General features: G+C 46.4%; 2 protein-coding genes across 8 annotated transcripts in view; one reads left to right on the top strand and one right to left on the bottom strand.

Moving 5' to 3' along the window:
- Positions 1-8478, top strand: part of LOC113966462 (calsequestrin-2) — a 31877-nt gene extending 23399 nt beyond the window's left edge. Inside the window, exons 7-11 of the mRNA XM_027681218.1 lie at positions 264-309; positions 3066-3120; positions 3811-3911; positions 4301-4375; positions 8131-8478. Of these exons, the coding sequence (XP_027537019.1) occupies positions 264-309; positions 3066-3120; positions 3811-3911; positions 4301-4375; positions 8131-8340 (487 nt within the window). The 3' untranslated portion in view covers positions 8341-8478. The remainder of the gene's footprint in view (positions 1-263; positions 310-3065; positions 3121-3810; positions 3912-4300; positions 4376-8130) is intronic.
- A 9623-nt stretch (positions 8479-18101) lies between these two features.
- Positions 18102-66118, bottom strand: VANGL1 (VANGL planar cell polarity protein 1). 7 transcript variants are annotated; one of them, XM_027681213.1, is made up of 8 exons: positions 65920-66118; positions 56411-56703; positions 54587-54713; positions 50830-51437; positions 31237-31370; positions 27717-27849; positions 25500-25734; positions 18102-24295 (listed from the first exon to the last, which is right to left on the bottom strand). In XM_027681213.1, the coding sequence occupies exons 2-8, from the start codon at positions 56491-56493 to the stop codon at positions 24035-24037; spliced, it is 1581 nt and encodes a 526-aa protein (XP_027537014.1). In that variant the 5' UTR covers positions 56494-56703; positions 65920-66118; the 3' UTR covers positions 18102-24034. The 7 variants fall into 7 exon arrangements, with proteins under 7 accessions (XP_027537014.1, XP_027537016.1, XP_027537011.1 ...); XM_027681215.1 differs by lacking the exon at positions 65920-66118 and adding an exon at positions 64856-64874; XM_027681210.1 differs by lacking the exon at positions 65920-66118 and adding an exon at positions 64618-64669.
- Between the last annotated feature and the right edge of the window lie 5390 nt (positions 66119-71508).

Below are 71508 nucleotides of genomic sequence, written 5' to 3'. Positions count from 1 at the left end.
ACCAGCACATCCCAGCATAGAGAGGCATCTCATCTTCCCAAGCATAAGTAATGGTTGCAATGACTCCAGTGGGGCCAGGGGCAGGATTTTGTCACCATAAGTAAAAGCATAAGTTGACCTACAGTGACCCCACACTTGCATTCAAACTGTGGCTTATCCAGCCACAGTCAAATGTGCCATGGTGACCATTTCTGTGTTTCTGGCAGCATCACGTGTGACAGTGCTGGATATGTCCTCAAAGAGCATTTCTGTCTTCCTTTCAGGGCCACCTTGAGGAAGCTGCGCCCAGAGGACATGTTTGAGACATGGGTAAGCACATGAGGGTGGGAAGCCCTGTGTCCCCTGCCAGCTTTCAACAAGGAACTGCTGCCCAACTCCAGTCTCTGGCTGGGCAAAACACTATCTTTCCTTCCTTCCAAAGCTACTTTCTTTCTTCTCGGAAGAAGGGAAGGCCTTGGCTGTGATGCCTAGCGCCTGAGTTCAAACAGTGTGCTCAAATGCTTTGCTCAATGCTCAGCGGTGGACAGCTGAGCTGGGTCCTGTTTGCTCCACAGATGGAAGAGAGAAAGCCAAGCAGTTTGCCAGGCAGGTGTTGTGCCTGTGTAGGGACCATGACAGAGCTGTGGAGGACGTTCTGCTGCAGGATGCTCCATCTCAGCTAATGGATATCAGTGTTGGTAGTGGGAAGATTTCAGTGGCCTGCTTGCTGGGTGAGCTGCACAGATTGTACAGGTGTCTCATGGAAATTCACAGAATCATAGATTGGTTTGGGTTGGAAGGGACCTTAAAGATCACCTAGTTCCAACCCCCTTGCCATGGCAGGTACATCTTCCACCAGATTAGATTGTTCAAAGCCCCATCCAAGCTGGCCTTGAACACTTCCAGGTATGGGGCATCCACAAATTTTCTGGACAACCTGTTCCAGTGACTCACAACCCTCACAGTAAAGAATTGATTCCTAGTATTAAATCCAAATTCCTAAATCTAAATCTACCCTCTTTCCCCCTCACCCTGTCACTACATGTCCTTGTAAAAGTAACAGAGTAGTTGTACAATTCAAAATGCAAGTGAGGGCAGGCAGTACATTTAATTATATAGATTTCAAAGCAGATGATGCATTGATTGCACTTCTTATGGTGTATGCAAGCTGCAAATCAGCAACTGTGAAGAAGTAACCAGCAGTTTAGCCCCTATCATACACAGAGGACTCTCCTGGTCTGCAGGGTTGGGGAAGAGGGGAAGAGTGAAAATGAAAGAAAAATTGTGTATAACAAGTTATCCCTTCACTGTGAATGAGTAAGATGTTAAAAGCTAGTCAGGGACCCCCAAGTCCCAGATGAATGCTGAAAAACAAAGCTGAACAGGTGCTTTACAGACACTAAGGAAGATGCAGTCATTCCTCCAGAAGGCTTGACATGTTTATAACAGCATATTCAGATGTTCCCTTGCTTGGCTGTGTAACATGAAATGCTGCGAGACTCTGAAGTGGCAAAAACCTTGGGAGTCCTTAATACAACTAGCAAGAGATAATAAAACTGAACCAGGAGTTATGAGTCACTTAGGCATGATAGCTTTTCATTTTGTTTTGAAATACAGACTCTGTATAGAACATAGCTCCCAAGATCTATTGAAGCCCCTCCAAGGTTTTTAACGGAGCTTCAGTGAGACCCAAATTTCACTTTCAAACTGAACATATTCTAAATTAGCCTCAGGAAAAGCATGAATTCACAGCGGTGGGACGTTTCTTTACCAGCAGCCTGGGAATACAGAGCTTGCCTCCATTACAAGCAGGGGACTCATACCTACAGAAGACAGAGGGCTGGATTTTGATCTCACTGGAAGTTTACAACATGCTCAATGCCTTCACTGGAGTTAGTCCAGTTTTGTTTACTGCCTTGGAGGTCAGAATAGAGCTATATTATATAGCTATATACACATAAATATATATGGCATATATACATACTTCTTATTTTACTGTCTGACAATGCTGCTGGCAAATATGAAGAAAAAGTAACAGTGCAGATTTTGCCAGCTGTAAGTGGTCTGAATTCCAAGTAAATCTGCCCAGAATGTCCCAGTGAAAACATATTCCCTGAAGACATCCACAAAGGCTCAGCATCCGCTATTGTTTTTAAAGATAATGTTTTCCACTTAATCTTTCAGGGGCTTTTTCCCTTTCAGTTTTTGATGGTGGCTTTGTCACCTCTGGGCTCAGAAGGGAAAAGAAATTAGCATTTAGATGGGAATTTTTTCTTGCATTAAAACCAATTGAAATGGAAACCGGGACCGACAGCGGGTGAGGAAGGCGAAACCGATCCATGGGATAATTCAGAGATGACATTCATAGCAGGCGGATGATGAACCGGCCAGCAGATCCATTGGCCTTTGCCAATATCATTACCCATTACTCATGTGTCTCATGGAGAAAAGCAGCCTAGCAGGCTGTCATTTCTGTCCTCCAGTCATTGGAGCCCTGAAATGAGCCCCCCACTCAATTCTTCTCTCTGCTCATAGAGAGCCTCACCTAAAGCAGAGACCCTTCACCTCCCAAAAGGGGTCCAAATGAGCCACCTTGCCTCTCATATTGTGAGAAAACCTCCTTTGCTGGCCCCTGAGGAGCATGTTCTGTGACTGAGCATGGTGGCAGATACTTGTTTCCCTGTAAACTATCCCCTGGGATCTGCAAATTGAGGAGGGTAGGTGGCCTCAGGCACGAATGGGAAGCCTATATTCCCATGCTAGAGAGCCCTTGACCTTCTCTGCAGACAAACTTTTGCCCCACACCATCAGAAGCTCCCTCACCTTGGCCATCATGGTGCACACACATTATTTTTAACTGAAGAGTTTCAGCAACACTACTCAAACTACCCACTTCAGCACCGAATACCTTCATGACTCGGCCTCACCTCAGCTTCCATTTCTGTGGTCTCAGTGGGGCTCCAGTCAAGCTTCCATTTGCAATTTTCTTGTTTGTTTGAAGGCATCCCACTGCTCTCAATCTCCAGCAACTGCCCGGACTCTGCCCTCCCTCCCTGGCCCATCAGTAATGGTTTTGTTGTTTCCAGGAGGATGACATGGAGGGTATCCACATTGTAGCCTTCGCTGAAGAAGACGACCCAGGTAAAAGACTATTTTCTTCGTTGTGTGACTCTTCATCCCTCAAGGAAGTGTATTTTCTTGTGCTTTTTTTGCATAGTGGAGCCTAGCACCCTGGCTGGGATGGGGAGCCCCAGCGTGATGGGATGGGGAGCCAGGATGCTTCTGGGTGTTTACGGTAGCAGGCATGCTAGCTGGGATTCAAATTTTGGATATAAATGGATGACTACCTGGGAAAAAAAAGTCATCCCCTCCACCCAGCACCAGAATTTTCTCCCTAACTCTGCATTCATCTTGCTGTGTGAATCTGGGAAAGTGCTTAGGTCTGGGTGTGTGATAGGTATGTGGGAAACCAGAGGCCACAAACTCCTGAAAAGCCGTGGCATCAATGCGTCTCAGAGCCATCAGCATGTCGAAATGTTTTGGCCTCTTGGGGGCTCAGTTCCTCCCTCATCACAAGAAAATAGTGACATTGTTCCACTCCATGGAAGGATTATGAGACTTAATTCATGTGTAACTAATTTCAATACCCGGGGAGGATGCCTGAAATTAAAAGCTTTATTATCGAAATAAAGCGCTGGGAGACAGCATTTTAATGAGAACTATAAACAACTCCTGTGTGCATAGGGGAGCCAGGGAAGCTGGAAACCCCACGAGCAAAAAGTGCCAGTGTGTTTGTAGGAGAGAGTTACAGCGGTTCATGTATCATTTCAGATGGTTTTGAGTTCCTGGAAATCCTGAAGCAGGTTGCCAGGGACAACACAGATAATCCTGACCTGAGCATTGTCTGGATTGACCCTGATGACTTTCCTCTGGTGAGTGGCAGAGGCTCCTTGCCTTTCTTGGTTTAATTTGTGGATGGGGTGGGTGTGGGGGTGTCTGTGCATGTGCACACACAAGTGCAGGAATCGCCATGGGAATTCAGGACAGGGAAGGATGGGAAACTGGACCACAGGCAATCCCCTTGAGAGTTTGTTGTTTGGGTCTTTTGGGTCTGCCTCCCATGAAGGTGTTATCTTGGGAACATTCCCAGAGTTGGCATTTTCCTTTGCCAGGTGTGGCAACTCAAGCTTGTGTTCAGCCTCTCTTCTCTCCCATGTACTTGTCAATGCACGTTCCTCGCACCACAGCTCAGTTGACTAAACTAGTGCAAGGGGGCATTGCAAACATCTTTTCCTGAGCTTTTTGTTTCTCACTCCTGCAGCTGATCACTTACTGGGAGAAGACCTTCAAGATCGACTTGTTCAGACCACAGATCGGGGTGGTGAATGTCACAGACGTGAGTAGTGTGTGCCCAGAAAATCCAGGGACCCCAAGATTAGGGTGCTAGAAAGGATGGGACTTGAGGTCCACAGTGGGATTTCTGCTGTTAAGTACATGTAGACCAGGCTTTTGCCCTGGGAAAAAGTGTGAAGACCTCACTATTCCCACGAGCAGTGGAGTTCGTAACAGCTCCAACGTCCGGCTTCAGGGCTTTGGTCTGAGTGTGTTTCTGTTGCTGAGTCACACAGAGACTATATTTACTGAGGACAGGACCAGCCCCTGCGGCCTAAGATTCAGGGCTTTGCCCAGTTTAGGTTTCAAGGTCTCACATTTCCACCCCAAATCACAGCATGAACCTTTATTCATTCCCTGCTGTGACAGCCTGTGTGGGATTGTGGAGGAAAAGTGTGTGTAGGGAGAAAAGAAAGCCATGCTTAGGGAAGAGAAGAGGAGAAAAAGGAGGTTGTTTTTGCAGCAGAAACAGAATGGCACAGCTTGAGCGTAGGAGGGAAAAATGGTCTCCAACAGATGACAGGGAGAAACTGTACAGCTTGAAAAAAACTAAATAAATACACAGCTTTAATAAAAGTACAGCATAAACTGGTAATCGAGGGATCCTACTGTGGTAAAGAGGGTGTGCTGGGATTCATCCAGGCCCTCCTCCTTCTTAGCCACTGGCATGCAGGTAGTGCTAGAGGGATTTGAGTGGGAAGAGGAGACCCACCCGAGCCATACGTGGTGGCAGTGAAGGGTTTCCACACCGTCCCACAGCCAGCAGCACTGCTGAGGGAGAGCTGCAGAGGCAGGTGCTGCTTTGGCACAGCTGCAGTAGTGGTGGTACCCACAGCACCCACAGCACTCACAGCTGTGCCACTGGGCCAACTTTCTAGCAGCTACTGTTTTAGCTATGGCTGCCTTCAAGCCAGCAAGCCAAGGGACTGATGTCAGGTTACCCACACACTGTGAGTTTTTAAGGCAGGTGGGAGAGGGACCCATCTGACCCTCACCAGCAGAGATCTCAGGACAGTTGCTGAGTGCAGTGTAACATGCTTCACAGCCTGACATGACTACAGAGAGAAACTGTTTTCTCCTCAGTCTGACCACAGCAGCCCAGATGATCAGAGAGCACATAATGCAGCATGCTGCAGCCTGGCTCACTTATTACCTGAGTTTATTTTTGGTGGTTAAGTGCTGGGTGTTTTAACCTCTTAAAAATGAACCTGTGTGGGTATGTAAGAGTCTCTGGAAGCAGAAATCTCTCCACTGCAGAAGTGTTTGTAAATTGGTGCTTGACTTCGTGTTTGCAATTTCAGTGTATGTGAACTTGATGTTTCATTAGAAGAGAGCAGAGAGGGATTTAAGAGTTGGGACAAATGTCTGGGGCTGGGTGCTGGTTCTGGCACCACCACTGACCCTGCTTCCAGCCTTCACATCCTCTCTCTTGTATCGCCCCAGAAAAAGAGGGACAGCAAGTGTGTACTGGGCAGTTGCACCTACGGTTAAAGCAGATGCTGTAAGACCATAAGATGGGAGATGGGATGGTGAAGGCAAAGTGGTGGTGTCATGAAGAAGGCAGAGCCCCTGGGTATTGCCCATCCCATTGATGGGGATGAGAGGCCGACTTGGGAGTCACCGAGTGGTTGCAGCGCTGGCTGGATGTGAGCTCATTACCTGTAATAGAGCAGTAATCCTCCAGATCGTGAAGACCCAGTGATTTAAGCCTTGTTAGCAGAATTGTTGAGGGAGAGACAAAAGGGAAGGGGACCAAGATAGCACTTGTCACTTCAGATCATAAGAGGAATGAACAGATAAGCCAAAAATAGAGCCGAAGTCTTCCAGTCTTTTGACCTTCTCACTAGTCCGCAGTACCTTCCTTCATTATATTTACTGCGACTGGTCATGTTTAAGTCATGTCAAAGCTACATTAAACAGAAATCAATGGAAATTCATTGAAGTGGGATTGTCAGAGGCATGAGAATCATATAGAAAGCAGTATTAAGTAAGAACATATGCCTTATTATTCAGCAGTCACTCAGAGACCTGTAAAAACTCATGCATTATCTGGCTTTGATATAGTAAATGTTTCAGGTTGTTGATTATAGTATTTGCAGTTTTTATTTCATTCCTCTTAAGTCTGTTTTTTGTTTCTCAAGAGAGAGATTTAAGAAAGTTCTAGGTTGGTGGGTGATAACTAAAACAAACATTGAGCTCATTTCATTATTTCAGTGTTACATCATAACATTCAGCCAAGTTACACAGGTACAAAGTGGGGCTTACACAACAGAGTAAAAGTAAACACTGCTGTAGGCTTCTGTGGACATAACCCCTGTGACCCCTCCTCTTCTCTAAAAACCTGCCAAAACAAACACTGGAGCTCCCGGCTGCCCCAACTGGCTCATCACATTGTAGTGGCTCAGGACTAGGGCCATGATGCTCTGCTCTGCAAAATATTGCTGCTTTATTTGCACAGCATCTTCTCTAGGTAAAATGGGGCCAGTCCTGTTCCCATTATTTAAATGTGTCACTTTTTTCCACACAAATATTCCTGAGGTTAAGGACAAGATCATTTGTGTGAAGCAAGAGCTGCATGTCTCTCCATTGTTATTTTTTATTTCAGTTTTGGTAGTTTAGGAGGAAAATATTGTATGGGAGAAATAGCTTTCCTTGAGCAGAAATTGGTCTAGAGTTTTAGCAAGCCATAAACCAAAGAGAATTAGGTACCACAGACAGGGAAAGAAGTTGGATGCATTTTCAAAAGCTGGTAGTTTTCTTCTGAGATATGAAGATCACTTGCTTCTACAACATCAAACACCTCACAGCACCTCTGCAAAATAGGATGCTGATCCTGTTTTATGGAAGGGATACAGTGAAGGGAAAGGGGCTTACCCAGGTATTTACCCAAGGAACCTACAGCAAAGCAGAGAGGAAAATCTTGATTTCCAGGCCTCAGAGACCATTCAAGCTATGCTTGCTGTCCCTGGGTAACAGTAATAATTTAGTCATCATCTTCTTACTGAATTCCCCCATCCCCTCTGGTTTATGGAAGTAATGGAGACAGCTGGAGGGAAAGAGCAAGGGGCATCAGGGCATTGGTGGTTTTCACCATTCTTCAACTGTAGCATGGCTGAGATGATCTGAGGAAAGGATCTTCCAAGAGGAGGAACCACTATCGCAGGTGGAGAGTCCAGAAAACGATCCTGAAGCAAAGGTGATGGTAAAAGTTTGGGGAGAAGGAGTGATGACAGAGAGGTGTAAAAGCTCAAAGGAAGAGGTCCCAAAAGGGCTCAGGATGGAAGGAGGGAAATGCTGTGATGTCCTATGAACTGGGGCAATGCAGGGGGAACTGGCACAGTTGGTCTCTTTGAGATCTCTTTATGTAGACTTGGAGTCTACAGAACTCCCCAGACAGAGTGAGGACAATGCCATCGGGTGGACAATGCTCTTGCTCACAGGTGTAGGCAGTGCAGGAGAGGAACAGGCAGCAGTCACACATCTCACCCAGGGCACACAGTACCGCACACCCATGTAAACCTATTGACCAGTCCCACTGCCCTGTACAACAACACTACAGAGAGAAGTGGTAATCCCAGTGCATGGGCCGAGAGGTGCCCTGGTTGAGTCTGCCCACAAGCTGTGGCAGAGAGGGAGCTAATGCCACCATCAACCCTGTATCCTACCCATGGTCCAATCCTTACTCCTACAACAGTAGTGAACCCCATCTCTTACCTGTGTCTCTGAGGGCAGCTAATCCCCCATCACCTGTCCCTGCAGGCTGACAGCATCTGGATGGACATCAGAGATGATGATGACCTGCCCACAGCTGAGGAGCTGGAAGACTGGATAGAAGATGTGCTTTCTGGGAAGATAAATACTGAAGATGATGATGACGATGACGACGATGATGATGATGATGACGATGACGACGATGATGATGATGATGATGATGATGACGATGATGATGACGATGATGACGATGACTAACTGTGACTCTGTGCAGTTTGACTTGTGGGGCTTGAGAGCCTTCCCCCTGCGGCAGGTCCCTCCATTGGAAGGCCTGTGTTTGAGCAAGCACTGCTGCTCCTCTTTGCCCCCTGCCCTGCTCCCCCTGCCCCTGCCCTTGCCGGGACCCCCTGGCCTGATTCTCAGTGGTGCTGAGCCACCAGGACTGCCCCTGCGGTGGGCAGTGCCTGCAGGCACCCAGCACCGCTGCAAATCATGCCTCCTTAGTAAGGACAATAGGAATCTGCAGGGAATCTGCCCCGGGTGTCCCAGGGCAGGAGAAAAGTGCCTGCCTGCTTGCTGCCAGAGGGACGCAGGGAGCCAGTTCATGTTTTCCATGTTCATCAGCCCAGCACTTAACATCCAAAGACCAAATCTCCCTTCAAGACATTGAGAAGGCCACTGTAAAGTTTAGTCCTTTTATTAAACACAATGCCCTTTGCAGATACTCTGCCAAGACCACTCAATCCTGCAAGTCCTGCTGCGGGAGTCCCTAGCTAATGCTAGGAGCAGCAAAATGCTTTGGGAGGGGAGGAAGGTTTTAGGGATGCTATTAAAGTTTTCAGTGATTCCACATAACAACAGGATATTCTTGTTTGGCAGTGTGATGCAAAACCAAGCACCATGCCCTCTGTCTGAACCTCTTTTCTTGAAAACTCGGGCCATGGCTGGGGAAGTGCAGGTGGTCTGATAGGAGGCATAAAAGCTCGCAAGTTCCTGAACTGCTGGAAAGGCTGATCCAGGTCTGAGCCCAATCTGAGTCCAAAATCTTGAGTTTGAAGACCATGGCACTGAGTCAAGCCAATGGAAACATCCGTAGGGGCCCACCCTGAAGCTCTCCTATTCCCCATGACCTTCTGGCTTTAGCTGACTCTTCACTCAAAGCCCATGTAGCATCTATTCCCATGACCAAGATGCTGGGAGGGAACACACTCATCCAACTAAATTTGATATTGGATGAGGTACGTCGGGCAATGAGAGGTGAATGGATTCAAGTTGTTTGGCTTTTAAGTATTTAGTTGCACAGTTACTTAACCCTGCTTAGAGACTCGGATGTCCCATAGTAGCCTGCGAGAAGCATCTTTTGATTGCAGGAGCTCAGGGTGCCAGTTTGCAGTCAAGGGGGTCACTCACAAAGCAAAGGGTCTGCAACACAGTCCTGGCGAGTGCAGCACCATCCACATGCAGGTCACTGTGGCAGCATTAAATCTCCCTGCTTTCCCATGCCAGCAGATTTCAATTGTCTTAGCTTATTAGGTTTGACAATAGTGCAATGAACAGAGAGTTCGGAGATAGTTTTATCTCTATATACACATTTATAAGGATGTTCTCTGGTTGTTCAGACTTGTTAGCATAGGTAGGGTATGCATCTCCTTTCTTGCTACAGAAGGAAAACATTGTCCTGAGACCGTTTTTTTACTGGCTTACATCAGAGGTAAGTGATATTAGGGGAAATAACTGTGCGAGGGACAGGAGAATCAGAGCTCATTACACAAGTGTGAATAAGCCTGATGAGAAACGAGGTTCACACACTATATATTTCCTCTATCAGATGAACCACAAAGCAAGATTTTATAGAATTTTTTTTTTTGCTGCCTGTTCATCAGTCTCTTTGACTATCTCTCTACATTAGCTGAAATAGAAATTTGAAACTACTGGTATAAAAAAGCTAAAGTATTGATGCCATATCCCATATGTATGCCATATCCCTTGGTAGAAAATGCCAGTATGAACAACACATGGCTGGATATCTATATATCTCTATGCATATGAATGAATACTGTGCTAATACAGCATATGACTGTAGGCCAAGTTAGCTCCTCATTGAATATAAAACATTCAACATGTGCTTTTAAGACACAGCTATCAGAAGAATAGACAAGGCAGCAAAGCCCCCAGGTCAACTTTTCACGCTTTCTTGCTTCCTTATGATACATAAGCACTTCCTGGAAGATGAACCAACTTTGTTTGAAGAAACCATTCACCTGGTTGCTCTGGGGTGATGAACAACTTTCAAAAGCCTTGAAATGCAGAGTGCTCTCAGCATGGAGGTCCCCTTCCCTTTTTCTCTCACATCTGCCTCTCTCCTGGCCAACAGGGTGCCCAGCACTCGCCTTCTACTCTTTCCTTCCAGCTCTTTCCTCAAGAGGTTTGCTGGAGGACCCTGGCTCAGAGAGAGAGGGAGCAGGCAGGACTCAAGGTCTCATTCATGCACACTGGTAAAGAGCAAGAAGAGGCAAAACTGGCTATCTAGTGGTCTCCCAGTCTGCAATTAAGGGACAACTACTCACCTGAGAAAAATACATGCTTATCTTTACCTTGGGTCTATTCCCAGGAGTTAAACATGCCCAGTTTCACCCTGCATAAGGCAACAGCCTGCACAGGCCTTGCAGCTCCGTATCAGTCACTCTAAACACGAAGAATAAACGAAGAGCTGCTCTACTGCCTTTCCTAACTGGCACAGTCTCCGGACATCTCAATTACCTGGGTACTTTCCATGTAGCTCCCCTCCTGCTGTGGATGCCTGTCTATTCTAATGTGCCCTTCTCCAGACGCACTGAGAGGCGCAGCTTACCCAGGCAGAGCAGGCAGACCCTGCAAATGATGCTACAGACACGTTCAAGTGCACAGGTGTTTCACAGGCACTTATATATTTCAAAGCAACAGAGCTCTGGGGGAAAAATAGAATAAATAATGTAGAAGTGTAGAGGTTGAGCTCATACAGGGGCTGGTGGACTGGTGCCAGTGTTTTATGGACAGTTTCCCTTGAGTTATGAAAGGGCTAATGCTACAGCTGCCACTCCTTCGTGGTGCCAGTGAAGTCCTTGATGGGGCTGCCCTTTCTTTCTTGCCTCATCCCCCCAGTAGAATTTTCATCATTCTCTTTGCCCACAAACAGGAACTGTTTATTATCAGCTTTTAGGACAAACACATGAAAAGTTAAGAAATGTTGCAGCAGAGGAAGGATTCCAGCAATGAGGATGGGTGGGCAGCAAACCCATTTACCTGTAACACTTCATCTGCCCCAAGATCCTAGTGACCAAACTTCTCCTTGTGAAGGAGATGCTAGCTTAAACTTGAGTGACTTCCTTGTAGGGATTGGTAAAACAGTGGTATGGGGAGGACACACAGGACTCCAGGCACAGGTGTTCCTGGGCTCCTCTGTCAGAACTAGGTACAACTGGCATTTGAAAGGTAGTGGTGGCCCTGAGGAACTAAGTCAGCCTAACTCCCCCCACTATACACTGAGAAGTAAAAGGTTGATTTGGATGAGGAACCTGCAAAAAAACCTTAATTAAAAAAAAAAGAAAAGAAATTGTGTACATGGGCAGCAGTGAGTGTTTCCGCAAGCACGTCTGTTAAGACTGTCCCTCTCTTCAAGAATAATTCTTTTTCTCCAGCATGTTAATTAGACATATTAATTGAGTCTTAATACACATAAAGACAAGTAATTGGATTTTTCCCTCATCCAACTCTGAGTACTTCAAGCTGATCAGTTACTTCATAGAATCATTCAACCATTTTTGTTGGAAAAGACCCCTAAGATCATTGAGTCCAACCATTAATCCACCACTGCCAAGTAAGTACCCAAAATAACCCAGAAGATAGTCTTACCAGCCCCCAATGACAGTAAGGACCCCCCCCATGAGTGATACATGGCAAGAACACCAAGTCATACACCACCACCTCCTCCCAGTCACCAGACACAGGGCCAGAGGCCATAGCCAAGGGATTTGTTTGTACCACAGGCCACCCTGTGCTGCTCATGGGCAACAACCAAGGCAGATGGAAACCCATCAGAAGCCACATCCTGCAGCTATCATACTGCAGCATGGAGGAGAAAGTTTCTGCAAGGGCCCAAGGTCACTGATGTAGTGGCTCTGTGAACCCAAAACTGCTCTGAGCTTATGTCAACCATTTGGGAAACAGCTCCAGAAGGAGAGGACAACAGAGGAACTTTGGAAACAGCAGATTACTCCATGGTTTCAGGGTCAGCGGTTTTTGTGATGTTTCTGAGGAGTTTTGAGGCTCCTGTGTCTCCCCTGGGAGAGGAATGGACCCATAGTGAAACCAGAGATCTTGGCTGCTTCCCATCAAAACGAAGCTGCTCAGCCAGACACCAACATGAACGTGGAGCTGAGGACACCAGTTGCTTCTTCATGTCTGTCTGCACATCATACCTAAAGAAATGATTGATTCATTACAGAAACCAAACAAAAAACATCGCCTTTTATTCCCAGGAAAATAATTAATTAGGAACATATCACTTCCCACCTGCCACTGACTTGCAGTCCTGTGAAAAGAGGCCAAGATTGCATCTGGCTTCATCTCCGCTGCAGCAAAGCTTTGAGATTTGGCTTTGAGGAAGTCTCACACAGAGCCAGTTGCACACCAATGCCTGGACTTGGGGGTCTGACGAGGAGGAGCAGGTAAAGAGGCAACAAGCACCAAGGCCCTCTGAGACAAAGCACCCTTCCTCCTGGCTGCTTTTACGCCCCAGGTATGTCTATGCCATGCAGTGCAAGACCATCTGCTAGAAACTGGAAGCAGCAGAGAGCAGCAGGCAGGATAATTGACCTCAGTAATGAGGCTGAACCAGCAGGACTGTGTCCTACCCGAGACCAAGACAGTGTGTGTCAACCCACTGCACTGCAGCATCCCCTGCTCCCTTTTTGCCACTCCCTTGTACCACTGGCATCTAGCAAAGGAGCCCTTCGATGGTCAGTACCCCTGGGGGACAGCCATGGGATGGCTCTCATACCTGTTTGGCAGAAGATGCTGTCTAATGATGACACAGATCATGAGGCAGGTCCAGTGCAGAGCCAGCCCTCTTGGCCCAGCTCCCTGAACACTCTCTGCCAGGTTTGAAAGGTGCTAAACTATTGAAAGGAAAAAAAAAAGCTACACAACTTTCTTGCAGCTTGAAGATCCATTTCTGGAATCAGATTACAAGCAGGGATGGAAGCAAAGATCCTTCCGGTGCCTCACTCCCCCCTCATGCTTTCTCTTGCCAAGCCCCTGTCAAAGGGCATTGTCCCTAATGCTATGGAAAATAAGAAGAAAACAAGCCTTTTCACCTTCTTTTTATCCCTCTTGAATTTCTACTCTTCTGATCCTCACTAGCTCCCCTACTTTATTTTCTCTCTCCATTTCTATTTAACCTGTCTTCCTCTTTTCCTTAACCCACTCCCACAGCATATGGTACTGAAGGTCACTTAAGGACACAGCCCTTCCCTGCCCCTACTGCTTGTGCTCATCCCAGCCCAAGGAGACAGCAGCCTCCCCCACACCACTGCCAGGAACTGGCAGGGACAACAACTTGGAGGGACAACATTTCCTTTCTGAGGAGAAAGACAGTTGAACAAGGCTGTCACTGGCTTTCATTTTGAGGGGGACAGGTGGGACATGCTCAAGGAGAAGCCATTTCACCAGCCTGGGCACTGAGGAAAATACAGAATTTCTTTTGTCCCAAAATCCAGATGAGGAACCATCACCCTGCAATCAAGCCCTGACTGTTACCACCATGGAAAGAGATCAGTAACCCCCAGTGACACCAGCAATCGCACCGCTTCTGCTCACCACCTGAGCAGAAGACAAGTGTCATGGCTTCATGTACAAGAAATAAGCCTCAAGGGTTAAATGAGCTGAGTTTGCTGGAGGGGGTATCCCATACTTTAACAGCAGCCAGAAAGCCAACTCCCTGCCGGAGACACAACCAGTGGTTGTCCTGACCGAGTTCTCCTTCAGTCGTGGGTGGTAAATGACTTAAATAGCCATGGGCAACCTCATCTTCTGCTTTTGGATTTGGAGGAAGTCCAGCTTGAACCAGGTCCTTCCCTCAGTAACACAGGTAAAAATAAAGTCATGTTTGACCAGAGAGCAGCCCTGAATTTTGCCTGGTGTTATATTTTTGCTTTAAAATTCAATCCAACATGTCTAAGCCCTGCTCCTGCTAGTGACAAAGAGAGAGGTTATTGAACAACAAAAGTAACTAAATGTTTGAGGAACATTTCAGTCCCCACAAAATGAAATTGCTGAAGGAATTTGCACAGCTTCCCACAGTCTAGTTACTGAATTACTAAACCAGTTTCTCACAACCACTTACAAAGCAAAATTATAATTAACTGTAGGATCTGGTATTGTGAGTACTCAAGAATGAGCTTTTACAAAATAGAAGCTAAAAGGTTTGCAGATCTGTTTCACATCTGTGGCCCAGATATAATCAGCTCCTTCTTGTTCCCTCTTTTAAAGCATGCCCATAACATCTGACTTGCTGAAGAGAGGTCCAAAGAACTATAATGTTCTGAATGTCTCTTAAAACTTTCAAAGAGGCTGAATCAAATGTGTTTTGTCAAGAACTCCCCCCTTGCCATGCATTCACTTTTTATTTGTGCTACCTTTTCAAATAAATAAGCAAAAAAAGAGAAAAAGAAAGACAACCAAGACTGTAGATGTTTAACCATTTGGAATCTTGACTTTTGCCTTTGGAAGAGACTTAAAATGTTTCAATTTACAGAGTAGCTTCATGCCTAGAGCAATTTGTGGTGTCTCCATTTTTTTAAATCTCTGTACCTTCATGTTTCTAAGGATGCTGGAGGGAAAACCCACACCCTAATCTCCAAGGTCTCTTCCACTGACTTCACATTGCCTCTTCTTTGTCTTACTATCTCTCTTGAGGTTTTGCTGTTTGCTCCATATTTTGATACATAAGCAAGGTGGATGCACTGAGCTGTCCCAAATGCACGTCCACAAGGCAAAAGCTATCTTCCTTCTTCCTCTTCTAAATTGTACTTAGTGCTGCCCACACAGAGCCTAAAGACTGATTGTTCTCTTTGTCTTGGCTGAGGTCCCTCCAGCAAACAACAGTTCTCATGCTCCTGTGGGCAGGACTCATGGGCTTCGGGAGGCCAAAAACCAGCAGTACGGCTGCTTGCGGACTCTTGTGTCCCCAGGTTATTTGCACTAACTTAGCTGGAACCACAGCGAGCCCCAGGTCCTGGACAGAAGTCTTCACTCCCCTCAGGTCCCCAGATTTTGGAGGAAGGGAAGACCAGCTCAGGGCTTTGGAGTAGGCTGGCAGTTTTGCAGTGGGCCCCAACCTGAACACAGACTACTACGTATTTCCCATTTTATTAGCAACATATCGACATAAACTAGCACACATGCTCACAGCAGGGCTGTAAAACTTATTACAGCATTTCAAAGCAACTCGGGTAACCTTGTTCATAGACAGTGATTTATGCCTATGCAATCACCCCACTACACCGCCCCTGCTCACTTCTGCAGGCACGTACTCAGTGCTCTCTTTTCTCTCAGCACCTCCCTACCTAGTGGTGCATGGATGCACACGTGAAAAGGGAACAGATGCCCTTGCCCCAGTGGATTATCTGTCAGTACCGGAAAGGACTGTAACCTAAACCCATCACCTTCCCACTCCAACATAAACTTAGGAATGGTGTTGAAAGACAAATCAAAGCACTCCGCTTGGCCAACTTCCAAAACACCTTCCCTTCCTGCTTGCTGTTGTGAGACACCATGTCCTGCTAAGAGATCCCCTTCCCCTCATACCCACCCCACCTGCCCTGATCTCCAGGGCCCCTTGGAAGCCCTGGAGGTCGATTCCAACTGTACTTCCTAGGAGTCCAGACCTGGGGCTGAGACAGCAGAACTAGTTCATTGCACTGGAAGAAGCTATTTTGGGGTTTGAAGCCCCGCTGACCTCCACAGCCAGATGTCTCATTGAACTATTAATTTAGCTAACAGAGTTGTACGGTGAGGTGTTGCTGGTGCTTCAAGCAATGCTGTGGAGCCAGTTGCTGAAGGTGACAAATCCCTTTCTTAACCTGTTTGTTATACCCTTCATTCCCCAAAGCTGATGTTTTCCGCTCATCCATAGCTGTGAGGCCTGGTTTTATCACCTATGGGGGCCAATTGATCTTAGGAATTAAGCCACAGTTCAGCCACCAAATACCCTACACCACTAGTTGTTGCTGTGCTGTCTTAGGGCAGTCAGTGTTTCATTCCCATACAGTCAGGAAGGGCACTGCAGGAAAAGCAACTCTTCCTGAAGTCCAGTATGCCCTTCAGGAGAAGGTCCTTACCTCTGGTTCAGGATGCCAGGTCCCTCCGAGTGGTGGTGTTTTTCCAGTAAAAGCCTCCCTTCCCTTTCTGGCAGAGGTTTGTGTCTGTAATACTTAACCCAATTTTGCACCTCAGGCTCCATAACATCTCAAAGGCCCTTGCAACTTCAGCGAAAGACTTGGCCAAACCAGATCAGCTCCTTCAGCTTTAATTTCTGCTGAGCTACATACCACAGCCCCTTATGATTCAGATAGCTGAGCTCTGGGTGAAGGCCAAGGGAACTAGTGCCTCTAGCAAAGCCTGTTCCTTCCACCAGCTTCCACAACCCACAGCAGGAGAGAAAGTGCCATGAACGGCAGCAGTCGTGTTGATTCGGTATTAGCACTAACCCACAAATGAAACAGAGCACACTGAACTCACATGTAAAGACACAGCTAAGAGCCTTGGATGAGGCTGACAAGTGTAGTATCTTGTTTATGCCAAATTCCTGCTGCTTTCACCTTCCCATGACACACCTGTGGCCGACTCCCACAGAGGCTTTACCTGCAGAGCTCCAGTCCAGCAAGTTAGGTCTTCCTGTGGGGGGCAGGTGGGGACGAGCAATGGTTGCATCCCCACTGTAGGCTCTGCAGGGCAGCAGCAATGCCATTTCCTTTCCCTGCCCATCTCCGGGAGCTGCCCTGCAAACAATCCAGGGCCGGGCACTGCCAAAGCATCAGCAGGATGAGGGGGACAGATCAAAAGCAGAGATCAAGGGAGGACAGGAGGCAGAACAGAACACAGCCCCATCCCACCCTTCCTGCTTCCTCCCAGGCCTCAGTTCAGCTCTCTGTAGCCCAAATATATTCTACTCCCCCCAGGCAGAGAATGTGGCTGTTTCTCTCCACAAGTGTGTTTGTGAGTGCTGCTTAATCTCCACAACTGCTGCACTCTTCCTCACTGCACAGCATCATCCTGTGGATTTTTCCAGTAGCTGAAGACACCAAGATCTGCTGGGCAGGGCACAGCTGCGAGGCAAGGTACTCTGCCTTAAAGGGGGCTTGCTTGAAGAGTGGGTACCAAAGAATGTCTAGGCAAGAAAGCTGCTCCTACATTTCCTTGGGCACAGCTGCTTGGTCTTTCCCAGCTCTTGGCATGAAGTGTATCGAAACTGATGGTGGGGAAAACCGCACCCAGAGATGCTATTGAGGCGAGATCCCTACACCTTTTTTTAGAAGAGCACAGTCTTGCATCCACACCAACAAGGAGCACTGGCTTTTCTACCTCTTGCCACTCCTTCTCCTCACCAAAGCCAAATAAGGAACTCGGCAGTGAATCCTGCACTTCATAATTTGTGTGCAAACTATGAGAACACAGGAGGCAGAAAAACCTGTTCCCATTCTAATCATGCCCCCCTCCCCAGCTGCATTTGCTCCCCATCATTTGAGATTTCAGGTGTTCAAAGCAGCCACCTACCAGTCTTCCTTCAGGAGTGATAAATGAGTTTGCATTTTACTGTGGCATGGCAGATCAGAAAGGCCCTAGGACGAGGGTGACAAAAAGACAGCCTTAAAAAGGCTAAACCACATGTTTGCAGGGCCCCTCCTAGCCATAGCTAAGGAATGCTTGAAGACCAGAAGAGCTTTTCGTCTGAAAGGATAAGAGAAAGGAGTAGGACAATCAAATCTGGTTTCAGTTTATTTCCAGCATTTTACTGTACAAAATATGCAAAGTGTAAAACGGTTTTATGTTTCAGTTTAAAAAACAACAAAACCCCATCCAGCTATAACTTAAGAGAACCCAGCTTGGAACAGAACAATTTACAAGGCTAGACCCACAGTGCATTAATGTCACAGAGAACAGGAATTTGCTTACTTAAGTCCACGATTAGAAAAGAACAGAAAGACCATGTACCATTGCAGTTAAAGTTACATGTGCAAAGAAGAGGAAAAAAAGAAAGAAATGCTGGTTAGTGTCTATTAATTAGAAAACCTTGGCAAAACCTTTCTTACTATACAGTGTGTGTAGAAAAAGTATTACACAGTGATAAAGGAGGGTGAGGGAAGAGCATCCACCCCCACCCCCTTCCCCAAGACACAATAATGCTGAATCAAAGAAACAGGCACAGAAGAGTGTAAGATTCCTTCACAGTCATGCCTGTGCAGGTAGCGAGCCACAGCATCTCCCACTGCGCACACAGGAGATGGCCCCAAGCATCCTTAGGTGCTGGTGAGAGGTGCCCAAGAAGCAGCCAGAGGGAAGGAAGGATTCCCTCTCTGGGCAGAGGGGCTGGCTGCCTGCTGCCTGCAGGGCTTCCGTGTGCTACAGGGATAAAAAATGCAGTCTCTTGGAGGGACAAAGATGGGTGGATAACACCAGCTGTACCGCTGGGGTGGCGAGGACCTGGCTCCAGAGCATCCCAAAGCGATCCACACCGGTCACAGTTGTCAGAAACGGCAACTTTTGGTCATCCTCTATTGGAGGCAGCAGCCTGAGGGCAGGAGGATGCACACTCCTGTAGGAGACGTCATGGCCCAAAGTCATCTCTTTTAGAAGAGAAATTTGGGGGTTTACCTTTTTTTGTTTGTTTGTTCTATAAAATCAGCTCAATTCCAAGAGCACTTCCTTCTTAACACAGTTTAAACACTAAACCACCAAGCCTGGCCTGAGGCTTGAGACATGTATAATGCACATACCTAGAAGGGAAAAAGCACATAAGACACACACACAAGCTGAATGAGAAAACAGACACCTGCACACACGTCTTGTGAACAGCTCTTATACGGCTGGGCAGAACTGAGCACAACTGAGGAGCCAGACTACAGCAATTTTGCAAAAGACTGCAAGACTTTTGTTCTACCTTTGAAAAAGGGCAGATTTACACATTTTGGTAAGCAAGATGAAATTGGTTTCAACAGGTTTCCATGTTTAGCAAGTTATGGATCTTTCCAGTTTCTTCAGCAGCAAGTGTTGGAAGTGAGCACATCTCAAACAAGACTTTTCAAAGCTAATTATGTGGGGCAGGGTCAGCTCCAGAAACTCCTTCCCTTCACCTTTTGACATACAGCAGATTCCCAACGTTTTGCACAGATATCTCCATTCCAAAGGAAAAGGTTAGGAGGTTCTATGAGGGACAGTATTTGTTCAGATCTCCCCAAACTTGAGCTTACTGTGAGTTGCCCCCAAGCTCTAAACTGCAGTCTCAGCACCTCCCTTCCCAGCAGATACTTGTTGTGCCTCACTAAGGAACTTTGGGGTGAAAAAATGCACAGAAGTGAGGATGGAAGCTGGAGAGACTCACTTTGCTGGCAGAAAAAATTTTTAGAGGCAGAAGTCAGAGAAATAGCTGGCAGAAGCTGAAATCAGATCTGCCTTTCTCTCCAGTACCCTCCTCTGGGGGGAGGGGGACATTGCTCTTGAAGGCACCAGGGCAACCCCTGAAGCAGGAGGTGACTTTGCTCTGTGATCAAGCTGCATCACACCAGCTTTTCATGCCCAGTGCATCTCTCCCCAGCTACCCTGCTGTCTACAGGGGGGCGTGGATGGCAATGTCTCCCCTCTGCAGGGTGAAAACTGGTAACAGCCAACCTCCCCAAGCTGATTACAGGAGCTTGGTCAAGGGCTGGTACACTATGGAGGGGAGTCCTACAGTGCTTATACTTTCAAGAGTGCTGTCTGCTTCCCAGGAATGCGAAAGGAGTCTGAGAACTGGGGCAGCCCCACAGAGCCTACACATGGATGGCTGAAGCCACATGGCAATGAGAGGCCAACAGATGTGCTAAAACCTTTGCCCATGCCTATTTACAAGACTGGCAAAGTAGTATGGGTCTAATATCTGCCCCTATGCTCTGATAAACTGCAAGAAATCCAAATCTTTCACTTTTTAGCCATGAAAGAGAAAGCCAGCCTTTGTGGAAACCCACAGCCATTTCCATCTGCTCTGGAACACTTGGAAAGTCTGAGCTGCATCTGGTTTTGCAAGATCTCAGCATGGCCTTGGATTTAGGCTGTAACAAATCTGAGAGCTAAAAACCAAAGCCTTAAAAGTATTCAAGCAGCATACTTGAGAATCACAGGAACCACGCCAACGTGGAAGGGAGGAGTGGGGCACCACCACCCCTGGTTAGACAACACAGCACCCTATTGAATGGTTCAGCTTCCAAGGAAGGATGTCCAGTGCAAGGATCTCCTCTGAGGGGGACACTGTCCATTTCGTCACAAACAGGGTTGTCTTAAAAAAACACTTGAATTCTAAAAAATCCCCCCACAATTCCCAGCCAGGTAAAAATATCCAGACTGGGAGAGAGGAGGGAAAATATGTGCAAGGAGACAGTGCAGGATAGGAGAGGCATTCGGAAAAACAGCCTCCACTTGGCTGACAAACCCTACAAGTTGTATTTATGCTCAACTCTTGGCAAGCTCGGCAGAAGCAAAGGCTGCAGGAATTGGACCAGAGCTTCATTCCCTATGACTCGACTCTTACTCATTAGCTGGCTATAAACACAGTTAAACAAACCAGTCTGCTCTCACCGCTCAGTATTTTTTTAAAGAGTTTGAATTCCTATAGATGCCACAGATTCACCTGTGGATCTCAAAGCACTTGATAGCAAGTTGAGTTTAGCCTCACAACACCCCAGTGAGGTAGATATGACAGTGGTCCCCTGACTTTGCATGGAGAGGGGAACAAGAGAGACCCTAAAAAATCTCATTAAAAATACCTGAACAGGGAATATTCAGGAGTCATGATCCCCCTTTTAGTCTGTTCTCACCTCTAAACAGGTTGCGTCTCTAAAGAGACCATTTGAGAGGCCAAGTCCTTTCCTTGATTTCATCAGGCAAAACATTCACGCTGCTGACATAGGGAAGAACATTTAATGTAGGAGTTGGCCCCCGTTGACAGTGTCCTTTTTGGCAGCAGGCAGAAAAGGCAGCATGGAACTACAGCACAAAGATGAGGAAGCAGACCCAGAGCGAGCACATACCGCTTCTGTCTGGTTCTCCATGTGTTAAAGGATTTAACAAAATTAAGACATGAGTTTCCTGAGCAGATAGTGTCAGACACCCCCCCTTGTGGGGCAGGGAAAAGGGGAAGGAAATCCTGGGAAAGTAAGAAAGTTTTGCAGATGTGCCTGTGACAAGGTGCTCTCACATACACGGCACACCCAAGCCCCTGGCAAGGTGGTTCTTGTTCTGGCTTCACAGAAATGAGCCAATTCAGCCACAGGCAGTAGCCTCCACACAGGCATTAAGTGCTCCACAGTCTCCCAAGCTACTCCCAGTCTCTCCCACCCTACTGGTTATGCACATCATAAAAGCCAGGTGCAGGTATCTTTAGGAGAGCCAAGTGTAAGATACTTTATGTTCTCTTTTTTTTTTTTTAAAGGAATAAACCCACCTATTTTTTTCAAAGTAAAATGCTGCAAAGGCCACAGGCAATAAAGGAGTCCCCATACAGACTACCAGAAAGCTTGATCTACAAAGAAACCCAAACACTGAGTTTAGAGAAAAGTCTACCTACTTCCCACCCTTTAAGGGCAAAGGGCCTAATCCCATCACGTATCATGCCATCTAGTTTCTTCATAACCACATCTGGCACATGACATGGAGAAAAAAGGATCCAGGAGACTACCACACACTTGTAAGAAAGGTGAAGGAAACTGCAGGGGTCACTTGGATAGAGAATCATCACTTTGGACCCTTGCTCCCCAGGGTGCTCCCTTGATCCCAAGAGGACTATCCACAGGTGCTGTTGGACATGCATCTCCATTGCTGCTGAAGAGGATGGACCCTCCTGCCCTGTCCCCAGTGTCTCTTAAGGTGGCAGCTCCCTCCCACCAGCTCGTGGTGGGCACCAGTCAGCCCACACCTGCTGTGCCACGAGCTCCACTCTTTGCTTGGCCACCTCACCCTGATGGGAGCATGGAGGCAGCCCCAGGAGCTCCTGGAGGAGCCCAGGAAAGGCCTGGGAAAGGCCAAAGGGGACAGGTGGGGCTGTTACAGCCTTCCTCAGAAGACTGTGCAGTCTGGCAATGAAAGGCACTGGCTAACACAAGGAAGAAGGCCCTAGTTCCAGAGGGCAGGCCAGATCCTGCCTGATAAGGGATATTTGCATGGCAAAAGACTGAGCAGAATGAACATTTACATTCACGTGGATCTCAGGGGTACCTGACTGAAGGCAGGTCACTGCCAGCCTAGCAGCTGCGTTACCTGAACACGGATGCGATGCCCCCATGCTGGCAATCAGACTTCAGACACCGATTTAGGTCATTGTTAAAAACAAACTTTCTAGAATCCCATAAAACTCAGGTGACACTGAATTCACACATGAAAGCTGCACTGGTGGCCAAAGGCAGCCTTACAAACAAAACTCTCTCAGGAGCAGATCCCAGCACTGAGCAGAAACTCCCACAGCATAGCAAGGCCAAGAAAGGCAGGCAGATTTTCAACATTCAGAACATTGTTTGGTATTTCTTAGCTACAGCTGAAGGTGTAAGGTGGGGAAGGGCTCACTGCAGTGTTTCCAGAGCACAACAATTTTCCAAAGCAAGTGAACATGGCAGGGGTCAGCCCATCCCTGGCTCTTCTCCTTAAGGAGGGAAATGCTTTTGCTGGTCTTTTCTCCAGACACACTTGAAACTGGCTTGAGAGGGAAGGGCACATTCCTGCCTGCACCCCCTTCTCCTCAAAGAGGCTGTCAGATATAGGGAGGGTCTGTGATTTATCTGAGGAGGAGCCAGCTATTCACTGACCCTGTCCCAGTGCAAATACGCCCTTGCAGGTGCAAAAGGAAGTGGCAGTGCTTGGAGAAACACATTCAGAAAGCCAGACAGAAGGGGACAGAAACAGGGAGCCCTGGGAGTGCCCGACAAAGATGTGGACAAGCAGAAGAGAGGGAAGCAGGTGAGAGAAAACAGGGAGCTGTGCCACACAAAACAATTTCACTAACAAGCACTAATAAAAAAAAGTAATAAAAATTCAAAAAGCTGAAAGATGGGCTGATCCAGTTCAAGACAAGAAATTTCACAGGGAGTGAAACCACCCCACTACGTTCACACAGGTCTGGCACTGACAGAAGAGGCACATGGAGAAGAGAAAAAGAATAAAAGAGAATAGAAGTACTCTCACACACCTGCCCTTTGATATTCCCTCCTCCCCGAGTGAACAGGGGCTGCTGCACCCCTGTGCCAGCAGGTTTCTATAACGGAGAGGGAGCAACACCCTCTCAGGAACAGCCACAGGTAGCAAAAAAAGAGACACAACAGAGCAGGCGTGCACATGGCATAAGGCAGCACTCCAACAAAAATACTGACGTTGCAATTGTGCAGAAAAAGAGAGAGCGTGAGATTTACAGTATGCCTGGAAAGAGGGGGGAAAAGAAAAAAAATCTGTTCTGTCTCCAAGACTGAGCTAACTGAGCCAAGTCACCCTGTTGCCTCTTAAGATACTTCTTTCTAGATAAGATATCCCAACTCCCCCCTCCCCTTTCCAAATAAAGTGCAGATGGTCAAATATTACTGGTCCATCATCTGCCAGTTTCAGTCAGCATTGGGGAAATTAAACCCAAAAGCACAATATTGAAAAAAAAAATCTCCAAACAACCCACCCTCAAAATCCCTTAGACTGAAGTCTCAGACTGTAAGCGGAGGACAAATTTATGAGATTTAGGGTCTATGAACTCTTCTGAGAGTTTGATGAAGGGGATTTTTTTCACATTAACAACAAGGCTGAAGTCCAAGCACTTGAGGACAAACACGATGCCGTCTTGTAACCCGCTTGTGACCGCTTCCTCGCTGACGAGCGTCCACTGCTTGGAGAACCAGCGATCCCTGTCATACTGGAGGGTTGGGCCCGGGTTGAGGTAACGCTCCAGGAATGCCTGCCAAGAGCGCGACACACGTTAGCACCGGCCCCACAACTCGCTCTGCTCTCTTCCCATCCCCAAGTATGGCTCCGCGAGCACGGGTTTGCCATGCTGAATATTGTTCCAGTTTTCACACTTCAGAAGACATCTTCTCCCCAGTCCCTCCCAGATTTTCAGACCCCAGCAGTAGACAAAAACATCAGGAGATCCTCTTTCAGTGCATCCCAGCAAGCTTGCAAAGTTATAGCCCTGATTTCTGCCATCAGCACAGCCATCTGGCAGCAGTTCAGTAGAGCAGAGGTAATTTCTCCCCTACCAGCCCCATAACCCATCCCAAAACTGCAGTCCCAGACAGTGAGATAGGATAGCTGGCTCTCTCCTTCAGGTCAAGCTAAGGTGGAAAGCAGAGGTTTCCATGTTTTCAGCCTGAGCCTGCAAAACCAGAAGCAGAACGTGAAACACTGTTTGATGCTGCTTGTGTTTTAAAGTCTCCTTTGCAATCTTCGTGGCAGCAGAACCTTCTCTTGCATACCTGGGCAAGGTCCTAGGTGGCTCCCAGAGAGAAGATGATAAGGTCCATCTCTTGACAGCATTTCCGCTCTTAGTGTAGTAAGACCTGGGTGAACACCCAGGAGTAATCCTTCCCTAGGACTGTGGGTTGTGGAGAGTGGGATTGTGTGACCCGTTTCCCTTATCATTCAATCCCTTCCTGTGTTTGCAAGTCAACAGTCACAATCTGGGCCTGAAGTAGCAAACTGACATTTGACCAAGCAGCCCATGAATTAGAAACACTGTCAGAGACAGAGATTTAGGCAGTAATTAGAAGCAGTCCAAAATGCAGCAGGGGACAGAAAAACAAACGAAAAATGCCTTTGCAGGTTGCCACCTGCATCATGCTGCTACCATGAGTCTGCAGGGAGAACTTCTGGTGATTCAAGGCCACTATCTCAAACACTTCTTCAGTACTCCCTTTGCTGAACTGGATACGAGACCAATTATGTCACAGGTATTTTCAGATAAAGAGAGAGAGAAAATGCTACAGAGGAAATATTACTTCCCTTTAAGATCTGATGCAACCTACAATGCACTGATCGTATCACAGGCAGCAACTATGAAAACATCCAGTCACCTCCCTTGACAACTTTCTGTTCTGTGTGAACACACATATGTGCCACCCCCTTCTCCCTCCTACCTGCACCAGTGCTAGAGAAAGCATTACCTTTGGTGTCATGTTGTTGGTGATGCAGAAGGACAAGTGTTGTAAGATGCTCTCCATGCTGTGATACTGTTGCTGGCGGGTGGTGCGAAGGTACTTCTGCAGAGCCCTTGCCATGGAGGGGAAGATTGCCTGGGCTGCTTCTCGGGGGTCCATCATTTCTCCTGGAGCTTTCTGCTGTTCCTCTGCCTGGAGGCGTTTGATGTGAGTGAAAGCCTCCTCTACTGCAACCACAAGCCTGCAGAAGGAAAGTCGGGATGGTAAGAGTCATAACGAGAGGTAGGATGGGTCTGTGGCTAAGGCAGAGCCTGGGAGTCAGGATTTACAAGCTCCTATTCCCATCTGCCATTGAGTCACTGCCTGCTATCAATACATAAAATCTTTTCTACTGACAGTCTTCAAACCGTGACAGAGGGGTAGACAACAGCTTTTCTTTCCTTGCCCAAGCCATCCAGCAAACGAGGGTCATAAACCAGGATTAAGATTTTAAAAGCCTGAGCATTGCACTTGGTTCTGCCAACACAGCATAAACATCAGCTGCATGACTCAAACAAGACACAGCTGCCCTTGTGTTTAATGCACGTCTTAACACAACAGTTCCAGCACGCAGAACTGCAGCACGAAGCTTAGGGATGAGCAAGGAGTCAGGAGGAGAGTGGCTATAAACTAGCATGACCCAGGCCACAGACCACTCTGAGACACTGTGCTCACAAGCTACAGTCTGCTCTTACACCAACCGGGTACAGAACTTGTGCTGCCGAATAACTGCCCTGCACTCTCTACTGAACAGCAAGGGTGAGAACATCCCCCCATCTTCACTTGTAACACTGCAGCTAGAGCCATCCCCTGCAAACCATTCCTGTGTTGGCACAGGTGAGTAAACACCAAGACCACACCATAAAAAGGGAACAGATGCCTTACAACACTCATTACTTCGTCCTGAACTAACTTACAAATGAGGGGCTATGTTGCAGTTAGTGAGGAAAAAATGATAACGGAAGAGTCACCCAATAAAACTCTCTTGCCCCTTCAAAGAGGACTTCTTTCACACTCAATTTCCACTCAAGTCACCAACGACTGTCCACATTGCTCTCAATACCCAAAGCATCTTAAAGCCAGGGGCAGTTGCCCTACCACAAGCAGAGGTGTAGCATACTGCACTCAGACTATATTTGAGGAACAGCATGAGAAGTGCTGACCCTTGCCCGTTCTTTTTAACTTGACTTAAGGGAGGTGGGGGGTGGAAATCAGTTTCTTATCTCCTGGCTTGAAACATCTGGCCTGATCTTCTAGTGACTGATGGTTTTCCTCTGACTAAGCAGCTGTTCTAACCCAAGTCGGAAGCAAAGGAGATGTGTCCAAGTTAGGATGCTACACTTCACAGAAAGGAAAGTTTAAGTTCCTTTGGCTCTGAGGCTGGAAGAGAGCCTAAAAGACAGCAGCTATAGAACACAGGTCAGACTGAAGCAGGCAAGGGGGCACATGGTGCCAGCACTTTCCCAATGAAATATAAACTGCCAAAAGAAAACACAAAACAAGCCAGCTCCTTCCAGTTGTGACACATTCCTTCCAAACACAGCTCAGTTAAGGGATGCCTGCCTGTAAGCAACTTGCCTCAAACTGTTAGGTATGCTAACTACAGACTGCAATTAGGCTCCAGAGCAAATAGAGGCACTGTCTTGGGTCACCTCAACAAAGCATCAACTCTGTAGCCTAAGCGTGACTAGCAGAAAACGTAACTACATTCCAAAATAAAATGTAACTGCTTCTGGGTCAAGTCTTTCCTCCTGAATTCATTGAAAAGGGCTGTCCAACTGCGTCTTTTATTAGTCTGCAAAGGCAAATATTCTCCTCACCCATGAAAACCCATGAAAGTGCTCCACTGATCCTGTCCCTGGATTACTTGAGCTGACAAGCCTGGGCATGGGCAAAAATAATGGGATTTCCTGCAGCAAGTAACAACAGACTTGTCAAGCATCGGACTGTTCCTTAATCCGTGACATTGCATTAGCTTATCTGCCTTATATACATGAGCTCAGCTTTATGCACGTTCTTCGGATAATTCCAGCTGCAAGCTGTCACCATCCCTTAGGCATGTGGGTTTCATAAGCTTCTTCACTGTGACAGACTTACAGCCCTTAATCACGGGTCAGGGACACCCCACCAAGCTGGGCAAGCCCCACACGACTGAGTTTTGCAGTGCCAAGGGAAAGGCTTTACCTGGCACGGCGCTTCTTCACTCGGCGCTCGTGGTCGGCCTCCTCGTAGTAGAGCTCGTTGTGACTGGAGTCCCTGCGACGGGCCGCGGCTGCGATCATGGCACGGGACTGCCCCGACGCGTTGTTACCTGGGCCTTTGGGGGGCAAGGACGGGCAAAAAGGAGACAGAAAGGCAGTATTACTGCCACAGGACTGTGGCTGGGACAGACCAGCACTCCACGGCATCTCTCGCAAGTGCTCTGTGGCTCCAGCCTTCCCAGCCAAAATTATGAACCCTTCCCCGGTCCTCAGCAGCTCTGGTAGAAACCCTGCTAGGCAGCACAGGCTTAGAGAGGGGCTCTGGCACGTGGACAAGGGAAGTTAGTTGGGATGAAGGATCTCACGGCACATAACAAAGGCAGAGCAAGGTGAACATGCCGAGGATGCAACTTACCCCCCATTATATACGCTTTCAGTTTGAAGGCAAGGCCAGCTGGAACATACCACATTTCAGCATCAAGACAGTGTGAGAGCACAAAAAGTGAGAAGTTGGAAAAAGGAGAAAGACAAACACAAGAACATAATGAGACATGGAGATGAACAAATTAAAGCCAAATGGCAGCCAATTACTCGCAGAGAGGAAGAAAAGGATGCAGGGGAAGCAGGGTCACCTTTAGACAAAGCATAGGGTTTTCCAGAAGGACAGAAGCTGTCAGAGCAGCAATCCTGCAAGAGGGTAGGCTGGGGTCTATAAGCGTAGTAGCTTCTCATGGCACTTTGAGCAGCACCTGTCATTAGATCTTCTGCTGTTGTTACCAGATCCTACACAACTACAGGAACAGGGAAACTGCAATCTGCTCTATAATACCCAGTCAAGTGACAGAGCTGTCTACTATAAGACCTTAACTACGACCCTAAAATACAGTAGTAGGTTCTGCAACTCGCCCATGAAGCCCACAGCTTTGGCTGTTTGGGCAGGGAGTGGAAAAAATGTTGCCCCAGAAGAGTTTACAAACCTCTCTATATAGACAGAGGATAGAGCTGGGTCTGCCCAGAGAGAAGCAGTAGTCTAGGACTGCCTCCAAATCACCAAGAGTTGCTTTTATGGCTAACTGCTCTGAAAGCCCACACTCTCAACTGGCAGTGGTTAAGGCCAATCAATTGCACAAACACGTACAAAACTGTTCTGCTCATGCAAGGGCAACTCTTAATTTTTTTTCCTAAAAAGCACAAACCAGATTCCAAGACAGAAGCCTGAAGTTCAGCAGTGGGAAGGACAAGCACTCATACACAAAGCTTCTTAAAGAGTCTAAACACTTCAGATGTTGCTTGACAGCCCTGAAATGGAGGATATGACTCAAGGGAGACATTAGCTCCCAGATTTGGGTTAGATCTGTAATTTGCCTCGTTGACTATGCCTGACAATGAAAATCCTGGTTTTGAAGGTGAGCCTCCCCACTCTGTGTAAGAGAGATTACAGCAAGATGTCATTCTTTCCTGGCTGCTACGGTATCAAATACAAAAGCTGTCAACAAATTAATAATGCTATTAAGGCAGCCTGTCTTTTTTCACGAAGGGTGTGTCAGGCTGCCAAGGTAAGCTGCAGCCAAAATTACACTGCTTCGTAAAATGGACAGGAATCTTTCTAAGGACATGTCTCTGAGCCTGAGATTTCCATGTGCACAAAGGCAGCGGCACTGCACAAGGAACAGCCCAGGCAACTGGCACTGCCCCACAAGGGAAGGCATGAGTTTCCAGGCCCTGGTAGGCTCACAAGCCTGACACATGGAAAGGCCTGCCAGCCACATCTGCAGTTTGTTTCTGGTTCCTTTTCTTCTAATAAAGTCTCGTGAGCCAGCAGCTCCTAAGGTGCTATCACACTATCGGACTGGCTAATTTTCCTCTGAGCTTGGGAGCCCCAATGTCCCAGCAGATGCTGCAGGAAAATAGACCCTGCCACCTCCCAAAGAGATACCTCGGTGCAGGAGAAGACAAGCCAGTTAGTTATCAGAGTGGCACATCCCGCAGCCAGCCTCGCAGGCTGTGGGGTTTGAACGGTGTGCAGAAGCTGTGGGACTGGGAAGCCCTCACCTTCCATACACCAGGCCTCACTGAGAGTGAGGAGCTGGAATGAATGATTTCACCTTTACAGAAATGCAGAGAGTCTGTTTACTTCCCCTCTCCAATTTAACTGAATCAAGAACTTCACTCCAGGCAGCAAGGGACACATGATGGGCAAGCCTGTCCCTCTCCTTCCCTTGCTTCCCCATTCCTCTGTCAGGATGGGAATATCTCATTTGTAAGGATCTAAACCTTCAATTAATTTTATGGGCTCAGGGGTGCTGCATCAGGTTTGGGGAAGCATTTAGGATGTCTTTGAAACTCACCAAAACCGAAAAAAACCCCAACCAACCAACCAACCAAAAACAAACCAGAAAAAGAGGAAAACCAAAACTAAACACCTTACAGCCATAAGGCACTGAAACGTTGTTGAAAGCAAAATGATCATGTCTCATGTTTTTCCATGTGACAGATATTCTTTGTATTTCAGTCTCCACACCATGCACGGAGAGCCACTTTGCCCAGTTAAATCCCTTTAGTTCTTTCTTTCCAGATCTCAAAGCCTTTCGGTGCTAATGAATTCATGGGCAGTATGTGCCTTACCACATTTTGTCACAGGATTTCAGCCATTCTTCACCATAAAAGCTTGTCTACACAACTTCAGCTCTTCCCAAGGAATGTCACTTTCATAAAGGCTGCTGGGCACACCCTGCTTATCAAGCCTGGCTTTCACTGATAGGGTTTGAGAGTGTCAAATGATTAAGTCCAGTTTTCACTGCTTTGAGCATCCAGATATCCATCCATCCATCCTCCCACGGGCTTCTTTAAAACCCTGAAGTTTGAAAACGGTTTGTAGAATTGCAAAGCTCAACGGGGATAGTTATCTGTCTCTGAATTTCCATGAACTGCTTAGCATCATGATGACTTGGGAGCATGGCCATGGGTAAGCCAGGCATAGCTAATTTAGTGCTAAGCCTGCAGGCTGACAAGCACTGAGAGCATTGCTTTCATCAGCAGCTGATGCTTAGACTGCTGCATCTTCCCACATTGGTATCAACCGCCTTCACTTTCCTGAAGGCTTCATGTGGAAATGGAATAATAAGTGACCGGGGAACTCATTTAGGTTAAAAGTTGTGTTTATTGTACTATCACAACTAAGGAGATGACCCAAGGGTGACAAAAAGCAGAGGTTGCCTAAAACAAGCAGTGGTGCTGAGAAGTGCTTATCAAGCCACATGATAATTAATCCCGACATAAGATTTGGCCATTTCACCTGGCAAAGACAAAAGCCTTATTGTGGGCTAAACACATCTGTAAAGTCGTCTGGAACTGGCAAACTCAGGACTGTTAGGAAGATTTCCAGCAAGAGACAAGACTTTGGCAAAGCAAAAAGGTGAGAATGTGTGCATAACAAAGCATAAAGCCAACCCAGCCCCTCCCCATCCCACCCATTCTGAGAGACAACATTTCACTTCACCTACCATCAACATTGTAGACTTTCAGGCCAGCCATGTGCTTGGCTGCTCGCGATTTGGAGGCTGTTAACAAGGCTGGGTTGTAGACTGTGAAATCTCTGTAGTAATTTTCCAGAACCACCAGTGCAGCTCGTTGGATGCTAGGGAAAGAACAAAAAACAAAACAAGACAAAGTACCTCAGATTAAAACAAGCTCTTTTGTTTCCATAAAATGCTCAAAAAAAAAAAAAAGAAAGAAGAAATAGTCACATTAGTTGGAACAGGGTTGTCACACCTACAGAACTGTGCAATACACAGAATATTAATTACTCTCTCTAGGACCTGAATTTCATTTGAGATGCAAGATAAATGTCTCTGCCCTCACATTAATAGGAGAATGACAGGAAATCCCTAAACAAGGGCAGCACATGAAGTGAAGCACTAGGCTGACTGCAGTATGGTAAATTACAGAACTAGAGCTCAGCCCGCCTCGGCAGTACAATCACTGTGCTGCAGAGACCTTGCTCAGGCTGAAGATCAGAACCCCACAAGGGTTTTGGTGTAGCTGGCCAGCCGAGATGGAGAGACCAGCTCAGGATGGATACTTTTCCCTTTGAGTCATTTCCAGCCACACCTCACAGCTCCTCAGATCTCCTCCATCCCAGCACTGACTAGAGTGTGATCTCTTCAGCTTTCACAGCAAGATAAGATCGCTGCCTGAGGAGTATGGCTGCCAGAGACAGATTACCTCAGTATTACTCGTTAAATCCCAGGCTAGGGACAAAATAAGGAGCAGTGACACTCCCTCCATCCCTTTGAAGGGATGCCTCCACATAAAATGATGACACATGGGAGCAAAACAAGCACACGCGCCAGCAGCAGGAAAGACTCAACCCAGAGGTATCTTCCTTTGCAATCATTTTGACAACAGAGAGGGAGATGTCTGTAGGCACTATTACCAACAAACAGGACAGTATTTCAAAACAAGTCAGAGCTATGATGTTTAACAGTGCCAATGCACACGTGGGATCCAGGACACAGCTCTCTCCCCGTTGCTCTGGCTCCCTGCCTCAGCACGGCAACCGACTGGCAGCAGTATTCTCAGCAAATCACCAAGATCACCAATTCAGCCAACTGGAGTTTGCCAAGGACCCACACTTAATATAATTTTTGCGGGTTCAAAATGAAAAGGGAACTGCCAACACATTTGTTGCCAGTTAATTTGTTGCCACTTCCCAACAAAGCTTCTCCTAAGGAAAGCAACCAAGTATTCTCACACGTTACAACATAAGAAGAAAACATTACAAGGATGGTAACGTGGGAAAATAAGACATCAACAAATTAAGACCAAAATTCAGTTCTCAGCACTACCACGGTGTGCTCCCAGAGGAGCAAATAAAGTTTTCCTGTTCCTTGTGCTAATACTAAACTTCTGCATCGCACCCTAGTAATTTAAACACACACCCCCCCACTATCCTCGATTCTCCGGCTGTCCCCTCCCACTGATCAGTGATTAAGCACACATGCCAGTCCGTTCAAGAGATTCTGAGAAAGAAGAACAAACCCAGACTTGTTCACTGTGTAGCTTCATCAGTCAGTATTATGGTACATGACCATACATTTGATTAGCTCTGTACCTATAAGATGATGAATTTAGCTTTTGAAGCAAATTCCATCTTTAGGACTCTCTGGTAGGGTCTTTTGCATCCAGCCAGAGCATCTTAAAGAAGCTTTACCTTTCAGGTGCCACTCCTTCATATTTCCTCATCTTAGGTTTGGTAGAAGCAACTCCACTTAAGCACTCAGCTGCTGATATGAGATAAAAAGCCACTTAACCGAGGAAACAATTTTCCTTTAATGAAGTAGTAGAGACTGACCCAGTGCCACACACAGAGGCACTGACATAGAACAAAGGGAAGCTGCTTTATTTCTCCTGGCCATACTTCTGATTTCTACTGTGAATTTGCTGCAGCTTATAAACAAAATTTCATAAAAGAAGTCACGTGGCAGCAGCACACATTCCCCCTTCTGACTGCATTTAAACATGATCAAGTTTTTCCACGTCCGTTTCCCAGGACAATAAAACTCCATAGAGTTTCATCTCAAAACACAATGTTTGAAAAACTGAAAACAAGAAGATAAAAATGAACAGTTATACTCTGCTAATACACTGCACTCATTACAACCAGCATTGGAAGTTCCATCCTAGAAGTAGGAAATATTTGGGAGGTGCTCCACTGACCAGCTAGCTTTATTAGGACAAAACACAATGCATCACAGGAGACAATAATTCATTTTTATACATACACATTTTCCCTGGACCCCACAGACAGCATTATCATCAGGATGCCAGCCTTCCCCACCTAGTATCCCTTCCATCCCCTCATTAAATAACCTGCCCCACCAATTCACTGGCACACAAACCAACATCCAAACACAATAAAGTTTTATGTTGCAGCAAGCAACCATCATTGCCCTGAAAATTAAAGCCCAGGTACTTGTTGCTCATGCAAATTCAGTATAGGCTCAGTCGCACAGATGAGAAACCCCAATCACACAGAAGCTCTGCTCTCTGGGAGAGAATTGTAATTAAACATCAGTTTCCAGAATTTCTACCAGCCCATTTCTGTCTTCCATGTAGTCCACCCTAAGTGTGCAGGTTAGAAAGACAGCTATACTATGACTCTTCAAATCCTCTGTTACAGAAAACAAAATTAAAGAGAAGAAACTGCAGACGAGAATTAGAAGCATTGCAGTAAGTCACAAGAAGAGTGAGGAGAAGGCTGAATCAGAGCCTTCTGGGCTGTGTTGCTCAATCTCTTCACCCACATCAAGGGGAAGCCTCACCCTGCACAGTGCAGGACAGCCAGCCCTGCCCCACGCAGGCGCTGCAAAACAACAAGAAGCCCCCGCCCCAAACAGCCACAGCACCCCAAGCACGGCAGAAGGGCTCTCCAGTGCTCTTGTGCAACACAACACCTAAGAAGGAGGGTAATCACAGGCATATAAGCATGCAGAGCAGCCTGGAGGAGAAAGCAGGAGCAAAGCAAAACACTAAGGAAGTCTGCTGTCTCCCAACACAAACTCAGGGCTTTTGGACTTTCCACTGCAGGGCAGACCCACTGCTGCCTTGTGAGCAAGGTGGAGTGGCTGTAGGAAGCCTCCTCTCCATCCACACTCCACCTCCGATGAGAATGGAAACTGGCAGCCTTCCCGAGGCCCACGGAAGCTGTTTCCTTGCAGCATTGTCTCGGGAAGAGTTCAGCACTGTGTCGGTCACTGCATTCATTCACCCCGCACTTCAGCAAACAGGCTTTCCTTGCACTCACAACTTCGAAAGAATGGGGAGGGGCAGGAAGAAAATAAACAGAAAGTTTCGATACTTAATCACTTCCATGGAGAAGGTCAGAGTGAGGATCCTTCTCAGGTCCTGTCAAGAGGACCTGGAAGCCCAATATATTTCAGGCACTGTAACAAGCTAACAGAACACAGGAAAACCGTATCATGGAAATCATCATAGAAAGGCTTGGGTTGGAATGGACCTTAAAGATCATCTAGTTCCAGCCCCACCCCACCATGGGCAGAGCACAAAAATCAGGACATAAAAAGCATTTTCATGCAACAGTTCAAATTCAAAGTTTATGACACGAGAGAAAAATCTCTTGCACAGGTCTACTGGGAACAGAGTTTTCCTTGTAGGCAGTATCAGTAAGGCTCTACACACTTTGTTGCTTTGCATTTTGTGTAGTTGGAGGGTGGGGCTTTTTTAATTATTTTTTTTACTCCCCTGAAAAATGCCATGCCACAGCATGCTGCCAAAAGGGAAAGCAAACAAGCAGAACCCACAGAAGCACGGGGTACCTCAGTGGCATCTGGCAGCAGAGAAATGCAGAGTCCTTCACAAACAGTAATGAATTAACTTTTACAGGGCATCCAAAGAAGTGGAGGAGGGGACTATGTGACACAAAGGCAGCAACTATTTTTTTTTCCTCTCAAAAAGCTAAGTCAGGAGGAGTCTTGTGTGAGTACTTGCTACTACAAGAGACTTGAATATTTGAGGTCTTGCCATACACTGCATCTCAGAGGCCATTTTGACTTTTTATTTGCCTTCTGTGACACAACTACACCAATACTGGAATTGGCTTTTTTTAGAGGATTTACAGGAAAATGAACAAGTGTTATACTGAAGCAAAGCACAAGGGAAGAAGCCTGTTTTAATCAAAATACTGGCTTTGGACACTGCTGGTTTCTAGGAAAATGGTTTTGAGTTTCCTGAAGTGGTGGGAAAGGGTTAGTACGAAACCAAAAAAATCAGGAGAAGAAAAAAAAGATTAAAAATTGAAGCCACACCCCTATGCCCAAAATTGCCACAGGGGACACTGAGATGAAGCCCAGCAGGCTGCAGCACCTGTCACTGACATGGTTACCAGCTTTGTACTTTCCTGCTAAGCTAGAAATGTAGCCTGTCATGGTACTATACCAACCATCAGCTAGACACTGCTAATCATCTAAGGCAGAGGAGTGCCCCATGCTTTTGCAACAGATATATACACACATCCAGAAAGAGCTGAGTTGTTTGCTACCAGAGCATCCTTGCCATGGATGCAAATCTTGCAGCATCAGGGTTTAGAGTGAGCCCCACACCTAAAACACACAGGGATAGTCAGAGAGGCTTGATGACTGCTGTGCTAATTGAGGGCTGGGGAAGCCTGGGGTTATTTAATCAAGTGGTTCCCAACAGACTCCTCTCCTCCAAACAACAGTTTTTTAACGTTCTTCAAAACAGACACAGCATCAAAACAAGCCAAGGTCTCTGGGCACATAAAATCTATGCCACAGCCAGCTGGGAAGTTTGGCACCTCAAAGAAGAGCCAAGAAAGGATTGGACAAAGCAGCCTTCCACACAGAGCTGGCTTTGCCTTACCAGCTGTCTCCAGTCTACAATTGCGTCAAGCTTATCTAGTGCAAGAGATGCTGAGGTCTCCTGGAGTGCTGAGCTGCTCATCCACAACACTTCTTACTCCCTAGCAGTGCTGTCAGCTCACACCCAACAGACTTCTGTGCCTTCTCCTACCTTACAATCACATCTCCCTCCTAGAAAATCCCCTTTCCTTCTCATACTCTTTTGCTAGAGCACTGACGCAGAGCTGGGGCTCCAGTGCCTGGTCCTTCATGTTTTTCCAGAGCAGAGTTGCTAGGACTGAAGCCTTAGAAATGAAAGTGGAAATAGACAATTGAAGGTTAAAATGCTTCCCACACCAACATCCCTACTGAGAAGGTATTTCCACCATCCTCTACACAGACTTGCCTCCCTGCTCTGCCTACCATAGTATGGGTGATGTCACCACAGGCTGCCCAGACAGATGCCCCCTGGGCAGCACTCCCACACCAGGGGCCCTGAGCTGGTAGAATGAATGGGATTTGGTACTCGCTGTGCTTCCCAAGCAACACCTTGGAGTGAGGCTCCTGAGAGGACCAAGGTCATGCAGAAGCACTATGCAGTGCTGACAGTAGCACCAATGCCTTAGCTACAGTTTTGTCCTCTCTAGTAAACAGAGCCACAGTCAGATCTCAGCAGAGATGCCAAGACAAGGAATTTCTTTGGCAGCTGCAGCCAAACAATCAGAACAGAAAAATGCCTTTTGATCGTTGTAACTACAACAGCATTTCAGTTTGGTACAGTAAAGAGAACAGGACCGCAGCCCTTAGGAACAGGAAAACCACATTTTCTTGTCAGACAACCACAACTGAAGTCTCAACTCGGCTAAGACAGGCAAGCACAATCCTCACCCTCTCTGGAACAGGCATCAGGACACAGCAAGTTTGTTTTAGATACTTCTGGCATTTGGTGAGGCAGAGAGAAGAATTCACAAGGTCAAGCCTTTATGAGGGAAGGAAACCTTGGCATAGTAACAGGGTGTCACTGTAATGGCAGCACATCTGCTGCCCCCAAAGAAGTGAACATCCATCCAGTAATGGCACAATTTATATAGAACCCAAACACACACCAGGTTTGTCCCACAGCTTTGCAGTGACCAGTCTCCATCTGTTCTCTCCCCTTTCAGCCTTTTTCAAAAACATGAAAATAAAAGAACAGGAATTTAAAGTGTGTCCTCATCTATCTCCAAGAGTGGACATCTGAACAACTGTCATAAGAATGCTGGAAATTTAAAGAGACCACTAGCCCAGGTTCTAGCTGCAGATCTCCCCTTTTCTGCCCTGTGCTGTCCAAGACACAGTGCTCTTCAACAGATACCCCATGACAAGTCTCATGTTCTGCAAGACAAAAACCAGAACCAACACACCAGCTGAGCGATACAATAGCTCACTGTTGATGTAGAAGGGATTTCAACATACAAATTTTCTGAATGAGAGGAAGAGAGCAGGATTCATTTTCAGGTTGGGGTTTTTTTGTCTGGTTTCCTCAAAAGCAGCCTAGCCAAAACCCTCCAATATGGGTGAAAAAGAAAGACTCCAAGTCTACTACTAACGTAGCTTTTACATTTGAATCTTTTAATTTGGATGAGAAGATGTATTTTTTTAAAAAAGAGGATTTTACAGGAGGGTATGACTAAAATTGGGGTTTAGGGGAAAATCAACTCCTTTACATCATACAACCCAAACAAGCTACTTATTTAAGCCTTCCTGAAGAACCCTATAAAAGTATTCCCTGGCCAGTACTAAGATGATGCTGCTACAGAAGTACAGAGCACTAAGTTTTAGCAAGTAGCTATAAAACCCCAGTAAACCCACAGGCATGCTCCCACTGCAATTCTCCTTCGGAGAAACTTCCAAGCCTGATACTTCAGGAAGTTAACTGGTCTTCAGGGTACTAGTACACAGGCTGAATGTTTTCCCAAGTCACCTTTATTGGTAGGACTTCAAATTCTGATGAATGCTTTCCCAACAGCCACATTTGCCCTTGCTTCCACTTCCAACAGCTGAAGGTGACAGCTAGTATAACTGACTAGCAAAAAAACCCCAAGACACTACTGGTAACATATAGTGAGGAGGAAGAGGAGGAGAGCACAATCCTCACTTAAAGAGTGGTCCAAAAGGTTCAATAATACGATTTGCCAGGAAAGGGCAGTCACTGTGTTAAGGTCAGATGCTGTGACAGTACCACACTTCTCTTCCTCAGTAACAGAGTAAACATTTCATTTCACAGTATACAGTACCGAGGGAAGCAAAGATCACAAGGACACTTGTTACCTCCAAAATCATATTCAACAGATAGAAAATGGAATAAGTTGCAATAGTCTAAGATGAGCTTTAGAAACAATGGAGGTTCTGGAGCACCAGAAGAGCTTCCTGTGGAAGGCAGGGGACTCTCTTCTCAAGAAAAGAAAGATTAAAGCCCTTGCTGAGCCTAAGCTTCTTTCCGGGATTGCTGCATACAATTCTAGGATGCCTTATTGCAATGGGTCAGCCTAGGTAACCAGCCTTCCAGCCCCTCATGGAATAGCAAAGGCGAGTTTGTTAACTTGTGGTAGAGGTACTTGCACCAATTGCCTCAGCCCACCCACTGGGATGGGTATGTGAATCTACAACAAAAGCAGCTTCAGGAGCCGCATCTGAAAGAGCAGCTTGTGAAAGCCTAAACACACAGTGGAACAAACTTCTCCCTCAGAAGGCTGAGGAAGCCACTGCCAGGAGAACAGGCTCCAAAGCAAACCACCTGCATCCTCTTACACCAAGACCACCTCCCCAGGGGCAACTGTGTGTGTGGGGAGGTATTGCCAAGTACTTACTCACCACACAGATACCTAGCAGAACCACTAAATCCAAATGGTATAGCTCATGTATTAGCCAGTGCACAACAGCAGCTTTCAGGCACTCACAACTTGAGCTGGATTTTAATCAGTTCCTCAGACACCAATAACCACATGCAGATGCCTCAACAGCTCTCAAACTAGAGACACCCACTGCCCTTTGATCACACACAACACATTCAAACAGGCTACCTTCTCATCACACAGAAAGTGAGCACTTGCTACCAGCATCTCATTGCCCCAGGGTCTGCTGTAACACAGACAAGAAAGATGAGAGCAAAGGAGCTGCCCGTGCCTGGCCATGTACCTGCCATATCCCAGACACTGAACCAAAACAACACCTGGCCAGACATCCACACCTCAAGCCCAACCCACCACCCTCAGGAGCCACTAGTTTGTTCAGTCAGACCTGGAGAGCAGCAGCTATTGGATCCACGAGCTAGAACTCAGAAAGGGGCTTTCCAAGTGCACTGCTAGCACACCAAGCATTTGCCTCCATGACTTGGTTTTACAAAGTGTCGGGGTACCCTCAGGGGAGCTAGTGAGAATACTAACTTGCTTATTTACAAGAAGAAAGAAAAAAACCAAACAACCAAAATAAAACCACCAACTACTGTCTGCTCACACTAAAGTAAAACCAAAGCTGTGAAAGGTTTCCTTCATCTGTTGGGCAAACTGGCAGTTTGGGAACCGGAGCAGTGAGGGCACAAAGTGGACAACTTAAGTGAAAAGATGGGAAGAAGCTGCTGCTGAGCTGTCCCCACAAACCTGCACAGCATGGTGGACACATGCACACCAGAAAGACAGGGGTGTCAGAGCACAGACAAGTTGCTTCCCCAGGAACCTGCGGGTGTTGCATCCAGCTGCCAGCAGTCCAAGAGGATCCGCTTGGCTGCTCCCAACTCAACACAGACCCGTAACCAAATTGAAGGAGTCAGGGACACTTCTGAAGTCAATCTTACGTTTAACATCGCCACAGCTGAGCAGACCAAGGAGCCTTGTGGAACGAAATCTGTATGGCTCAAGACAATAATTTAGAGAATCCAGTCTCACAGCTGGAGATACAACTCTACACCAAGCCCACAGCAACAAGCTGCCATCCATTTGGTACACTGTGTCCAGCTCTGAATCTTCAGAGACACGTCCTGGGGTGCCCAAGACCTATCCCTCATGCTTGAGCCACGGCTGGTCCCTTGTAGATCAGCTGAATAGGGGAGGAGAAGCAAGGACTGGAGGCTCTCCTTTCCCCAAGCTCAGTAGAGGAGCACACTTGAAGACAGAGCCCTGCACCACAAAGGAGCGCTCCTGCAGGCTGCTGCAACTCATGTGCACTGCTGCCTTCATGCAGGCAGCAGTATGACTGCTTTCCATGAAACAGAATCACAGAACCATTTAGGTTGGAAAAGTCCTCTGAGATCATTGAGTCCAACATTTTCACCACCTTGTCAACTAACCACAGCACTAAATGCCATATCCAATCGTTTCTTGAACACCTCCAGGGATGGTGACTCCACCACCTTCCTGGGCAGTCCATTCCAATGTTTGACAACCCTTTCCATGAAGAAATTCCTCCTGATGTCCAACCTGAATCTTCCCTGACACAGCCTGAAGTTATGTCCCCTCATCCTGTCTCTAGTTACCTGGGAGAAGAGGCTGACTCCCACCCTTGCTACAACCTCCTTTCAAGTAGTTGTAAAGAAGCAGTTGTAGAGAAACCATCTCTGCCATGAGAGGGTTCCCTCACCCCCATAACACCTCTCCTCTGTCACCACAGACCTTTGTAACTCTTAAGCACCAGAAGGACAGTTAGAAAGACTGCAGAAATTAAGCTGGGCAACATAACCCAGGATGAAAAATACACATACAAAACTATAAAGCTACATAGATAACAGAGATATAAATTACCAGTTCCATCATTCAGATCCCTGTGCAACTAGACAAGATTTCTTTGGGAGGGGTAAGGAAGGATCAGGCTGTTGACAGGATTTTTTTTTTCAGCAGCAGCATTAGTTTAAGAAGTGATGTGGAACTATGATCAAACACTTATGTAATTGAGGGGTGTACTGACTATTTCTGAGGGAGGTGTAACCTCTTTCAAAAGTTTCTGCACATTTGAGGTTATACTTAGGATTTAAGGAGTTTCAAACCAGCTGGGGGGAGAGGGTGACAACAAGGTGTGCTTTACCCTCTGAACACAGGAGTTAGGAGCAAGACCAAGAGTTTACCCTGCACACAAGAGTGACACAGGCACTTGGTGCAGACACAAGGGATGAAATACCAGACACCCCCCAAACCCTGAGCTGCAGGGAACCCATCAGCTTCCAGCTCGAGCTTGTGCCCTGCTCAAGCACTTAGGAACTCTGCAGAAGTTGGCAATATACAGTACCCTGGAATCCCATTTCCAGGCCCTGGGAGCAGCATAATCCATGACAGCAATGCATTTCTTCTTCCCAACATACATGCATGCTATGACTGATTAGTCTGAGCCTCAAATAGGAAAAAAAATATGCAGGAACTGGCAGGTATGGCAAGTTCATAAGAGTCTGCATTTTCAAAAGATAATTTAAAGCCTGTTCATGCATCAAATAAGGCCAGTGTTTAGCCAAGGCATTCTTTAAGCTACATTAATAGTTATGAAGTAACTAAGGGTGGGGCTTTTTGTTTCTAGTTTTATTTTTTTTGAGAGGGGGAGAAGGGGTTGGTTGATGGTTTGGGGTTTTTTTAGGTGAAAGCTAAGAAATACAACTTTAATTCCAAGGAAACAAGAGAAAGAAAGTGTTCAAAGCTTCTAAAGGCAGCAAAACTTCAGTGCTGTTAACAGGACTTTACATCTGGATGCTGCTGCCACAAAACGTCAGCATTCAGCCCTTGTTCCCACAGCAGCCTGGTAGGGTGCTCTCTCAGGAAAGAGGACCACCTCTTACTTGACCCCCAGCAGGGAATGGGATTAACTTTGAATGAGGTTGTCATTTGAGTCAATAGAGCAGCTTTAACTTGTTCTAGGATTTCTCTCAAAACACCTCGGAATGTTATTCTCCTGCAAGCCTATGCAGTCAGGCCTCAAGAGGCAGCATCAATGTTAGCCACTAACAATCCTTTGCACATAAAGGAACATCAGCTCCCAAAATACAGCTCAGTTCCTCCCGCACAGATCCCCCAAACCACAGGGCATGCCCCACAAAGCTCCACTCCAGCAAGCTTCGCACAAGCAAGAGCCACCTCATTTTACAACCAGCACTCAGTAACCCCACGAACAGCACTGAGGCCACAGGAACATGATCTGCTACTCCAATCTGAGATCAAACACCCAGCCCCAACATGGATGCAGATGAACCTCTACCAGGGCCTCGGGAGCACAAGCCAGAGCCAGCAGCCTGCAGGCCCCAAACCACAGCCAAAGTCCTTAGTGCTGTGCCAGGGGTCTGTTCTGCTGTCAACCAAGGAATAGCTCTGTAGGCTGATGTCCCCACTTGACCTAAACTGTGCAAAGGAAATTTAAGCACAGAAGTTCATTTAACAGAACCGTGTGCTGGAGGGGGAATCCAGATATTAGTGAAAATATTGCCCTCAGTTTTGTAGCCATAAATAAACAAATGATAAAAAAATACTCTTTTACTACCACACTGATCCCTATTAACTCCTCCTTATTCCTTCAGGGTAGGGTCAGTAGCTTCCAATTTTCTTGGATATTACCTGGTTGTGCTTAGATGAGAACTGTAAACTCACAAGTCCTTGCCCTTTTAACAAAAAGTGAGCCTCCTCCTTTCCCCCAAAGGGCACACAGCTCACTTCTTTGCAGAATATTTCATCATTCACCACAAGAAACAGATGTCAAAGGTTGAGGGGGTGGATTTTTTTTTTTTTTTGCAGCATTTGAAGATAAAAGTACCTTCATGGCCACAAAATTTGTTCAGCAGCTTAGGGAGACCATCTGTCTCTGTGGGTGGTACACACAGGCACTTTGGAGGGCATGGACAGCAGGGGAACAGAAATTCCACGACAAACCCTTAAAGTGCAGGGTAGGCTGGAGTTCTTGTAGTTCTGGGCAGTGTTGATTTTGAAAGACAAACCAACAAGAAAGGAAATCTCTGCAGATGAACCCAATGGCATTTCCCCTGCACCATCTCTTTCAGAAGGATGAAGCCTAACAGCTCCTTTCTGGGAATGACCATATCAAACTAGCCAGCTGGATTAATAATTGACAGTGGGCACTTCACTTACAAGTAGGCTTGTAAACTTTTAAAGTATTAAGTATTCCAAAAATGTGAGACCGCTCCAGGGTATAATGATCAGCCTGCACCACTTGCCCTTGCTGCCTGATGCATCTGCAGGAGCACAGATACAACTGGTACCTGGGCTGTGGTCTAGTATACTCAACTCATTGCTCCTCCTCATGAAAAGGAGAGGAGAGGCGGTATGTGCACAAGGGGTGCTGGGGGTGATCAAAGACCAAGATCAAGGAAGGCAGGAAAGAAGGGTAGAAAGATGACAGTGGGCACTTTATTTCTCTGAGTTCTCTCACCTTTATCAACACAAGGAGCAGCTCCATGTGTAAAGCCATATGCAAAAGCTTCTGAAAAGTGCATGCTAAAAGGTAAGAGGTTAGAAAAACATGCTCCTTTCAGAAAAGCAGAGTCCTCCCAGGCTTTGGAGACAGACTACAACATCAGAAACTTCCAGACGAGTTGTGCATGGGGTCAGATACATGCACATCCTAGACTTTCCCCTCACCTCTAATGAGGAGTACCTGGCATTCCTGGAGCTTGCTGTTCACCTCTGTCACAAACAAGCACCCTCTTAATGAGGTGTTACTCTGACCCGAGCAATAAGTCTTAGCTGAACTTTGCTGGCAATACACCCCATGCACCTCCAAACACACCCTTGTAAAACAGAACAAGGTACCATTGCCATAACTCATCTGGAACATCAAAGGAGACTGCTCCCTACTCAGCAAGGAACAGTACACATTTTTTTCAGTGGCTACTGGAAAATCCCTTATGCAATTCCAGGTACCCTAATGGCTAGAGCAATCAGATGACCTGCTCTCTGCAGCACCATCCTCCAGAGGCGAGGCAGCAGACACAGGCAGGGAGGAAAGGTATGGCCTGTGACTAAAAATGGTTAAGAATGTGGTTGGAAGTCTCTTCCCATTAAGTCATTACTAGTTCATCTGCAAGTCAGACCTTCCTTCCCTACTCCATGGCTACGGCAAAGGGTGCTTTCAAAGGCGCTAATGCCTCAACTGCCAATGCCACACAACTGTGAACAGAGAGTTCTGCAAGATCAGGAATGGGAGCACGGAGAAGCAGACCAGATGCAGAGGTGATGAGTTGCAAAAATGTGGTTGTAAACACCCAATTATGTGAAGTGCTGCTGAGAAGACACTGGCTTGGGGGACACCAGTCTGACACCTCTCGGTTAGTGGTAAAGAAGCTGCTCTGGAGGAGACCCCTCATTACTTCAGGAGCTTCACACCTGCAGATGCAATTAACACCCATTTAGCTGACTATCCCAGAACTTCTTGGGATGGGAGACTAATCAGTGCTGGAGCTCACCACGTTTGGTGATGGGCGAGGACACACACAAATTTGCATCAAGACGCCTTGAACTGATTTCAGAACAGAGAAAATGTATTTGGGAACAAGTCTAATTTCACACGGGCTGGAGGCTCCGGCGACAGAGCTGCTCCGCAAAGTCAGTGGAACATGCTGTTGTAGCAAGCTCCTGTAATCAAGGCAGCAGGGCAGTTAATAAGATGTTTTGCTACACAACAACATAAAAACTCATCGGCTCAATCTCTTTCATCAGTGTGTATCACTATGGAAGACGATGAGGGTTGAAGAAACCTCAAAGAGAAAGGAGGGTCAGTGTAATTCCTCCGGTCCTTGGGAACACAGACCAACCAAACAGCACGCAGGGTAGAAGGATGAGCCCTGAGTGCCTCCAGCAGGATTTAGCTGGGCAGGCTGATACATTTCCACACTAGAAGCAGAAACAAAGGTGGGTGTCTATATTCCATGGAAGCTTTCCTTTTGAGCAATAGGAAGATTTTAGGACAGCATGAGTGTTGACACAACTCCAGGCAAGAGAACTCTGTGAAGTTCAAATGTTGACCCTGTGCTCTTCATTTAGAAAAAAATCACTCTGGATATGTGGGGGCATATTTGAGCAACAAGATCAGAGGCTTACAAATGCAGGCTGGAGTATGGAATAGTTTATTGCTACTCCTTAGCCCTCCACACACTCCCTCACTAGTGAACCCAGTCCCAGTGGCACCAAAGGACACAGACAAGAGAGCACTCACCAGATTAAATCAATAAATACTGACAGCCTAGAGATCACAGTTTTCTAAGCAACACATTCAACAGATAAAACCCAAAGGAGCTGAGTCCAAATGGCGTCACCTTCCACCATGCAATTCTGTTTCAGCTCTGGTTTGTATTAAGGATAAGGGCTCATGCACCATCTAAGAAACAGCTACACTGCTGCCTCCAGTTCAGCTGGGAGACAGGCTGAATGTGTTCCCCTTCCACAGAACATGTCTGCACCTACTTCCTTTTGTGAGTGTGTGCAAGCCACTAGGTTTCTCAATAAGGTATTGATAGTTTCTGCAGGGAAGGTACAGGCTTTTCAGAGAGGTACATGATTTGAGGAAGCAGCTGCTCCTCTCCTGGATTTTTAAACCACAGTTCAGCAAACATCCACACAAATGGAGATGGGTAACAGGGGTACAAGGCATTCTCAAGAATACTTTTACCAAACAGAACTGCTATTTCTGAGTACTAAGTTTCTCTTGATTAGATTGACAGAGCATCAACCAGCTCACAGACATCTGCAAAAACTATACTCTGATTCCAAAGGCATACAGAGGCTTCCCCACCAGCTGGTTCATAAAAGGCAAGCCCATGCCAGAAAGAAGGACAGTGTCCTGGTTTTCTCTGAGATTGAGTTAATTTTCCTTCTAGTACACTGATGTTTTGGTTGTTGCTAAGTAGTGCTTACTTTAAGTTAAGGACTTTTCATTTTCCCATGCTCTGACAGTCAGTGAGGAGTTGCAAAAGAAGCTGGGAGTGAGCACAGCCAGGACAGCTGACCCAAACTGGCCAAAGGGATATTTCATACCATAAAACATCATATCAACTGGGGGGAATTGGCCGGCAGCCACAGATTGCTGCTCAGGAATAGGTTGGGCAGCAGTCAGTGGGTAGAGAGCAACTATGTTGTACATCACTTGCCTTTCTTGGGTTTTATTTGTCTCCCCCCTCTTCATTACAACTGTTTTATTTTTTCATAATATAATTAGTATTATATTTTACATTACTTAAGTTATTAAACTGTTCTTATCTTAACCCACAGGTTTTACATTCTTTTCTGATTCTTGTCCCCATGGTACAAAGTGAGGTGAGGGGGGTGTGACTGAGCAGCTGAGTGGTACTTATTTGCCAGCTGGGTTTAAACCACTACAGCGAAGCAGACTGAACAAAGCTCTCAGTACTTTATACAGCCCCAAACAAGATGAACTATCACGACCCTGTTTCTCATATCCCTGCTGCAAGGATGAACAAAAGGGAGAAGGACCCACTCTCAGACATCTCTAACCTCAGAAAATCAAGACTCTACTGTAGCCCAACTTTCAGAAACGTGTAAGATCAGTAATTATCACGTGTTACAAGCCATTCATTTTCTTGAGCTGTCTAGACTAGCAAAGCTCTAGGGTGGGGAAAGAGTTTTCACTGGAGAGGAAAGGAATATGTTTAGCACCCTAACTAGAAAAAAGAGGGTTTTCTCCAGCAAAATCCTTCCTACATTGTTTCTGAGCCATACAGACAAGTACTGAACTGTGGATGGCAGGTGTCATCAGAGTCCCTATCTGTAGGGACAAACTGAAGCCTCAGCTGCAAATCCAGGCCTCAGCCTGCAAAACTATCAGCCTTTCAACTGAAAAGTTATCTGCTGTTGTGCTCCCCCACCTTTGTTTCCCTTTGTTGTTGCTTTCAAAAGTCTAGAGACAGCATTCTCACCCAACCTCTTGCATTTTCCCAGGCTCGACCTTTCTTGAATATATACTGCTCCCTGCTCTTTATCCATACATACTACCATAAAGCATTTGCCCTGCATGACAACCCTTCCTACAAGGAGCAGCAGAGCAGTCAGTGAGCTGAGACTTGGCACCACACTCATTGGGACTCCTATTTAATTTTTAACTCCCCCTCCAAGCTCCTGAATCGATGCCAAAGGGAACGATCATTTTGGCAGTCAAGTCTCCCAGAAGAAAAGTTACAGCCAAAGTGCTGGGGGTGGGACCAAGCCAGCCTATTAATAGGCTGATTATAATATGAATTTGGGGAACTACTCCCAAACATGCTTACCCTCCTGGACCCAGGGCCCTCGGGGGTGGAGTGGAATACCTAACTCAGCACTTTCAAGTTTTTTTACTGCATTTGGAGCCAGGAAGGGTGGAAAATCCTGTCTGTACCCTGCCTCGCAAAAACATAGTTTGCCAGAAGGACGGCTGAGCTATTGTTTTCTTTCCTTCTCCCCCAGAAAGCATGCTGTCCTCATACTTCCACAGCAGCTCCCTCTGCCTCATCAGAAAAGATCTAGAATTGGAAAGCTTCCATCTTGGATTAAAAAGGTTGATATCAACAATTTTCCTGTCCAAAAAAAAAACCCCAAACCCAACAAAACAGAGCTACTCTAAGAAGCAACACTGAACAAGATAAGATGTCTCAAGACCCTTCTTACCACTTGCTTCTTCAGAGCACACTGGATGCTGAGGAAGGTAAACTCCATGGATTGTCAGTGAACAAAACTTCTAAGATATTTGAGAGCATGAAGAGACAAAAGGTTTTGATTTCAGGAGACAGTCAGACTGCTGTACCTGTTAAAGCATGCTTCTTCCTTCCATGTGGCAGCTCAGGACCTCTCCAAGACCTCTTTAAAAATGCTGGGATGAGGCAAGCATGCATGGTAGCTAAGAGAGCCCAAAGGCAGCAACAAGTGGTATATGCCTACTCCTAACTCTAATGGCAGTTAGAACCACCCCTCCATCACGGCCACAAAGCTGCTTTCTCCAAAGCTGAAATCCAAACTGTTCTTGTGTGTTTCCACACTTTCGCATCAACAGACCGCCCATTCCAGCCCCATGCCTCAGCCAGAGACAAACAGAGGCATAAGGCAGCCCCTTGTGACCCTGACTGACATTTCAACAACAAGCATGTCAAGACCTTCACAGAAACTCTGCAATATACTGCAAAGATGTTCAAAAGTTCACATATTTTTCGTGTTTCATATAAATATCTCACAATCCTAAGCCTTTAGAAGCTGAAGGAGAGATACCAATTACATTCAATTCTTACAGAGTTTGTCACATCCAAGCCACACTCTGTATCAAGATCAGAAGCTCTTACCATTTACACACAAGTAACACACTTGTAGTGGGAGTAGGAGAGAGAACGAACTCTCCCTAAGCTGGGAGACCCTTGGCCACTGATCATACCTACAGTTTTACCTTTGCATCAGTAGAAATGGAAAGACACGCAGGCTTCAAAACACACGTCAATACACATTATACTAATTTGTCAGAAACTAAGGGAAAAGCAACACTAGTTTACCATTATCAGACATGCTTCACGAGACTCTTCCATAACACAAGACACTGAAGCATCTCTGTGCTGCATGGCTTGGATTCAATATACCAAACACAACTGAAATCAGCTGGCCAACAAATGAGAAGTTACCAGTTTTCATACATCTCAGATTTCACCCTAGGTTTTACATCTCTTTGCTGCCCTAGCATCGCCCAAGACATTTCAAAAACCTTGCTGCAAAGAGAAAATTGGACAGAACATTGTTTCTAACACACATGCTATTAAATATTTAGGCCTTGATTCTCAAGCAAATTCTTTGCCTCCACGAAGGGAAGCTAGACATGCAGACTTTGGCAGGCATTGGATCTCAATTCCTCTAGCACAAACCCACAATCTACCACCAAGCAACCAACGAAGTCTCTCAAACCAATCCTGCACACTGTGCGTGTATATATAGGTATATACATACACATACTGAGCTTTATCTGCAGAATTCACTTGTGAGAGAACTGCCTCATCACACCTCAAGGCACAAAACTGTGGTACAAAGGAACTCTTTGGTAGTCATCTCTCCATTTTCCTGGTCTTAAAAGCTATGCTGGATCACTTACCACAGAGGAATTACATTAAAAAGAAATAAATGATTTCACAAGAAAACCAAAGATTAGTTTATTTTTGGAAAGTGACCTTTTATTAAATCAATGGGAGCACTTCCATTGCAGAAGAGGGGCTCTCCTTCACATTTTACAGAGAAGGAAAATACAGGAGAGTCCAAACCTAGTTCATCCAAAAGGCCTCGAGTTCGTCCATTAAGCTAGAAACAACATCCAGGAGTCAGCTCCCAGACTTGAGCTTCCACCACTAAATCTGCTTCAAAGCAATTCCATTGCTAAGCTAATGGCTGCAGGAGACTATTCCTACATCCACTTAAACCAGCAGATGCTAATCTCTTCATCTGCCACAGATACGCATGCCATAGGGGTCTGGACAGGATAAGCAGAACAGATGTTTAAGTGCACATACAGTCTGGGGAATCATCTTCAGAGCTCAGCTTCACAGGACACAGGAACTAAGAGATTTCTGGAGCGCTTCAGAGGACACAGGAATTAAGAAGATTGAGACACTGTCCTTTCTTGCACCATTGCTGAGGGAAGAATTAGAACCAGCAAGAAGGTAGAAGCAGGCATGCATGTTTTGTACCTACAGATATTGCACAGCTCCCAGATAGTCCCAGATACATCTGACCCAGCAAACTGATCCATACCTAATGACAAAAAGAGCATCATGCTACAAAACTAAGCCAGGAGCAGCACAGTACTGCCAAAAAAAGCATCCACACGTGCCCCAGTACTCATTAAAAATATTACTGCTAAATGCCTGAACTGCTAGGAGACTTTGGCTGCATCAAAGCAACTGCTTTAACAGAACTAAACACTATTTACCTCAAGCCAACACAAAACTGCAAAACACTGCCAGTCTTAGAAGCAGGGAAGGAGCCCCTAGTCACTGGAAGCAGCCTTCAGATCCCATGGTGTAGCTACCTGGCAAAGCCCTTCACGGTAGCCGGACCCTGTCACTAACAGGCTTCAAAGCACAAATACCTGAACACAAGTGTTTCAACTGGCCACAAAAGGCACACACGTGATCCAAACGACCACATTTGACCTGACCCAAGGGACCTTTACATAGATTCCTTGCAAGGGTCTTGGCTGCACAGGGCAATGAGGGAAAATGGGTATTTCCAAGAGCACATTAGATTGCTGAATGCTTTCTCACACAGGGACACTTACTTCTTCCTTCAGCCCCTGCCACATGGACTGGCCCGCTGTCAGGGGGCTCCGAGTTATGGCCTGCACAGCCTGAAGGGCTGCTCTCAAAGCAGAGCCTGGCCCATGCAACCAAAAAGCACAAGCCAGACTCACAGCTCTCCACTTCCCTCCAGTGAGGAGACAGGGTAAGAAACCCAGAGAAGGATTTTGAAGATCTCATCAGGTGTAGCCCAGTGACCATCCTAAGGTCGTGACATCAACTCTTTTCACTTACAGAAACACACAGGACTCCTCTGAAGCCGGGACCACCTCTCCCACGCTCAAAGAGGGGAAGAGAGGTTCAGTTTGGTAACTTTGGAGAGACTTTAGGATTCTTCTGGGGGAAGATTCAGAAACCAGCGATACCACGTACTCAGAAGCAGTTGCTGCTTTGCGCTACAGCACAGTCACACTTATCTACGACGCTGGACCTCAAGGGCTTGTACCTACCTCAGGTGTCCCAGGCTGTAGTATCGCGACTCTCCGTCCGTTGACCGAACCACCTTGACAGTGAACATGGGCTGCAGCTGCCGCAGCTCCAGCAGCACAATGGCCAGGTAGTGAATGAAGAGCAGAGCATCCACCAAAGACACTGCGTACTGCACAATTCCTTGGTAGTTGGTGTCCTTCGAGTCCAAGATGCGAACGCCGTAAAAGAGCCAGTAGGAAAACACAAAGAGGAATATGAGGACCAGCAGAAGGGCCCGAAACACGAACACCCTTGGTAGATCTGCCTTGGGTTGGCGAAAAAAAAGAGCCCAGGTCCCAATCAGAAGAATGAGGAGTTTAAATGCCACAGAGATGAACAGTCCCTCACAGACAGTACCACACGGCTCCAGATCATCTCGCCACAGGATCTGGGGTAACAGAATGAAGGCAATGGGGGTAAGGAAGACTAGGAGTCCGAGAACAGCTGCCACTGTTAAGCCCAGGTAACGTTTGCAGTCCAACCCAACGCTGTCTTCCAGATCCTTACTGATCCGGGCAATGTCCTCTTGGGAAATACTGTGCTCAGAGGTGCCTGTGATTGCTGTCGTGGTCTCACCCCAGTTGTCATCCTGAGGGAGGAAGAGATAAATAAAAATAACATTGAAACAATCAGGCTACTCCTTCCAGGTGTTCCATTTTTCTTGCCTGGAATGATTGCTATGACAGCCTTAAGTCCCAGAAAAAATATATAGCAAAATCAACACCTTCAATATATTGAATAATCAACTCTGACAATTAGCAAAGGTTTGGAAACAACAGCATCCTGTCCAAACCAGTGACTATAAACATTAGGTGTTAAAAAGCCGTAACTGTAGAGCAGGTAGCTCAGCTTGCTGTGCCACTCACTGTACCCCAGAGGTTCCTCTTCCAGCATGCTTAACAAGTAACATGACATAAGTCTTGGAAACTGTAGTAATCATCAGTTCCCATGTCCAGGGCAAGGACTAGCATTCTTCCAGCCCACAAATTCTGCGGTGCAAGTACACCACAAAAGCACCTGGAAGGGAAATTTTCATTTCAGTGTTTCAAGCCAGTTGTTGTTGTTACACAATCAAAAACATGTTCACACATTATTTTTCCATCCGTAACAGAAGCAACCACACCTCCAGCAAGTTCCTCCACTTCACTGTCTTTTATTCTCCTCTACAGTAGTACTGCCCTCAATAGCTGACAATGTAATAAAAGTTTAGTTAAACCAACAAATTACAGAGGATATTTTCAGGTACAGGGCTTTTAAGTTTAGAGGATCCTAGACTGCCAAGTAGCTCTGGTATTACAACCCAGGACATTGTCAGACGCCACTTATCCACAAAGAAGCTTACCTGAAACACAGTCACCACACAGGCAAGTTTCAGATTACATTACGTTTTCTGAAAGTCTCACTTCTTCCCTAGCTAGCATCAGAGAACTTCTACAAGCTGGTTCTTCCATCCCATGATGCCTCCAATTGCTTGTTCCTGCTGCTGGCAGAGCCAAAGAGTTACACTGGCATGTATGGATTTGACTCACAGCTGCTGCTGGAGTGACTCACGCACATGAAGACTCCTGATGCTTCCCACAAAGGCAAGAGTAGCAAGGCATGTGCTTTGTTGCTTGGCACCTGACACCTTTGTACCTGCAATGCTCATTCAGAACCGAAGGTTTTTTATTTTCCTCCTACCCTCCTCAGTGTATCTTCTGTAGTCTGTGTCATTAATAGGATTTACACCTTCCCCCAGACTTCTGCAACTACACATGCTGACCAAAACAATCTGTTTTAAAGACACAGGCATCATTTTAAACCTTTGCTCACTTCTTTAAGAGCTAGAGGAAAGAGTCTTCAAGAGTCTTTGGGAAAGGAACAGACTGACGCAGCACATCTACTTTGAACAACTCTAGGGATTTAACTTCTAATGCACTCCAAGACATGAATACCTCCCATGCCTAGAGCAGTAGGGTTTTGAGGCAGACCAACCACAAATAGTCAGCATCTTGAATTAATATGAGAGGCTTTTTGAGTCACTTCTCACCAAAGCAGAGGCTCCAGAACAGATATCTGCATTGTAGTATGTCCTGAAAAGCAGCATATTCCTACCACATTTCCCTCTTTACCAGTGTCACCAGTAAAGCAATTTAAGCATGTCAGCTATTTTATGTTTATGCATTAAATAGTTCTGCATAGTTTCATCCATTTGATGAGCTGCAAAGCTGTGCAGAAAAGAGAAGGGACAGAAACCAGAGCAGCTTAAAGCTACAGCCCAGAAGACAACAGGCAACAGTCACACTTATAACTCTTCCCAGTATAAGTGGCACAAGCAAAATTGTGCAATTATATGGAAACCACAGACTCATAGAATGCTTTGGGTTGGAAGGGACCTTTAAGATCATCTAGCTCCAACCCCTCCCCCCCACCATAAGTAGGGCCACCTTCCACTAGACTAGATCACTCAAAGCCCCATCCAGCCTGGCCTTGAACACTTCCAGGGATGGGGCATCCACAACCTCTCTGAGCAACCTGTTCCAGTGCCTCACCACCCTCACAGTAAATAACTTCTTCCGAAATATCGAATCTACACCTCCCCTCTTTCAGTTTAAAACCATTCCCCCTTGTCCTATCACTACATGCCCTTGTAAAAAGTCCCTCTCTGGCTCTCTGGTATGCTCCCTTCAGGTACTGGAAAGCCACAATAAGGTCACACCAGAGCCTTCTCTTCTCCAGGTTGAGCAACCCCCCCTCTCTCAGCCTTTCCTCATAGGAGAGGAAATATGAGTCTAAATCTCCATTGGTACATGATTGTTGGACCTAATTCAGTGCCCTCTGCTCCCTAGGAGAAAAGTCTGGCTCATGCATCAATTATTTTGCTTTGGCTTTAATTGAGGAGTTCTATGTGAAAACAAGGGCTTAAAAATTCACCAGTGCCTTTAGAACTATTTGAAATAATAGCTGGGACTCGTGAAAACAAGCATCTGATTACAAAATACCAATACATGAAGTGAGCACACCAGTAGCTAGATGAATACTGCTAAAGTACCACCATACACAGTTTGAGTGCAAACTGCACAACAATATTTTTTTAAAGGCAGACGTGGAACCCCACAACCAAGATTTAACACACCCCAAATCCAGCTAGGAGGTACTGAAACATCTTGCATTTTATGTCTTGCAGCATCAGCCATTCTTTGAAAATGAACATGCACCTTCACATCAACTAGTAGAGCAGACAGAGCACTGGATCCATCCTAGGTACAATCTAAATGCAGCACTATTCCAATCTTTATTTAACCCCATGTTCCAAGTTCACCCTCCTTCACAGCTATTTCACACTAGTTTTACAATTCCTGACTCCTTTCCATATTGGAATTCTGATTGTAATGTACTTTACATGAATACCTAGAGCAAATCCTGCTTAAAAACTAAAACATACATACAGGTGGAAAGGGTTGACCTGAATAATGCACAGTGACATGACAGAAACAGATGTTTCTATAGAGCTCGGCAGGTGACACTCTGGAGACAGAGGCAAATCAGTGCCCAAGGAGTCGTCACATCAGCACTGGTGCAGTCAAAAATAATGCTCTCAGAAAAAGACAGAACTGTTTGCGACCTTGGCTTTATGCATTAATAAAGGGTACCCATTAAACAGCACACAAGCAATGCTTTTTTCCTACTCATGAGCCAATAAGCCATGTGTTCTGCTCCACAAAACACACTCCATGTTTTCTTTCACAGGCTCCTTACCTGGCCCTCCTCTGCCCGAGAGGCATCATTCCCAAGGAGCGGCTCTGCAGGAGGTGTCTGGATAGTGACGGACTTCTCAGATCGACTGCCATCTTTGCTTCGTGGCGATTTGTGTCTGTCCCGACTCCTTTTTTCAAAGAGTGGAAGAGGAGAACAACATTACCAGTTACTGAAATGTGCTACACCTCTACCTGCAACAGGTGCCCTAAGCATTAGCTCATAGTCAAGCTTGCCCATCTCTTGATCAAATTTCACTCAATCTACAACAAAACATGCTTTAGAAGAGGTAGAAAGGGACCTTGCCCTGAGAGAAGCCTACAGCCTGGAGGCTGGGACAGACTGCCCTCTCAGTGATAGGAGAGGGGAGGACAGGGGTACATGCCCACCACCTCACGTTCTCTTAAAACAGCATTGCATTCTCCAGGCAACTGGGAACTCCATTTGGGATCTACTGGTTTACACAATTCTCCACCTACAATAAACTGTCTCACAGGGACATGCACAGCTAACACAAGGAATTAATCAACATAGCTTTAGTTCCTTCAGCGTAGAGTCTTGTCATCTATGACCCTAACACTGTAGGACAATTGGTGAAGTTTATTTCCAGTGGTTAATAACCCCAAGCTGACCTCTTACAAAGAAAGCAAGACCATCAAGGGTACCAGGCCAGTGTTTACTTTCAGAGTACCCTCACAGCTTCTCATCTGAGAATGTCTCAGGATGAATTAAGCCCTACTAATATTTTCCTCCCCCTTCCCACATGGACAGGAAAGCAGACTTTGCACTGGAGACCCTCACTGGGCTTAGGGACTGGCTTAATCCTCATGAGTGTCCCAGCTCTGCTCTCTCCACTGCCTCTCTCTTGTAATAACCAAAGCCCAAAGGTATCATGGGATGAGACTTTTCCAGTTTACAGTAAGAGGCTCTAGGATTTTTATGTTGTTTTTGGAACTCTGAAGGCATCTTTCCACATTCTAAGTTTATAAGGGCAATCTGTATTGAGGAGGAGGTGCTAAAGAAGGGAAAAAAGGCAAACAAGAGATGTTTTACTCAATAACTGGACTGTGAGCAAAGAGACTTCATTTCATGGAAGAATTCTTTTTCCAACCACACAGGGTAATTGCTTCCGAAATGCAAAATTGTTTTGGACCAGCTCAGTAACAAGTTGAAAAGGTTGTAAGTGGCACACATTTTGCATGTAAAACTAATAATGATGCAGAAAAGAATAAAAAGTTTCCATATAATCAGAAGTTTCAGAGCAGATGGGTTTTGAGGCTGTTGAACTACCACAACAGAAGAGGATTTGCTATTCAAGTTCAGAAAAATCTGACTTCTAATCCAATCAATGCTGATAAAGGAACTTGTTGCCAACTCAAGTGCCACTCAAATTCTATTTAAAAAAACCCCAACACACTATCAACAGAGTAGCCAGGAGGAAGGTGGGGAGAAGCAGGAAACCTTATTATTACACAATAAAGAAATGGCAACAGAAGAGAAAACAACCAGCAATTATCAGTTTTGGAAGTCTAACACATCTTCTCCCCAGAGACTGTACTCATCCCTTGTACTTTAAGAGCATAGTTAAGGATATTTTCATTTTGTTGGCACTATGCCAATCCTTCTAGCCACATATAACCCCAGCATACATCCAACAGGTTGAATTAGCGGCTGCCAGTCTCCTCACTGTGTTTCCCATGAGGACTCTCCACTTGCATCTCCTCCAGAGCTGTGGCCCCACTGATTTCATCCTGGCTTACAATTTTTTTCCCACTGGACATGTCCTAACTTACAGCCGTAAATAATAAAAAATAAACATTTCCTTACCCTTGTCTGTGAGCTTTTTTGGAGTGACCTGAGTAGTGGGAGTATCCCGAATATGTTGATTCTGTATCCATTGCAGCAGACATTGGGTCTGCACAGAAGGGGCACAGATTTTATTTAGAAAGTCAGTTCCTGGTGCTCCTGAGGTGGAGTTCGTGGTAAAAGTGCTTCCCTCGGTACTCTTTGCTTCCCAGTCATCAGTGAGATCTGGTCCTCAGAGATTGAGCAAACTTCACTTTAAAAGGAATCCGATCAGAGGGGAGGGGAGAAAGGGTGCTTGGCTTCTTACAATTGACCTAAGAAAAGAGAAACAGGCATGGAAGTGCACTCGAAGAAAAGCAAGACATCATTCCTACTGCAGCAGTTCCCTCACTCTGGCCACATGTCACCGCTTATCACACTGTGTCCAATTCACAGACTTGTCCTGGTTGATACCTCTCTTTCCAATCTAGTGAAATGTATGCATTTGTAGAGCTTTAAATAAACTCAATGGATCTCTGTTTTGCAGAGTCTAGACCATTCCTCTAGGTCACCTGGAAAAGACAGTGACTTGGAGAAGGCTCACCAAAATTCACCCACAGAAAAAGGACCAGGCTTGGCTTTCACACCCCATCTCTTCACCTCTGTAACACACAGTCCAAATAACCCCACACTCCAAATGGCAGCATTATAGCCTATATATAGGGGAAAGGGTAGGGGGAGGGCACTTTCCTAGAAGAAATGCAGGGGAGGATCAGACCACCATGTCTGAACCTGCTTTGTTTTCATAATTGCAAGGTGTGCCCATTATACAAGCATTAGTTACTATACAATCAATGGCACTGTGAACACCTCCCTCTCTTTGTAACCTTTGCCTCCAGAAGCTAATTTGGGCCTCAAAGAATTCAATTTTACTAAAAATCATCTCTATATATACACATACTAATAACACTGGGGAGAGTTGATTAGAGATCACATCTAGCTTATATGGGCCAACACTTTTTACACTGTACTTTCATCTGGAACAGTAGCTCAAGTCACATCTGTAAAGGGCAGAAGAGGGTTATGATTTTTGGAACAGGAGCAGAACAACATCAGAACAATTCCCAACCGTAAAATGTTAAAAACTCTGAACCCTGTGGGGAAGAAAGGTAGACAACAGCCCACTTTCCAAACCCACCATCCTGCATTAGGCAAGAAGAGAAATGGAAGGGAGGGGAGTTATGGAACTAGTGGTTTGGGGAAATGCATGTAAATGGTGAAAAGGGAAGAGCTGCAGCAATGGACAGAGGTACCGTGGTGCAGCCCACCACTCCTTTGGTACACGGAAGCACTCTCACATGCCTTCTGCCCAGACAACTGCTGCCTCCAGTCAACACAGGACTACAGCCGTAATTTCAGAGGGGGCAAAAGACCACTTTAACATTAAATTAGATCTCTGTTATTTTCTGCTCACAGCACTTTTCAAAGCTGTGAGCAATCAAACAGGCACTGCTTTCAGCCCTCTCCCTCCCAGAAGACAGAGGGACAGAAACAGAAACCGTGCTTTGGCCAACTACTCTTGCCAGCCCTAAGACTCCTCCACTAACACCTCCAGAAAAGCTCCTAACAGAGCAGAGAGCTCTACCACCACAAGCTGTGCCAAAGAACAAAGCCTCTTCCCCATAAGGTTCCTTGGCTGGTGGTGCAATCTGCAGTGAACTAAAGAAGCATCGCCCCTGCATCTGGAGCTGCAGGTATTTGCACACCACTTGGGCTTGCCAGGGCTCTTGGAAAGAAGAAGGCCGTGGGAATCTTTTGTGTACCAGAATTCTCAAGCTATAAGGGCATAGCATGTCTTCAGAAAACTTAAAGGCAGCAGAGAATACAGAAAGGACAAATACGGATGGGAACCTAAGGCCTGGTTTTGGGAGGAAAGGAATGAGGATGGATTTAAACACAGTGAAACACAAAGCCAAGGCACAGCACAGTTTGGAAAATGGCATCATTACCGTAACAAGAATAAAAATCTCCCAGCCTAGGACGTGATGTTAACACTTGTTAACTCCGTAGGCTTGCACACAGCCTGTAGCTTATGGCTCCAGCAATAGGCTGGGATTCATTAAAGCTGATTTTTACCTCTACTGTCCTGCTAGGCAACCAGAGAAAAATCTTTCCTCTTTGTTTATCTTTCTCTGATAAATGGAGGTGAGGCCACCCCCCCTACTTCAAAAAGCACTATGATACCAACAGAGGAGATGGCTACACAGGATTTTGCAGTCATTAGGCATTACAAAACAGAAACACCCTCAGCTGGACAGGTGACAAGTATTTTAGTCTTAAACCACAGTTCGTGATGTTACTGGGGTACCTTTGAGAACAACCACTATCTTCACAGATACGTACCACTGCATTACATGAATAGGAAAAGCAAGGAATGCTGCTGGCATACATGAGTAAGGGTTAGGTATTTTTCATAGGCCTCTAGGAAAGTATAAATTCCCAGCCTTTACCTCTAACCACACAAAAGAATTTTCCCCCAAAATCCCAGATAAAAGAATCAGAGCTGAGACAGGGACTGGGAACAGAACTCCTCTTCTGACCCCTCTTGCCCAATCAGCACAGGATCACACTTCTCTGGAGGCATCAGAGAACATTTCAGCAGGTAGAGGCTGCTGTGGAAATGCACAGGCTGCCTAGACAGGAACCATGAACAAGTAGTGCCCATCTGACCGTACGTGAAACAAGGCAGTGCTGGGCACCAGGCATGGGAAGACCAACACAGGAACGCCAGGGCAGGCTGGATCACGCAAACTTTCATTTTCTGTATAAACAAGAGCAACGGTTTTGACACAGCTCTGTGAAAAGTCAACAAGGCGGCCCCCAAAAAACATTAAGTATCCTGGATCACTGTCAAAAGCAGTAGTCTTAGAGGTATTTTCCAACCTCAACGATTCTATGATGAACTCAGGGACTCTGCACCTCCTCCTTGCCCTGACCGCAGGACACACCAGTGGCTAAATAGATATTCCTGCCAAGGCACTTACACAGGGCTGCCAGGAACAAAATATGTCTGCCCAATCTCAGCTGGAAAAAGTAGAAGACCACTGTCTAGTGCCCAACCAAGGCTGACTGTCAAGAAGGCTTCCTAGATTTGCTCAACAAAGAATAGTCTGGACTGCTAGCTAGACACTCTGAGCAGGATGAAAGGAAGAAATCAAGGAGGGAGGAGCGCAGTGCAAACACACCCTCCTCATAGCCTAGCCAGCAGGTTACCCACCTCCTGCAGTATTTTACAGCAGGAAGGGGGAGCAGCCTTACCTCAGAAAAGCTTCTGAAACCTCTGTGGAAGAGGTAAGAGGGATCAAAAGTCAACTAACGTGCTAAACTACGTCTCCAGGTTGAAGCTCTTTCAATGGTATAAACAGAAGTCAATTCTGGATTAGCCACCACCCCAATAGTGCCCACCACTGGAGCCCGAGCTCCAGTGACAAGCTATACATGTATCCTTCATAACACAACCATATCCACACTAAGCACAGTCTTTAAACTACTAAGTCACTTAATGATTCTTACCCTGCCCCTCTGGGCCAGGACAACTGTGCAGCAACCCCATCATTTGGGGCCTCATCCCTTCACAAACAAGTGTGAATTGAGAGTCCTATTTAGCCAATTGAAACGGCTTCACAAAAGATCATTACATCTCACAGGACTCCACTGAAGGCATGGCCTGTTTGCAGAGCTTCTGGCCCTGCGTGAAACAAAGCTCTTTTGGCCCGAGGGTACAGTTGCACTGTATTTCAGCACTGACAAGAAAGCTGGTGTAAGTAGCTTCCACCTCCGCACCACGGTTCACCACTCTCGGTTGTGTCAACACAATTCTCAGCAAGCAAACAGCACTGCTGGAAAACAAAACAAAAAATCCCTTTTCTCCCCCCTGCCACGCTTTTGTCTTGGATCCTTTCCGTGACCTAGTTCACAGCACAGCCCAAAACATCAAAACCAACACCAGGGTGAATAGCAGCACAAGCGAACAGCTAGAGGGGAGATGGGAATGCCTCCTCAGTTCCAGTCACGACAATTGTATAACTGCACACCCAGCACTTTGCTCCCAGTGGGGCCAGCACTCTCACTTGGCCTTTCCCTTACTCACTGATAACAGAAGGAGGCCAAGTACTAGATGGAAAACAATGGTAAGGACTCTCCAAAGGAAATTTTGTGACCCTGTCCTAGCAAGAAGGACTGCTGCATCCTGCACAACAGTGAAGAAATGCAGTTACCCCTGAATACTGCAGAGATCACTGTAATTACAGTTTCTAACAGCTACAGAACTCATTGTAACTCCCTCTTTTCATATGCTCATAAATCTCAAGAAGAGTTCTTTTGAATCGCTATTTTCCACGCTGGAAGCCCAATCCCATTTCCAAGGAAGTCTGCTTTGTGATCGTCTTCAAGGGAACGCAGTTTGGCTCTCAGCCCAAGAGAAATTTAAAAGAGCAAGTTACATCTTCAAATCAAAGAGAGCAAACACGAACAAGAACACTCTTTTACATCCCATGCTTTCCCAATGGATTTTCCCCTATGAAGTTGAGGTAAATAACTCCAAACCAGCTCATCTTTGAAATCCTTGTCTGCACAGTTTCAATCTTACTCCGTTTAAAACTTGCAATCGATTAGAGTTGATTTACCAGCCCGGTTCATGAAGTTAGATGTATTTGGAAGTGCCATCTGGAGCACAAGCAGCCACAAGTGTCTGTGAGGATGTGCGCACACTCGGCTCCAAGCGCTGTCAGCCTTGCTTGTTAAACAGCACCAGCTGTCTATAGGGTAATGGATGCCCACGAGCTATCGCGCCGAAAAATCTCTTTTCTTCGTTTAGTGGAATGAAGAGCTTTGCAAATTAAACACACAGAACCCCAAGCGCTCAGCTATGGGACAGCGTTAGGATTCAAGACTAAAAACAATTAAAAGACGGCTAAGCAGTGGGGAAGCCTTCCAACTCTGGCACTAGCTTGGCTGCACGGTACTGCTGCAGCGTATTCCTATTATTCACTTCAGGAAAACGAGAAGTTGCGTAACTTGCTATGTTCAACTGCATATATAGTAAGACCTATGAGCAATGCCACAGGAACCTCTTGCTTTTGAACTTCCTGAGCAGGCCCCAATCCAGCAACTTGATCTGTAAGCACAGAAGTTCTACTTGTAGAGCCAAGAGATTCAGTTTTAATGGCCAACGAGCTTTGGGAAACAAGATTCTTACAAAAGTTTCCTATTTATGTTTGCATGTCATTAAATAAGGTTAATTTTGGCCTTTTACTCTGCGGTGATGGTTCTTGATTTGCAAGCCCCTTATCCTAAAAACAAAAAATAAAATGTTCAGTAGTCAGCAAATCCAAGCCCTCTAGCAATAGGTTCTCTTTTCTTTTGCTCCTCAGAGACTCCTTAGAAAGACTTTATAGACCCCTTGGAATTTCCAGTCCCTAGGTTGAAAATCATTAGTCCATGAGGTGGATATTTCAAAAAGAAAAGTCACTTCGTTTATTTATCCACCTGCATGTTTAATCAGAACATGCAACAACACAGGTCTGAAAACACAGCAAGGCTGTTTCAACTGACAAGAGAAATATCCAGGCAAAACCACCACCCAAGAGAGCAGTGTTTCCAGGCACTCAGCCCCAGCCTCTTGCCCCCCTGTTACACACTGGAAGTTGGGAAGCTCTCTACGTGTGATCCATCAGTGCAGCACTTCCTGGGAGGATGTCCTTTGCCCACTCCAAGAGCCACATCTGTGCCGTACAAGTTTCTGAAGCACGACGACCATTCAAGTCTATCATGCAAATTATACCTCGAGTGCCATCGTGCCAGACTGGTGAAAGCTTGCACTTCCTCACCCCTACGTCTCTCCTGTGTTGCTAGATTTTTAAGCGCACCTCTTAATCCCAGAGCCATGCAACATGACAGAAGGTATTGTGGCCTCACCCTCATACTAGAGCAGCACCTGGGACTACACACAGAAATAGCTTCCCATATTGACATTTAAAGCCCTACAGCCTTACTGAAACAAACAGAGAAAAGAGTCTCGCAAGACACTTCAGACAGGCAGCACCTGTATCTCATTTTCAAAGCTTACTTTTAGCCACAGCACGAAGATACTGAGATAGCATCAGAGGCTATAAACTGCAGAAGGTTTCTCTACTGAAAGAGCACCCCCTCCCCTTTAGGATACTGCATATCTGCCTGAATTTTCTATTTGAATTTAGAATGAAAAAGGAGTCTACAGACCCTAATCAAATCCCCAGTACACAGCACAGGGGGACTCCACAGTATGGAGTCTCTTTCTCTCTCTCCCTCTTTCTGCTCAAACCTATACAAAGCCAAGGCCATTCTGTCCTTGCAAGGAGAAAAGGAAAAGGTGTTGACCCCTGAGGAAATAACTGCTGTTTTTTAATTTGACCCAAGTCAGAAAATTCTGAAGTACAGGCTAATGAGAAATGAAAAGAAGTTCTAGGATAGTTTCCACATGGGTTCATTTTCTTCTTCCCAGTGACCATACCAGATACAGAGAAGCATGACACTGTCCTCTACCAGCAGAACTGAATGTCACAGTTCTCCACTCGGGTCTGCCTCTCAGGTCCCCACACAGCACAACAAGCCCTATAGCAGCAAAGCCACATTTCTGATTCCATTCTTTGCTACCGTTGTCAGAGGTGGGGGAGTGAGGAAGGCAGGCTACAACAACAATGTGACATGCAGTTTTGCTAGATCTTGGTAGCATTTTCCTAGTACCCTATCCCAGTCTCCCAGTGATGACAGTAAGCCCTCTCTAGGTGGACATGTCCATAAGATAAGAGCCACCAGGTATACTGCCACTACTAATCAAAATGAAAAGGTCAGCAGCAACCACCGGGAGCTGCTGGTCAGGGACTGTGGGCAGTTAGATACTTGCCTGGGTGGTTTCAATATAGTCTGGGATTGTTCCAAAATTTCAGCTCAAAGGGAACATTTTTAACGGAGGTTTTCTGTAAGACTCTATTCACATTTATTTTTCAAAATTAACAACTGAAGCGATCACCGAGCCAACGCTGGTCTCGTAGTTGCGGCCAGTTAAACAGCCAAATCCCAATGGAGGAAGAGAGCCAAGCATGGTCAAAACGAAGCTCTTCAAAGGCAGAAAAGCACCGCTGAAGCTCTCTTCTCCACAACTCTCCTCTCAAAGTCAGGATGAGCTCACAGACAATGATATCACAGAATACACTCCATAACATCCTAATTTGTACTTCCAGCCAGTATGACTCGATTTCTTAACTCTTCATAGCTGCACAGATCTTGTGGGCAATTCGTTACTGACAAACACAGGGCCAAAAAAACCCCACTGCTTCAAACAGTAGTAGAATTGCTAAGCCTGTCTCCCCAGATCGAAAACCCTGCCATCAAGCCACTTATGCTTTCACAGACCCTGCAAGAGAGAGCTCGGCGCTTGGCACAAGAGAGTTAGTTTAGCACCCTGACAGTGTTCTGAGCAAGAAAAACGCCAACCTTATGTTATTTCACAGCAGCTCTCCAAAGCACGCCTGCCTTCCCGCCGGTCATTTCTGCACCCCCTCCCGTGCTGCCCAGCGGGATGAGCCCAGACAGGGAGCAGTTTGTTTTACACGGCGTGGGCAGGCAAGACACCCTTCAGCAGAGCCTTCACCCCAGCGTGGATCGACTCGTCCCGGTGCATTCACAGCGCACGGGCTCCTTCCCAGGCGAGGCTTGGCAGCGAGAGCGCTGCCCGCCGTGCGGGGCTAATCCCACGGCCCTCGCCGGCACCGAAGGGCTTATCCCGGGATGCCGGGATCTCTCCCACCCGCGGTACCAGGGCCGGGACCCGACGCCCCAGCAGCCCCGCGGCGGGCAGGGGCACAGCCCCGCCCGGCAGGAAGGGGGTTCGGCGGCCACCCCCGCCCGCCTTCCACCTCCGATCACGGGGAGCGGGGAGGCGGCGGGCTCCCCCCGCCGCTGGCATCCCCGGAGCCTACCTGGGCGCTCAGCCCCCACCGCCCGCCCGGGGACGGAGCCCTGCCGCCAGGAGCGGGAGCAGCGCGGCTGCCCCAGCGCTGCCCCCGCCGCCCCGGGCACCCCGGAGCAGGGCGGCGGCGGGGTCCCGGCGGCGGGAGGGCGTGGTGGGGGGCAGCGGCGGCGCCCCCCCCGCACTGCACCCCGCAAGGACGGACGGACGGACGAATGGATGGGCAGATGGACGGACTCACCTCCCTCCCGCGGCCGCCCCATGCCGCTCCCGGCACCGACCCGCCGCGCCGCTCCCCGCCACCTTCCCCGGCGGCGGCCGCCGTCGCTGCTGCCGCCGCCGCTGCTTTCCGCTTCCTGTGCCCAGCACCGCCCCGCACCCCCGGCCCTCCCCCGCCGGAGCCACCGCCCTCCGGGAGAGGCTTCCCTCCGCGGGAAGCGCCCACCGTCGCTCCCACCGGGATCCAAGCTTGGTGCTACCCAGACTGGCGCTCATCACACCCGGGCTACGGCGTTCCCCAGCCGGCCCCTGCTTCAGCCGTCCCTGGGCGGGACCTGCGGCACGACCCGCTACTCACTCCCCGAGGCCTTACTTGACCCTTGAACCTCTCGCTCTAGTTCAGCCTCCTCTGCATCTCGGGTTGTACGCACCTTCCGTCGCATCTGCCGCTGCCCCTCTTCCCCATCGCCCCTCTCCCTGCTCCAGGTGCCCAGCTCCAGAGCCCCCCAGTCCCCCTGAGGCTCTACAGCTCTCCTGCACCCAGCCTTGCCCCTCGCCTGTCCTTAGGCTATTATTACCCTCTCCTCCAGCGGAAAGACCAGTCCCTTCGAGCTCTCCCACCCAGGACAACTGTATTCTTGGGTTTCCTCCAAGGCTGAGTGTATTGCTAGGCACTGTAATGCCTAGCCTTCGGGAGGGTTTGGTCTCTTCCTCCACCCATAACCTGCAGCTGCAGCGTGCTTTGCCCCTGGTCACAAGAGGTCTGCAATGAGGAAGGACCTCCTGCCCTCCCCAGGGAGAAGGGCCTGGTTTGCTCGAAGCCTGCCCTGGGCACCAAATTCCTTACACACTTGCTCTGGGCAGGTGGGAAGGAAACAGGAGGGTTGTATGTCAATGCAAGTACGTAAATGTTGCTCCTTTTTCATTTCACCTTTGGGTTGCCTTACCCTTTAAAAATATTTAAGGTTTTGGGCTGTACAATGAACCAGCAGGTGGGAATGTATGAAAAAATCTAGACCTCCTAGATTCCAGTCCGACACTTTGAACTACCCAGGCCATAAATGGAACAAATGCAGAAGAAACTGAAGTTATTCCTAACAGATAGTTTCTGTGTTGCATTATTGTGGCTTCTGTAGATGGCATCTTTCACTTTTCCTCTTCACTTTGCCCTTGTTCCCTTTTTCCAAAATAATGCCATGGTTTTATTTGTGGTGCTTGTCCCTTACTCAACATGCATGCCCCATAGAATGACTTTACAATGGAACAGTCAACCAGGAATTACAAAAAACCTTTCCAGATCACTCTGATTTGGTAGTTACATTACCTCCTATTTTGCATGGCATACATGTTTACCCAACCTGGTGACTGACTGGAAGAGTCTGATATCAAGTGATAGGCTCCATCTTGTATCATGCATCAACATGTGTCTAAACTTGCCCAAGGCCTGAGTACTCTGCTGCATTCCAGGCACTGGCTCTGCCCTGGGAAGCGTCTGATACCCTGTTGAAAGCTGCCTCTCAGCCTCACCGCCTGTTAATGGCTCCCCACCTCGACTGTCACAATGGCCTTGCTTCTTCCCTGCCCAGAGGTGGGGGAATGTAACAAAAGCCAACAGCGTATAGTTTATGCAGGCCATGCATCTGGTGCAAGGGAGAGACTGTACAAGGAACAAGGTTTTACCTGTGCCGTGTGGGGAAGAGGACAAATGGAGGTACTGCCCTACCTAAAAGGCTATGGAAATTCAGGGGAAAACTTCAACAAGGGAAAGGGGCCTTTATCAAAGGTTTTTACTAGACTTTGAAAGCAACTAAGAAACTCTATTTCTTCTCCTACCATGTTGCCCCAGCAGCTGCTCAAGGTTTGAGAGACTTTCTAAATACTAGTTTCATGGTCTACAGCAACAGGACTTGTTGCAGTACCCCACAGAAAGGAGATTGTTAAGAGATCTAAGCTGGGGATGTATACAAACCTCAGTGAGGACCAGCACCCATGCCCGGTCCAGACTTAGCTGGTGCAGATACCTGACAGACCCATTCATGAAGCCCACTTACATCCAGCTAGGTCAAGCTACTGCCCAGAAAACTGGCAAAGGAGGAATACACTGAAGATGGGCTCTGGGACAGATTCTAAGATGCTGTTACATGCTTATCTGTCATCATCTATTTAAACCTCTGAGACATGAGGAAATGTTACATATGAGTCAAGCTACTTGTGTGGTAGGGTCATAGTTCAGAAATTTGTGAAGTGCTGTGCTCCTGTACACTACTGAATAGGTAAGATTAGAGTTATTTAGGTTTTTTTTTTAAGGTACCCAGAATGGATCTCATAGATTCACAGGAGAATTGTTTCAGTTGGAATGCGGTGGTTCAGTCTCCCCACTCAGAACAGGGTCAACTAAAGCAGATTGCTCAGGGCTGTGCCAAACGGAGTTTTGAACATCTCCAAAGACAGAGTCCACAACCTCCCCGGGCAACATGTTCCAGTGTTTAACATATGCATAGTAAAAATGTTTTTTTCTCATGTTTAAAAGTAATTTCACATATTTCAGTTTGTACCTGTTCCCTCTTTTCTTTTCACCACATCCCACTGAGAAGAGTCTGGTTCTATTTTTTCACCCCTTTCCAATTGGTATTTATACATGTTGATACACATTTACACACACTGATTCCACTCTGAAACCTTTTCTCAAGGCTGAAAAATCCCAGCTCTTTATGTGTTGGATATTCCAATCACCAAATCATGTTAGTGGACTCACTCCAGTATGTCCATGTCACGTGGTCTCTGGTACAAGCTCTGTCTGTTTGTAATGCAAGACACCTTCACTGCTCAGTTCCCTTCTGTTTTCATCTTTTCCCATTCCTGCTGGCATAGTGGCCAGGAGATGTTTTAGGAAGGATCTGTAAGTGGTCAAGTAGATGGACCAGCACTGCTTCATGGCATGATCTTAGATGCACACACAGATAGTTGAGGAGGTAGGACACTCATATGAAGCCTGGCCCAAGCTTGATCTGTTTCATGAAGTGGCACACAAAAAAAGGGACATGATGTCAGATTCTTCATCCCTTTCTGCAGTGGACTTGCATGAGATCATAAATACCTTTGATTTGTTCCTAATTTGTCTCTCTTCTATGAAAAAAAAATCCTTATCATGTGAATGCCAATGCTGCAACGTCAAGTTCAGTGGAAGTAGCAGAGGAAGGCTAGTAGATGTCCCTGCACTTACTTCAAAAAATAAGTCAATAAAATAATTATTTTCTGCTTAAGCCAGCAAAAACTGAGACTTTTTCAGAATTTACAAGAAGCAACTTCTGGCTTCCCTCAACTCTCCTTTGGCTTGTTTTTTTCAACAGTAACATGACTAACATTCTCATTTCATATGGCTCCTTGAGGGGATTGTTTGTATCCTTAGATTTGAAGAAACCCACAGGAACATTATACAAGTGCAATCAGGAACATTGTTTTCCACAAGGATCCAGACAGTTTTTGTCCTTATCACATTTTCTGAAGATTCTAGGTGCCTTCCCACAAGTGCAATACCATCTGACCAGGGCCAAGATAGGTGGATGGTTTGGTCCCACATGAAAAAAGCACACTGACTCATTCATGCAGGAAATTCAAAATGATAAAGGGATCTGCCTTTTAGAGGAAATATTCATATGTAATTCTACTAATCCAGCTACTGCAGTCTGCAGGCTTGTATTTTTCACTCTGAAAAGCATGAGTTGTACAGAAAAAAAGGGAGATATGGATGTTTGGTCACAGCTGTGTTGAACACAGGTTATCTTGGATCCACTAGAAGAGGCACTTTCTGAAATGTGGACATTATCCCTTCTTATAGCAAATCCCTTAGAGTTTTGAATCACTCTGTTTTATATTTTGATTTACTGATCACAGTGCATGATCAACCTGCTATCCAATGATTATAGCTAAATTCTCTCTTCTAGGATCATATATTGTAAAGTTATGGGAGTGTTCACACAACTTGACATGTAGCTTACACTTTCAAATCATCTCTTGGCTCAAAAGTTTGCTTTCCTTTTTCCTCCAGGACCTTACATTCACTTATTTTTAAACAAATCCATCTGCTTACCCCTATATTTTTCTACTGATAATTTTTGTGGGCCTGATTCTGCTTTGTTTGGAGACACATACATAATAATAATAATAATGGCCAGTCTTCGCGAACGAAGATTTTGGAAAAGGTCTTTTACCTTTCCAGCCTACGCAGTGGATTTTTTAGGTGAGACACAGCTTGCGCTGAACTGAGCCCACCCTTTAATCCTAAGGTTCATCTGCTGGGGCCAAGCGAGCTTGGACAATGGCAGTGAGGTCCTCAGGACGTAGGTTTGTTTAGAGTGACCTTCTCATAGATGGATGGCCTCACAGGGCTAACGAGCTCCATCTGCCCAGGGGACCGGGGAATCGAACCTGGGTCACAGCAGTGAGAGTCCTGCATGCTAACCACTAGGCCACCAGGGGTCCACACATCTGTACAGTATTTTTGTTAAGATACTGAGGTCAAATTTGCTGTAGATTTTCTCCATCACCTTGAACACCAGTCTTTCTCTTTTTTCCCTCAAAATCCAGGCTCCACCTTCCCCAAAACACAGTGACATATCCAGATAATTTTTGTCAGTGACAAAATTCAGTGACAAAATCACATATCTATGTGATATGTGATATTAGACACATATCGCGTATCACATGTCCATGAAAGCTGATTGGTTTCTCAGTTTGGTATGGTTTATACTGTTTCCTGAGTAGAATGAAAAGATCATTTTTAAGTTGCAAGCCACAGAGATTCCTCACCAAAGACAGAACTTGTGTGTACAATGCCCTGAGAATCAGAGGCAGTGCTTTGTCAAGAAATATAAGCATGAGCTGAGCCAGCACAAGTATAAATGTCACTCTGAATTACAGCCTGCTTTTATATAGCATCAGCTGGAGCCTCCAGCATGGGGTGTAAAGTTTTTCCTGAGAGTGGATGCCACTTCATAGGTCCTATCTGATGAAACTGCTTGTAAAGCCAATCTGAACTGTGCGTGATCTTTCTCTTTGCCGCTGACCTCAATCTAGCAGCACGCATCTAAAGTTTAAGTAAACGTGCAATGACAGACATGCACAAGGAGCCACATTTCTCTTATGCTGCAGATAATCTTGTTCAGAGGAAGAGAGAGGCCAGAGGGACATGACTACAAAAGAACACCTTCCTTCCCTTTTGGAGTGGTTGCTATTTAGAAAGGGAAAATGCGTAGTACTGCACAGCTGAAGAAACAGTATGACACATTTATTTTGTATAGCAACTTCTATAAAAGCTACTGAGTCCCTTATGGAATTAATTTTCTGAAATACACGATTTCTGCCCAAATAAAGAGAAATAGTGGTGGGTAGCAAACACTAGAAAAACCTCACTTGGCTGAGATTCTGCAAAGTCCAATTCTGGATTCTACTGCAATCTCACTTCCATTTCAAAGCAGAGAGAAGTAGAGCTTTTCTTTGGGTTTGGCAATTTAAAGAATATTAAAGATTGTTGTTTAAAAACCCACAACAAAATCCCCATACTCCCGAATCATTTCCTAAATCAATTTAAAGGGAAAAATAATCTAGATTTCATCAGTACAGTTAAAGAGGACTAGGGAGGAAAAAATAATGTATTTTGTTTGACTTGCCCCTGAGTTAGAGGGCTAAAATCTGTCACATACTATGACTTTCCTCTGTGTGCCAAGTACCTTGCAGGCCCCTACAGACCTTATCTTAAGGGGTAAGGGGCATTAAAAGACAGGTAGTCATGCCCTCCTGTCCTTTATAACTCTAGTCAGTCATACCAGAGTGAGTGGCACAGGACAGAGGCTGAGCCTCTTTTTGTTGAAACAAAGGAAAGCATGAGGCCTCAAACAGGAATACCTGGCCATAGTGGTGGCAGACACACTACTTCAATCTGTTCTGGGGGATTCAGCCACAAGACAAATCCTGCCCAAGTGTAACTACATGGAGGGCAGAGAACTTGTAGGTGAGCTAGGATTTGGCCATAGGTGTGTGTGAAGCTGAGGAACAAGACTACACACACTGGAACACTTGGGAATTAAACCTTTTAAAGAAGGGCAATAAATACACAGGAAGAAGAAGAGGTGGAGGAACAGAGCCTTGAGTCTGCAGACTGAAATTATGTGTTCAGTCAAGCTGCCAAAGAGAAAAGCGTAATTGGTGTTTCAATGCTGGCAAAGAGGGAGCGTTTTTCCAGGCTGGAGAAGCACCGTGCGCTGCTGCAGCTGATTAACAGTGCCACCAGCCGGCCTGCTGGAAGAGCGCCAGTTGGAGAGACTCGGGGAAAACAAGGTACTTCTACCCACCATCTCTCACCTCTCCAAATCCTCACGGTCGGACACCTTGCCAAATACAGAGGGGCTGTTCCTGTGAGCAGCTGTAAGATAGGTCTTACCCGCAGAGGTGCTGTGCAGCACTAGTTTACCTAAGCTTCAGCTGGGTCAAAGGAGATAAGGAATCACCTGGGGTTTTCTGGTACAGCTCAGGGAGAAGGACAGAGTATCCAACTCAGGAAGACTTCTTCTAGCGTGGAGCACACCAGTCAGCATGATGAGCCACGGAAGGCCTGAAATTATTAAGTAACCAGATGGTGCCACAGAGGCAGCGTAAATGCAGCCAGTGAGATGTGTTTTGGCTAATAAGATATTTAAGGACATACTTTCCACTGCATGTGGGGTGGTTTCCTTTTGGAAGCTGAATTTTAAGTTGAATTAAGTTTGGCACCTTACAATCTCTCTGGTCAAACAAACACTTATTAGGAGAGCTACTATTACCTGGTTGTACTAAAAACACCCTAAAAATACTCTAAAACCAACAGTGCCAACAATGCAAAACCCAGGGAAGTTCTCTTGCAGTAGAGTAAACACCA

Source organism: Neopelma chrysocephalum, unplaced genomic scaffold (assembly GCF_003984885.1).
Source record: "Neopelma chrysocephalum unplaced genomic scaffold, ASM398488v2 Primary Assembly neopelma1_60, whole genome shotgun sequence".
In the NCBI taxonomy this organism is placed as follows: Eukaryota; Metazoa; Chordata; class Aves; order Passeriformes; family Pipridae; genus Neopelma; species Neopelma chrysocephalum.
The sequence above is the reverse complement of the archived record's forward strand: the minus strand, read 5'-3'. Positions and strand labels throughout refer to the sequence as shown.

What these genes read in the sequence shown, in the direction of transcription:
- VANGL1 (XM_027681213.1), bottom strand. Translation starts at nt 56,493, where the DNA reads ATGTCTGCTGCAATGGATACAGAATCAACATATTCGGGATACTCCCAC. An exon ending in AAAAAAGCTCACAGACAAGG is followed by an intron (nt 54,714 to 56,410) that starts GTAAGGAAATGT and finishes CTTTGAAAAAAG; the next exon opens with GAGTCGGGACAGACACAAAT. An exon ending in CCAACAACATGACACCAAAG is followed by an intron (nt 24,296 to 25,499) that starts GTAATGCTTTCT and finishes CGCTCTTGGCAG; the next exon opens with GCATTCCTGGAGCGTTACCT.